Source organism: Arachis hypogaea, chromosome 1, assembly GCF_003086295.3.
Source record: "Arachis hypogaea cultivar Tifrunner chromosome 1, arahy.Tifrunner.gnm2.J5K5, whole genome shotgun sequence".
Taxonomy (NCBI): Eukaryota; Viridiplantae; Streptophyta; class Magnoliopsida; order Fabales; family Fabaceae; genus Arachis; species Arachis hypogaea.
The window spans coordinates 13,106,198-13,178,286 of NC_092036.1; the positions used below are offsets into that span (position 1 = coordinate 13,106,198).

Here is a 72,089-nt window from a genome sequence, read left to right on the forward strand (position 1 = left end):
TTCTTATCGAAGGTGTGGAAATTTTTGAAACATTAAGTGGTAATGTTAGCTGCTTCTTTTTGCAGGATATTGGGCATTCCATTCTGGAAGCATATTCTAGAGTTGTTGCAAGTTTAGCCTTAAGCATACTAAAAGAAAAATGAAAGGGAAAGAAGTATCAAATCAAGTAGAAAAAGCATAAAAATAGAAATGCTGTGATGATATGCATAATACATGCAGTCTAGTCAGCATTTCCAGAAGAATCCCAAAGCTATACATGTCGCCTTCTTTTGATGCCTCATAACCCATTCCATACTCTGCAATATGCTCTAGTTTGATTAATGCTTTGGAAGATATTACTAGAGAGTAGACTAAAAAATCCAAAGGACCAAAAGCAAAATGATTTTCTGAATTACAAAAATGGTTCCAGTAAAATAGTTGAATTCCATGGTAATGTGACAGGAATGATAAACTTAACTGGTTATAACTCAAATCCAATCTTTTTCTCTTTCTTTTTAAGTGTAAATTAAACTGATCATCTCTGAGGTTAGATAAATATTAAACGGAACATGTTTCTGTTTATATAGGGAGATGGTGCAAACATGACAATTCAACAATGGTTATATAAGCAGAGTAAGAGTAATTAAACACCCCCTCCTTCCCTCTCTCTTCTTTTCTGCTTATTAGTTGCATGCAGATTATTGCAAAGCACCGAATGCAGTTAAAGGAGCAATACTATGCATGTAGTTGAGAAAAGAGAAACGTTACAAAACAGAAAGGAAATAATACATTGACCTTTAAGTCGGTATATTACACTTTAAAATTGTACTAGAATGAGACCCACCCGACGTGCGAGAGGTAAATTAATGATAGTATATAATAAATATTAAAAATGACTATGTTTTATAGAATTAAATACGTGTAACTAAAGTTAAATTTAAAAGGTGTTTTGTTTAAAATGTTAGAAATAAGTAGTATGACTACAATCTAATCAATCATGTGTCAAATAATTTGTTATTGTTATTATATTAAAATGTTAATACAATAAGATCATTGATTAAATTTAGAGATCTATCATTGTGATAGTGATCATAATATTGAGAGATAAATCTTTTATAATTTAATCTAAATTATTTTTTGTCATACAATTATTAAAAATGACATTAATAATCCGGAAAGATCAATATATATATATATATATATATATATATATATATATATATATATATATATATATATATATTATGGTCTTCATTGGATTGGATGAAGATTAATAGATCTCATTTATTAAATTATATATATAGATGGTGCATATAGAGATATGACCATTGAACTGACTCACTTTGAGAATTCTTAATGGTTATAATTACCGTATATTTGTCAATAGGATATTTTTAAGATGAATATAGTAATATAGTTTTCTTTGACCTGCGACTGTCATAATAATTAACAATGTATTTATTATACTTTGATTCCGGATACCTAATACCCTAGAGTGCTAGTTGAATGGATATTGTGTATGATTTAAATACTTGTAGAATTAATGATTAGTCGATCAATAAGGAATCTGTCAGCTCTGGGTAAAGAGTTTGAGCTATATGATTATAATGACTGAGATGAATAAAACATTAGTCAAGAAGATTGAATGAATGAAGAAATGAGTTTCTTAAGTCATTCACAGTTCATTATTATTAATGGTAACAAGTTAGAGTTTGACAATTAAACCATACTCTAAAGATTAACCAAGAGCTGAAAAGATGGAAAAGATGGAAGGAATTATATTTTGTTCTTCTAAGATACTTAGTAATATATATATATATATATATATATATATATATATATATATATATATATATATATATATATATATATATATATATATATATATATATATATACGGAAAAGCTCTGCATACAAGCCATTAGGGCTTGTATGCTTTACAAGTTTATTAAACAATAAATTTAAAATACGCGCTCCTCCACGTACGTTGATTACACGCGCTATATAATATCCCGCGTATATCTAACTTCCAAATTTAAAATATTTGTTTCCTTCTTCGTTTTCGTTATTTTGAGATTTGGTTGTTCTTCTTCTCGCGCGTCTTCCCTCATTCTTCTCCATCGATCTTTTCCTCTTCTTTTCTCACTGGTATGTTCTTCGTTTACGTTATCTTTTTCTCTCTCTGCAACTCGAGCTTCGTTTTCTCTTTTGATTTGTTGTTTTCTGAAATCAAAGTTTGAACTCGTTTTGAAGATAATGGATCCTTCAAGCTCTGATTGTGTGCTGAATCCAGGCGATGTGGATTATGAATTTGAATCTAACGAAGTTCCTGAGGTTTGATTTACAGTAATTTGTATAGCATTGTGTAGTTTAAAAATTGCTGAACATTGTTTAATTACCTGGAATTTATAGCAGACGCTCGGGTGTAGATCAATTCTTCTTTGGGTGTATTTTAGCTATAAGTGTGGGTGTATATACACTTTACTGGTTTTTTGTTATTTTTAATTGAGTTGTTGTTGTTCAGGTGTATTTTATCAGACATGATTGGGTGTGTTTTTAGTTTTTGACATGGTGTATTCTGCAGCCTGTGTATTGACAGTTTATGGCTTTAAAGGTCATTCTGTAGTTGAGTTATTTCGGTTCGGGTGTATCATGTTAGACATGATTGGGTGTATTTATATCATATATATGGGTGTATTCACAGTTCTGACACGGTGTATTGTGCAGCCTCTCTCGGTTGTTGATGACGAGCTTGTTCCGAAGGTCGGAATGACCTTTACCACCCTTGAAGATGCCGGAAAATTTTACAGGAACTACGCCAAGGCTGCAGATTTCTCTACAAGAGTTCGGTGCACAAATAGGAAGGGAAACGAGATTAAGAATCAACTGATTACATGTAGCAGAGAGGGAAAATGGAAATCTAAAATATCTCCAACCGAGAAGACCAATCCGACAGCCGGTTTAAACTGTCCTGCAAGAATTTATATACACACATTGAAGGATGTCGGTTCTTGGATCATTTCAAAGGTTGTGCTGGATCATTCACACCCCTGCTGTCCAAGCAAAGCAGAGATGCTCAAACAGCACAGGGAATTAAGCATGTCAATTCGTCATACAATAGAGAATAACGAGGAGGCCGGTATCAGACCAAGCAAAACCTACCAATCATTTGTTGCGGCTGCCGGGGGTCACCGCGAGTTAAATTTTATCGAAAAGGACGTGAGGAATTACATTACCAGGGAAGTGCAGAATGTTTCCGAACAAGAAGATGCAAAGGAATTCGGGAAATATTTCTTAAGAATGAAAGAGAAGAATCCGAATTTCTTTTTTGAGCTCGAACTCGAGGAGGATCAATCGATTAAGCTGGCTTTTTGGGCCGATGCAAGAAGCAGAGCTGCCTTTGAGTATTTCAGAGACGTCATTTCATTCGACACCACCTACAATACAAACAGATAACAAACTGCCCCTGTTTACGATGCTAAATTAATGTATTTTTATGAATCCGCAGCAGAGGTGTATATTGGCTGTTTCATTGGGTGTATATGAAGCATTTGTTAGGGTGTACCTAATGATTTTGCATTCTGGACCATGGTAATTCGTTTCAGGTATAATTTGGTCTGTGGTTCTTTTGTCGGGGTGAATCACCACGGTCAGTCAACACTTCTCGGATGCTCTTTGATGAAGAACGAAGAAATTGAATCATTCAAATGGTTATTTCAATGCTGGCTTCGTTGCATGGGAGGAAACGCTCCGAAAGGGTTTCTCACTGATCAGTGCGCATCAATGAAAAGGGCTTTAGAGGCCTGTATGCCAACAACAGTTCACCACTGGTGTATTTGGCACATCATGAAGAAGATTCCAAGCAAATTAAACGGGTACAAGGGACATGCCGATATCGAACAACAAATGAGCCATGTTGTTTCGAACTCTCATAGCAAAGACTCATTCGATAGGAATTGGAACGATTTTCTGGTGAATTTTGGTCTTGCGGACAACAAGTGGCTTTCAGGTAATGTGTTTTTAAAATCTGCAGCAGAGGTGTAAATTGTACGATCTCTCGGGTGTATTTTACAGTGTGTGTGTTTGGGTGTATTATGCAGATCTGTACGAAGACCGTCACATATGGGTTCCTATCTATCTGGACCACCACTTCTGGGCAGGGATGAGAAGCACACAAAGGAGCGAGAGCATGCATTCATTTTTTAACAAGTACATCACCCGGAACAGCTCGCTCATTCAGTTCGTCAAACAGTACGATAATTGCCTCGGAAGCAGGGAGCAAGCAGAGAGAGAATCAGATGCTGCAGATTTTCATACGGTCATACCGTGTGCAACCAAATCCTCCATCGAAGCTCAGTTTCAAGATGCGTACACTCACGCAAAGTTTAGGAAAGTCCAAGCCCAATTCAGAGGAAAGGCGAATTGCATCACTAGATTAAAGAATTCCGCTCTAGGCTATTCAGTATACGAAGTCGGAGAACAAGTTTCCAGCTCAATATTTGACAAGTTCGCGGTTACCTATGACTCAGTTGCAGCCGAGGTAAAATGCCAATGCTTATTATTCGAGTCGAGAGGGATACTGTGCCGTCACGCACTAAGCGTGTTAAGCTTCGAACAAGTAAGCCAAGTGTCCCCTAGATACATACTGGAACGATGGAGCAAGAAGGTAAAGAGGCAACACACACACATCAAGAGCAGCCACGACGAGCCACTAATGGAGCCAAGAAGCAAGAGGTTCGACCAATTGGTTTTTCGTTCGCAAAATATTTGCGAATTTGCCTCCGAATCGGAGGAGCTGACTGCAATTCTGCACCGTGCGTACGATAACGTCATGGCCGAGATGGAAGCATTAAAAGCCAAAAGGAAGGGGACATCTTCTTTATCCCACGAAGACGCCAACTTGGAATCCGTTAACGAGCTTCAAAGCTCGCCAAGGATTCGAACAAGAGGACGTCCAAAAAACAGGCTAGGTTCAAAGCTCGAGAAACAGATTGCAAATGCCACAAAGAAGAAGAAGACGAAAGTTTTAAGCGAGGTAAATGTAATGTTCTTTAAATTTGTGGCGATTGAGTTTATTTTTCTAGTTAATAGTTTAGTTAATGCGGGAGTGTTATATTCAGATAAACCTGTTTGATGCTGCATCAGCGGCGCATTCAAATTGCAGCCAATATCAGGGACAAGTTATAAATTATCAGTTCAGGGTACCAGCAGCAGGGGATAACTCTTTGGGTGTATAGTTATGGGGAGTATGGGTGTAAAAGCTCTGTTTCTTTTGGGTGTATTTTTGTTAATTGACAATTTACATATAGACACATATATAGATACATATAGAACAAAAGCTGTAAAAATTCACAGGTTATGGGCGTATATTTCAGTTGATGTTTTTCTTCATATTTTAGTACATGTAATTCATTCATTTTCAATACAGCACAGACAGTTGGGTGTATATTTTATTCAACCTCGGGTGTATTATTAGACTTGCATTGGGTGTAACAGTTTATAATTTACGTTTATATATGCCTTTATTTTTTCTTCATATTTTACCACCTGTAATACAACTTTTGAATACATCACAGGCAGTTTACCATCACAGATATTTTAACTATCGGAAAAAATATACATCGAATAGAAGTTGTTGATAAATGGCAAATATTTACATCATTTGTTCAATTTACAAACTACTCAGCAGTTGGATTACCTAGTTTCTATATCAGCAGAATTAATCTGACAAAACGGACTCAATAATACAGAGGATGGCTTCGACAGCCTTATAGCACTACTCTCTCTAATTGCCCGATCTCTCTGTTTATTCATCTCACTGAATAGTATCCGGGAAGCATACTCCACTCTATAGTGGTCCACCTCCTCCTACAATTAAAAAGTATGTTATGTTTAAACAGAAATATTAATTCAGTAAAGTAATACAGAGTTATATAGTTCTAAAGACAGTTACCTGTGTCCAATTATCCCATTCATACTTCCCCTTTTTAATGTTTTCCGGCTCAATTAACTCAAGCCACTTCATTACATAGATAGCGCAGTCATAGCTGAAAACGAAGAAAATAAATTACAAATCTCATTTAGGAAAGTTTAAGGTTCAGAGTCACAAATCTATACCTTGTTTTTTGGCCTGAAATTTTAACATATGATGCTTTAATTTCCTTCTCCTTCTCGCCTTTCTCGAGAGGTTTCCCGCCGGCATATGTTATCAATCTTGAAAATACATATCCCTTAAATACCAAAACAAATCAGTAATACACCCGAATGAATGGACAAGATACACCCAACTGAATATGGAATATACACCCAATTCAACCTTCAAAATAGACCTATCTATTAAAGTAAAGAAGACAGAGGCAACTTACAGTGAATTTTTAATGTCCTTTCTCTCATCGCTTGGAGCTTTTTTGTGTAGCGGGTAAGTATTTGACATTTCCGCTTTCTTGTATTTATCAGCCATAACCACCAATGTCCCGAGTGGCAAACAGGAGCAAAAATCTGAAGGATTGCCACATTTCAACAGTCTGTTATTTTATTTGGCATATAAGTAAATAAGCGTACTAACAAATTTACGAAACAAAAACTTACATATGGATGCGAACTTAATTTTTTTCTATCTATGAAGTGAATGAAACTCGGGTAGGCTTCCACCCTGAATTCTTTTTTCGTTTTCGGGGATATGAATTCCCCCCTTGGGTGATCCGAAAGCGCCATGCTCTGCAAGAATTGCAATACAAGAAATGAAAACATGAAAATACACAACTTACACCCAATCTAAGCTAAAAAATACACCCAAATCAATGCATAAAATACACCCAAAGTTCGTAGAAGTAACACTTACCACAATATCGGGGGGGAGACAGTATATTTGTGCCTGAAACCTCTTTTCATTTTTCTGATTTAGGATGAGGCAGATGACAGATACAATCTAGAAATCAATTTTAAATTAATAAACATTGCAGTTGACTTTGGTGTAAAAACATTAATGTTAGTCTAAAATTACCTGAGATTCTATATCACTTTTTGCTTGGAGGGATGCAAGGTGCGTTCTCATCAAAATGTATTCTCCTTGGCCAATCAGAGTGCATATCTCCTCATACTCGTCAGTATCGCCTTTTGCATCTTCCTTCAGTCTCGTCCCCAGATGTAGCACTTTTGTTTCATATCATCCGGAATTTGATTTATTCCCCCAGGAGTTTCAAACTTTGCAGAACTTTCTCCCCCAGTCTCCCTCTGAATTTGTGGACTTTCGTCTTTTCCCTTTGCCGCACTGCTTGCTAATTTTTGGACCAAACTGTCTAATTGTTCTAGCATAGTTGCAGTTTCTGGAGATTTTTCCCTTTCTGTCTCCTGCGTTGACGCCCCCTCCTGGCTTGAATCTGTCAATCCGAGGCTGAATGATGGCATCCCCGGATCTGTTTTAGGAACATAGCTTGCTGTCCTTGCCATCATCAACAGGGCAGTAGCGTCCTCTGCGTCTGGATGACTGCGTCATTATGTATAAGAATAAGAGTAAGAATAAGAATATACGGATGATAAGCAAAGATTGATTTTAGTCTAATGAACTTACATTTTTGTTGGAGCTGGGGGAAGCTTGGGTGTTCTTTCTTGAAGTTGTTTGGGGGTTTCAAGAGTGCTGCACAGTTACACAAAATTAATCAGGAAGAATATACACCCAATACTATTTTCTTACGTTTCTCTAGCCCCTTCAATCTGTAGCATAGGGGTTGGTTCGAAATCTGCGTCAGTGGTTGTTTGTTGGGATGCCGGCACAAAAAACTGGATCGGGACTCTAAACAAGAATAAAAATGAAAGGTTAACAACGTATTTGAAAATAATAAAGTTATAAGGTTGAAATATTCTTGGAAAACTCACATTGCAAGCGCTTTCGACGGCGTTTGTTCCCTAACAACCATCATATTCGAATCAGTCGGAGTCAACCTAAAATACACCCAAAGAAGATCAAAAAATACACCCGAACAATTCAAAAAGAAGACGGGCTTTGTTTTTTGAGAACTTACATACTTGCAGTTTTTACTTTTTTTTGCTGCCTTTTTTTTCTTGAATAAAATAATAAAGGGCTTTTTTTCTAAAAAAAATATATACAGAATTAGAAGTAGAAGTTATTAGAAGAACAAAAGTAACGGTTATTTGAAAGAGAAATTACATGCTCTGAGACGGCTGGTTTACACTACTCTGTTCTGTGCGTCCTTGAGAGGAAGGATCATCACTTCCCAAGTTCACAGCCGGTAGTCTAAACAGATTTCATGTTATTCAAACGAAATATACATCCAACTTAGTAAACAAGATACACCCAACTTGATCAATAAAATACACCCAAATTGTTTCACAGAATACATCCAAATCATGATAACAAGATTTTATTAAATAATAAAGCTTCTTACGTTTCAGAGGACACATAGCGACCTTCTGTCGATCGCAGGTCAGCTTGGTTCTCCCTGCGAAACAAGATACAATTATTAGCAAACAAAAGACACCAAAATCTCAAATACACAGCCCAGCAAGACATACCCCTCTGCAGCAGATTTATCAACGTTTTCCCTTAGCCATTCATCGAGTTCGTCACTTGATATTTCATATCTCTCACTACATTCATAAAATAAGACGTTAACAAAAATAATTACGATGATATACCGTAGTATAGCTTACGAGGTACTGTACCCGTCAAAGTATTGATCTTCTTCAGGAGGTGAATCCTCCACAACAACTTTTTTCTTTTTTTGTTGTGTTCTGGGTGGAAAAAAAAACAGTACCAATCAGAAATAAAAAATTAATTTTATCACAGAATTTTATCCAAAGAATTGCTTACTTTTTTGGAGTTGTTTTTGTTTCTTTCTTTTTCTTCTCCTTCTCCGCAAGCGATGATTCTTCGCTCCTATAAGTGAATAATAGACACTTCAGTTAATACACGAAATCTTTATAATGAAGCCAAAAGAAAGGAGTATTAATTTCAGGACATTACTCATCACTTGGTTCAGATTCAGATTCTGTATCAGAATCTGACTCGTCTTGCCTCTGCTTTCTTTTTCTTGAGTCCATTCTGGAAGGCAAACAATTGTCATTTAGAACATACTAAAAATACACCCAAATGGATTCACGAGATACACCCAACTAAATATATAATATACACCCAGCGCAGCAAACGAAACACACCCTGCTTAATAAGATACATACACCCAACGTGGACAAATAAAATACACCCAAACCGAAAAAGAAATTACACCCAAGTATGGTACTTACTTTTTCCCCTTTTTGCCGGGGTGTTTTCTTCCCGAATCCTCTGAGTCTTCTTGAGCCTCAGACTCAGAGGTAGAAGTGTCACTGTCAGTAGTTTCTGTCTCCGAAGACGATGTTGGGCTCGCCTTCCTTTTTTTTGTTTTTTTTATTTCTTGTTTTTTTTTTTCTTTTTTTTCTTTTTTTCTCATTTTTTCTCTTGTCTCTTCCATCTTCACAATCCCCTGAAACATGAGATATTTTAGTTAGCACCATTCGCGTAAATAAAATACAACAACTTATTATGATTACTCACCAAAATTTCCTCTCTTTCTGCATTCATTCTTTCCACCAACTGCTCCTTAGTCCAGTTGGCAATCCATGGCTTTTGTGGTCTTTCAGCCCTGTTCTTGCCTTTGTTTTTTGAAAGATGAAAGTAGATTATCATCAGGGCGAAGAGGCAGCCATTGATTGCCTTCTTCTTCTTCTCTTGATAGTCTGTGATGCCCTTGACCATGAAGGTCAAAACATGCCCCCCAGTTTCTTTCCGATATGCCGTCCATCTTAAAAATTGGGGCCAGGTGCACGGGCGATATTTTGTTTATCGTCGTTGGCAAAAGGAACGCCATCTGTATGTAGAGGATGAATATCCTCTTGAACATCAGGCGTTCCTCTTCGTTGCCAACACCGATTTCCATCATTTCATCGGTAAGACTTTTGAGGGTCTTTACCCTGGAATCTTCTATAAATTATTTTGTCATCATCAGAAAGTTTCTTATAATCAACTTTCTCAGGAAATAGATCTCCTACAAAAAGGAAGACAAGAAAGCATCCAAGTCGGTTCAAATACACCCAAGCATCAGGTTAATATACACCCAAGCAACAACTTAATATACACCTATAATTTTGAGCTAATTACCTGTTGCATTGATGCCAAGCGCATCACCTATTTTTTTTTGGGTTATTTGGAAAGAACCATATCCTGTCTTCAGTCTGTTCTCCCCAAGTTTGAAGTTGTTTGCCAGCTCCCTTAAGAGTTGGTGATCCACTCTCAGTGGTGGGATGTGCATCAACCCACCGAATCCAAGATCCCTCACAATCGCCTTCTTCTCCTTAGTCATGTTTCTGAACTTATCATTCAGGAGATGTGTGGCACATTTAAGGTCTTTAGTTTGGTTTCTTGCTGCCATTTTCTCTGAAACTAAAAATACACCCAAAGATATCAGTAATATACACCCATATATATATATATGACTCAGATACACCCATTAATAACAATAAGATACACCCATTGATAACAGTAAGATACACCCATATATATGATTCAGATACACCCATTGATAACAGTAAGATACACCCATATATACGAGTCAGATACACCCAAAGATATCAACAAGATACACCCATTGATTACAGTGAGATACACCCATAGATATTATTCAGATACATCCATATAGATATCATTCAGATATCACTCAACCATGCTTCAATATCAAGCCACATTACAAGGTTAAGCAGTTTACACCCCCGAGTCTACGGAATAAACCCCCAAAAATCAACAAAAATAGCAGGAGAACTTAGAATAACAACATAGAACGACGTAGAACTTAGAAGAACGACGTATAACTTAGAACAGTGTAACAAAGAAGCAAGAGTAATAGTAAACCCTAGAAGAATGACGTAGAAGAAAAGTAAAATATATAGTATTTTAATGGACTTACGTTGAGTATTGTTGGTTTGTTTTTTCTTCAGATTCTTCACAGAGAGTTTGATGGTGTTTTGATGCAGTTTTCGAACTACGATTTCTATATTTTGAACCTTGATTTTCGCTCGAAAATGGGAGGGTTTCGTTGTTTTGAAAGCGCCTTGAGAAATGGAAGAAGTGGAAGAAGTGGAAGAGTCTGCCATACGTAAACGTTCGAATGTTGAGCGCGTGATTTTGACGCGCCATGTTATCTCTCTTCATGCGCGTGATTTCTGTTTGGGCTGGGCCAACTTGTATGCTTGTAGGCTTGTTTGTGTAGCAGGCCCGATATATATATATATATATATATATATATATATATATATATATATATATATATATATATATATATATATATATATATATATATATATATATATTACTTCATACTATTGGGTCATTGAGGAGTGTTGCTAGACGTCAATCTTGATTAGTAAATTTAGTATGACTAATTTACTACTCGCTTAGTATTAAACCTATGGGGTCACACACTAATGAGTGTTCTAATATTTGCTATAGAATTATTTAATTATTATTTTAATTTGATCAAATAAATAATTATATTAATTCAGATGAAATATTATTATATTTTTTGCTAGCACCAAGAATATAATAATAGTATGATAATTGAGAATATTAAATGAGATTTGATAATAATTAGTTATTCTATTTCTAAACTTGAATTCTAAATTTAGATGAGATCCTAACTGATTTTGTTTCAAGTTGAGCTATGATATGATTCATAAATTTGAATGATTCAGATTTAGAATTTCAAGATATGATTTAAATTTAAATTGAGATTCAAATTTAAAATCAATAACAAATCTCATACCATATATATGAATGCCAAGAGTACAGAAAATAGGTGAAAGTAAAACACAAGGGTTTTATTCCTTTACCTCTACACACATAAACGTATGTGAGCCTGATTCTTAGAGAAGAATTTTATGGCGTGCAAAGAGTTGCAAGAGGTTTCTCAATTTAGATCAGATATCCATTGATCAAGGAGTTGACAGCAAAGGTTGCTCTCGGTGTGGATATGCATAGAGTCTTCGTACAATCGAAGAATAAAGTTTTTACTAAAGCGTCTAAAGGTATTTAGATCTGATCTATATATTATTGGAATAAAGTTTAAATACAAAATAGATCTTTAGAATTACTTTCTTTTCTTCCGCTGCGTGTTATAAACACATGGTAATCCCTCAAGTGGTATCAGAGTTTTGATTTTTTTTGTGTTTAAATTTTTATTCGTATTTTCTTAAAGTTTGTGAATTAATAGGATTAATTCAAATTATTTTTTAAGCATGTGATGTATTTATTTTCATTGAGATGGTTTTCTAATAAATTAATAATTAATTTATTTTAATGTTAATTATTTAATTGTGATTAAATTATCATTTTTTTAATATAAAAGTTATATTTATAATCAAATATTTTGTTTGATTTTATTTATTTATTAAATTTTATTGTGATTTTGATCACAATAAAAGGAATAAGATGCAAAATATCTTTTGTTCATTTTTTTATATATATAAGTGTATATAAAAAGGTCAAATTTGATTTGATAATTTTTTAAGGTTAAACGTTAGTACATGAAAAATCAAATTTTGATTTGATTGATGTGTTTTGAACACTATAATTTTAGAAATTAGTTTTTCTAATGTTCTTGATTATAAAGAGCGGCCTGACCATCAAGAGTTTTATTTTCAAGATAATAATAAGTATATACATTTGATGTATTAGGAATTTAATTTTATATTTTGCCTAGATAACCTGGGAGTATAAAATTTTATCTATGAGTACTGATAAAAAAATCCCTAACAATGGAGATGAATCCTAAAAGTTAGGAGTTTACCAAAAATAAATTTATCTCTTGTTTATAAGGAGCAACCTGACAACCAGGAGACTTGTACTCAAAGATAGAATTTATTTATGCATATGATGATATATAAGGAGAATTAATTTTATACTTGAACCTAGACAACCTAGGAATATAAAATATAATTGAGTTAAATAATTGTCTGACAATTAGATAATTATTTGGAATTATAATTGTATGTGATACAATTTAATCATGTTTATTTGGAATAGATATGAGTAACAACTTGACAACCAATGTATTCATTCACGATTCTAAATAATTTTGTCAGAAATATAGATTTCTTGATTTACTTTCATATTTTAAATTTTTAAATATGTCCATCTTTCGCATGGCATACTTGAAAGTAATAAATTGGCTATACATTGAGAATCGTTCTTATCTATAAAAGGGTTTCATGGACATGATAATTCTATTGAAATAATATTGTCCAATAGAATTGGTAATGGAATAGTTAGTACTTGTGAAGTATCTAAAAAATTATTTTAATATAATATAGGTAGTTTTGACAACTATGAGTTCAAATTTTCAAAACATATACCCACTATTTATTGCTGAACATCTTGAGAAGATGTATGGTGCCCAAAGTAAGATAGTATAACTATCAAAGATTTTATTTAAACTATTGAGAGTATTGGGCAATATATTTTGAATTAAACAACTTTAGAAGTTGGAATGCCATTAGTCAAATGGCTTTAGCGAGAATTGTTCTTACAAGCATTTTTAGAGATTTATTTTTTTACAAATAAAATTTTCCTTAATATGATTAAGGTTTGTGATCTTTAAAAAAAAAAACTCAATATGAGTATTGAAGATGTGAATCAAAATTGCTCTTAAGAGTTTCTTTTACCAATAATAAAGATATTGAGTATTTTTATTATAAGAGTTTAAAGTAAAATATCTAATTATCTAATTGATATTCTATTGAATAGAAAATGAGATTCAATCCATGCACAAATACTAGTACTCTATGCATTCCATCATGTTTAAGAAACATGAAATTTGATTTAGTTGAGTATCACTATTTGTTAAATATTTGGACTACATTTTAGAAATGTTTCTAAATTAACAAATTTCTCATTAAATCAATTTTTTACCCATATGAGATATGGAAAAGGCATAAGCTGAAACTCAAGAACATTAGAGTTTGGAGATGTCTTATATGTGTTAAGAGATTGCACAACAATAGAATTGATATTAAGTCCAATATATGAGATTTATTGGTTACCCTAAAGAAATAATGAGATTATTTTTATCACTCTTCTTATGACAAAGTGTCTATGATAAGAGGTTAAACTCTTTTTTAGAATAGGAATTCTATCTTAAAGAAAGAATGGGAGTATAATTACTTTTATTAAAATTGTATACCACTCAATAGAGGATATACTTTCTCCTGAGAGTATAAAAGGTTTGATCGTCAAAGTAACTTTCGAAAAAGTAGCCTATTGTATAATGATACAATTCTATAAAGATAGATCTAATGGTTACTTAGATTCTTTATAATCATGTTCAATAAGGATTGTCCTTAAAATAAAATTATACACTATTGTAGTAGGAGATTTTATGTTTTGAGAAAACGTGATATTTATTATGTACTAGACGTATTTTACAAAAATTCAAGCACATGTGCTCAAGAGCAAATGTGTTTAAGGTCAAAAGAGTTTTGATAAACACAAATGTACATTGAAAAATTATACACATGATTGATTGACTCTAGTGTAAGTGAGAGATTATTGAGATAATAGTATGCCCAAGATCCAATCTATCATGATTGGCTCTCGTGCAAGTGGGAGATTGTTGGAAATAAGTAGTATGACCACAATCCAATCAATCATGTGTCAAATAATTTGTTATTGTTATTATATTAAAATGTTAATATAATAAGGTCATTGATTAAATTTAGAGATTCATCATTGTGATAGTGATCATAATATTGAGAGATAAATCTTTTATAATTTAATCTAAATTGTTTTTGGTCATAGGATTATTAAAAAGGACATTAATAATCGGGATAAGTATGATTTTGGTCTCCAACGTAGAGGCTAAAAATTTATTTTGTCTCCGAACTTTTTTCGCTCTAAAATGGTCCCCAAAATTTCAGTTTGTTTTAAAATCGTCCTTTTTACCAATTTTATTTTTTTATTACCAAATTACCCTTCATTAAAAAAATTATAAAATAAAATAAAAAAATAAAAAGAAGAAAGAAAGGGATACGAGAATGAAGGGGGCGCAGAAGGGGGGCGCAGAAAAGGAGGGGGAGGAAGCGGGAGGAGGAGGGGAGAGAGAAGGGGGACCGCCGCTGCACCACCGCCCTGCCACCCTGCCGCCCTGCACCACCACCAGAAGAAATAAAGGGATACAGAGAAGTGGGGAGAGAAAGAAAGGGGGGCGCAGAAAGCAGGGCGCAGAAAAGGGGGAGGGGAGGAGGGGGGAGAGAAGGGGGACCGCTGCTGCACTACCACCGTCGCACCACCGTCCCGCCGCCCTGCCGCCCTGCACCACCGCACCACCACCATTTCCATTTCTTCTTCTTCTTCCTCGCCGCCCCGTCGTCTCGCTACTCTGCACCACCGTGATGAGCGGATAATTTGTACGCTTTTTGGCATTGTTTTTAGTATGTTTTTAGTATGATCTAGTTAGTTTTTAGTATATTTTTATTAGTTTTTAGTTAAAATTCACTTTTCTGGACTTTACTATGAGTTTGTGTATTTTTCTGTGATTTCAGGTATTTTCTGGCTGAAATTGAGGGACCTGAGCAAAAATCTGATTCAGAGACCAAAAAGGACTGCAGATGCTGTTGGATTCTGACCTCCCTGCACTCGAAGTGGATTTTCTGGAGCTACAGAAGCCCAATTGGCGCGCTCTCAACGGAGTTGGAAAGTAGACATCCTGGGCTTTCCAGCAATATATGATAGTCCATACTTTGCCCAAGATTTGATGGCCCAAACCGGCGTTCAAAGTCACCCTCAGGAATTCCAGCGTTAAACGCCGGAACTGGCACCAAAATGGGAGTTAAACGCCCAAACTGGCACTAAAGCTGGCGTTTAACTCCAAGAAGAGTCTCTACACGAAAATGCTTCATTGCTCAGCCCAAGCACACACCAAGTGGGCCCGGAAGTGAATTTTTATGTCATTTACTCATTTCTGTAAACCTTAGGCTACTAGTTCTCTATAAGTAGGACCTTTTACTATTGTATTTGGAGACTTTGGTAGCTATCTTCATTTTTATGCTATCTTAGATCACTGGGAGGCTGGCCTCACGGCCATGCCTAGACCTTGTTCTTATGTATTTTCAACGGTGGAGTTTCTACACACCATAGATTAAGGTGTGGAGCTCTGTTGTACCTCGAGTATTAATGCAATTACTATTGTTCTTCCATTCAATTCCGCTTGTTCTTGTTCTAAGATATCACTTGTTCTTCAACTTGATGAATGTGATGATCCGTGACACTCATCATCATTCTCACCTATGAACGTGTGACTGACAACCACCTCCGTTCTACCTTCGATTGGGTGAATATCTCTTGGATTCCTGATTGCACGATGCATGGTTGATCTCCTGACAACCGAGTGCTCGCCTGACAACCGAGCCAACCATTCCGTGAGATCAGAGTCTTCGTGGTATAGGCTAGAACTGATGGCGGCATTCAAGAGATTCCGGAAGGTCTAACCTTGTCTGTGGTATTCTGAGTAGGATTCAATGATTGAATGACTGTGACGTGCTTCAAACTCCTAGCAGGCGGGGCGTTAGTGACAGACGCAAAAGAATCGCTGGATTCTATTCCGGCCTGAACGAGAACCGACAGATGATTAGCCATGCTGTGACAGAGCATAGGAACATTTTCACTGAGAGGATGGGAGGTAGCCACTGACAATGGTGAAACCCTTGCATAAGCTTGCCATGGAAAGGAGTAAGAAGGATTGGATGAAGACAGTAGGAAAGCAGAGAGATGGAAGGGAAGGCATCTTCATGCGCTTATCTGAAGTTCCTACCAATGAATTACATAAGTATCTCTATCTTTATCTTTATGTTTTTATGCGTTCATCACCATATCCATCTGAGTTTGCCTGACTAAGATTTACAAGATGACCATAGCTTGCTTCATACTAACAATCTCCGTGGGATCGACCCTTACTCGCGTAAGGTTTATTACTTGGATGACCCAGTGCACTTGCTGGTTAGTTGTGCGAAGTTGTGTAATGCCATGGTATTGAACACCAAGTTTTTGGGGTTCATGACCGGGGATTATGAGAGTTGTGAAAAGTATTGTTCACAATTTCGCGCACCAGCACCACCACTATTTCTTCTTCTTCTTCTTCCTCTTCTTCTTCTTCTTTCTCGCCGCCACGCCGCCTTGCCTCCCTGCTGTCCTGCACCAGCAGCACCACCATTTCTTCTTCTTCTTCTGAACTGAATTTTTTCTGAAATTTCTGGTTGTTGATTATTGTTTAAAGTGCATGTTGCTTGATTTTTCTGCTGATGATGATGATGATGACTATGATGATACTGGTGGTGGTAGTGGTTCTGCTTGATTGTTCTTTTGATTCCATTATCGATTAAGTTTTAAGTTATGGATTTTTGTTTTTCTGATTTTGGGTTCTGAGTTTTGACAATGAAGATGATTTTGAGTTCTGGATGTTGTTCTTCTATTATTGTTGTGGTTCTATTTCTTGCTATTTTTATTGTTGTTTGTTTGAGTTCAGATGATGCTTTTCTGAGTTTTGATGATGATGATTTTTCTAAGTTTTGAGTTCATTGGTGTTGCTTTTGCTTCTGTTTTGCTTTTGTTTCTGATCTGGGTTCGGCTTCTGGGTTCAGCTTCTGGGTTCAGTTTTGATGATGATGATGCTGCTGCTTTTGTTTTGCTTTGGTTGATTTGGGGAAGAAGGAGAGGGGCATTTTCGTCCGAAGGACAATTTTAAAACAAATTGAAACTTTGGGGACAATTTTAGAGCGAAAAAAGTTCAGGGACGAAATAAATTTTCAGCCTCTACGTTGGGGACCAAAATCATACTTATCCCTTAATAATCCGAAAAGATCAATATATATATATATAATGGTCTTCATTGGATGAAGATTAATAGATATCATTTATTAAATTATATATATATATATATATATATATATATATATATATATATATATATATATATATATATATATATATTACTTCATACTATCGGGTCATTGAGGAGTGTTGCTAGACGCCAACCTTGATTAGTAAATTTAGTATGACTAATTTACTACTCGCTTAGTATTGAACCTATGGGGTCACACACCAATGAGTGTCCTAATATTTGCTATAGAATTATTTAATTATTATTTTGATTTGATCAAATAAATAATTATATTAATTCAGATGAAATATTATTATATTTTTTGCTAGCACCAAGAATATAATAATAGTATGATAATTGAGAATATTAAATGAGATTTGATAATAATTAGTTATTCTATTTCTAAACTTGAATTCTAAATTTAGATGAGATCCTAACTGATTTTGTTTCAAATTGAGTTATGATATGATTCATAAATTTGAATGATTCAGATTTAGAATTTCAAGATATGATTTAAATTTGAATTGAGATTCAAATTTAAAATCAATAACAAATCTCATACCATATATATGTATGCCAAGAGTACAGAAAATAGGTGAAAGTAAAACACAAGGGTTTTATTCCTTTATCTCTACACACATAAACGTATGTGAGCCTGATTCTTGAAGAAGAATTTTATTGCGTGCAAAGAGTTGCAAGAGGTTTCTCAATTTAGATCAGATGTCCATTGGTCAAGGAGTTGACAGCAAAGGTTGGTCTCGGTGTGGATACGCATAGAGTCTTTGTACAATCGAAGAATAAAGTTTTTACTAAAGCGTCTAAAGGTATTTAGATCTGATCTATATATTATTGGAATAAAGTTTAAACACAAAATAGATATTTAGGATTACTTTCTTTTCTTCCGCTGCGTGTTATGAACACATGGTAATCCCTCATAAAATAATCTGGAGTACAAAAGATTTGGATGTTGGAGTTGTATAAAGTGATATTTTTATTTGATGGTTTGATTTTTTCATTTGTTTTCGTTGATGGACTTAGTCTTCTTATGTGGTGCTCGTCCTCCTTTTTCTTTATTGGTTATTGTTAGAGTTGCTGCTTTCTTCTTTCTATCGTAGATTTTTGTGAAGGCATGTTTTTTATGAATTGTTGAGTTGTATGCACTTTCTGTTGTGTTTGTTCCATCTTTGCATGTATGTTCTTCTTTCGAAAATGTGTCTTAAATTTGTATGATTTTCTTTCTCCTTAATCTCTTGATGTGCATACAGTTTTCCAATGACATTTACAATACAAAGAACAAAAATGTGTAGATTTTTTTTAAATAAGTTATTTTTAATAAGAATAATTGAAATAGTATAAAGTGAAATTACCCGTCAATATTTTTCTTTGATCCACTCTGTCAAACAATGTCTCAAGTGATACAAATTTAAAATAGTGTTAGAAAATTTTTAATTTAAAAATACAATTTAAAAATACAATAAATATGTTTATTTTGTACCTTTTCATCTAATATAATCATTTCTAAGTAAAGAAACTCTTCTTCATTTGTGGGTGTAAGAATAGATGTTTATTACATTTAATGAGTTATTTATAAAAATAAATAAATTAATTATTGGGGTTATTAAGAATAAATTGTTTATAATGGTAAAATATAATAAATATAGGGATATGGATTCTTGTAGGTTACAAATTTGTATATATTTCTATTAGTGGTATATTTTTTTATATATTTTATTTTTTTGTTAATTTAAAAATAATAGTTGATTTGGTAAAAAATTAGTAGTTGATTCTAAAGTTTTGTCAAGTAAGCGATGTTGCTGACATGATATTAGCAGGAAGAGAGAAGTGCCTTAAGAGTAATAATGTGGGTAAACTTGTGTATTTACTTTTATATATTAAGAATAGAGGAAATAATAATTGATTTGGCAAAAAATTAGTGGTTGATTCTAAAGTTTTGCCAAGTAAATGATATTGCTAACATGACATTAGTAGACAAAGAGAAGTGACTTAAAAATAATGTAGATAAAGTTGTGTATCTACTTTTATATATTAAGAATAGATAAATAGATTAGTCTTTGCATACAATTCTGCTCTGGTAAGTGGTAATGGATGGATCACTAATTTAATTTAATTACATATCGTGTGTCTTCTCTCTCTTGGTATTTGATCAGATGGAATCCTTTTGTCTTCTGCGTTTCTCCTCTTACAAGAAGAGAGATTTTGCAGCACCGAGTTGATTTGTTTATTTACTCTTTTTGAAATATACAGCTAATCCCTATGTTTTGTATTTGCTTGTCTTTTTATTAGTGAAATGAAAGAATAAAGCTAACTATGGAATATTTGGATGCTGAAATGGCTAACTTACTTTGATTTCTTGATCACTGTAAGCTATGGTCGAAAACAAGAAGATGATTGAAACATTACTACTAAAATAAGGGATTTGAATTCTCTAAAGTTTGAATTTTACTTTAGAGAATAAAGTGTGATATCTCACCATTTATTTTATAAGTGAGATCAAAAATAAATATGAGAGAGAAACCATTCAAGAGTAGAAGATCACACTTTATCCTCTAAAGTATAAATTTTAAATTTAGAGGATCCAAATTCAAAGATAATATGATTACAAACGTAAAATATGATATATCATTAAGAGAAGATTACAACAATAATAACAGTTATTACTCATTACGTTGCATTATTTCCACAACTTTATGAAATATAAGATCATATATATCTAGAATTCAGGGTTGACTTTGACATTTAAGACGGGTTTACCACAAGTAGGGTTGCATGGGAAGGCACAATCAATGTGTTGAAAAGGCTTTCGATCATAAAACCAGTCACCAACAGCCTTAGCAATAGTCTGCAAATTAGTAATAAGATAAGCAAAGCAAAGCAAAAAGAAAGAGTGAGTGAGTGTTAGTAATACATACAGTATTTGCAAGCTGAGGTGCATCGGTTTTGAACCAAGACTCTTGCATTTCCGTTTGGCAGTGGATGTAGCAAGAATCTATGAACATTCCTTTTGATGGAGAGTTCTGCACCCCACTCAATGCCTTTATGAAATCCTCTCTAAACCCTGAACAAATCAAACACATTACTCATTATTAACATACACTCATACACACATTCATTGATTCTGTTCTTTTTCACCTTGCACAGCATCTAGTTGATCAGGTGTGCAATTGCTTATGTCATCTCTGCAGTTTTGCCAGCTGCCGTGTGGATCCGCCATGCCCGGTATCAAAATGTTTCTAATCTGAATGAAAATCACACAGATAATGTTGGGATCTTCCTACTATGATCAGCAATTTAACAGAATAATATGATCATGTCACCTGCCATGAGTCATAGGCCGCATTTACGACGAAAATGGGCGTGGCGATATCTTGTACTACATATTGTGGGAAAAAGCACTGCACTAGAAGCAGAGGTATCAGTGCTTGCTTCTTGCTTGCACAGTTACACAAATCAATCATAGACTTACCAGGCCAGCTCCATATTTTGAAGTGCAGGATTTAGACAAATACTTTGCTGATCCCTATGACAATGGACACCTCTTATCTTACTCATTATGGTGAAAAGTAGGGAAAATAAATTCAAAAGTTAAAGGAGGCCAAGAGTAGAGTAGAGTACATGTGTTTCAACAACTCCTTTGTAGAAATTTTCAATGCGCTTTGTTCCGGAGACATCTGGTCTGTTACACAACATATTTAAGCAAGTATCAAGTATGAAGAAGCAGAGCAAAACTAGGTAAGGAGTCATACAGATGGATAAAATAGCCGGCATCTGGCACGCATTTCACTCTAGCGCCATTTGGTAGGAAGGATTTGAAGCGATCACAGTTCAATATAGCAGCCAATCCTCCAGCAGAGCATCCAGACAGAATAGCCTGTGTAATAAGTAATTGAGTGAGTGAGTGAACCATAGAATATGAATAGCCTTAATGTAATGTGTGTGTCATTCTTTTACCTTTTCAGCATTCTCCATTCCTTTTGCAAGTAAATGCTTAATGACTGCTTCAAAAATTCTTGCTCCTCTGAAGTGCAGATTGTTTGTCTGATTTCACAATATAAATAATATCATGTCATAAAAATGTAATAGATTTTCCAAATACATTCAAAATTTTGAAAACACTTACTGGATCAACTTCTTCCACATCACCAGTAAATGATGATCCATCACAGTACCTAATCTTGATTCTGTTCCAGTTGTAGAAATCTGGAAACAAATGCATAACATTAACATAACACAATATGAATATGAATATGTGTAGTGTAACTCTGGATATACCAACCTGGATTATAATCTTGTTGGTTGTTAAGTATTCCATAAAATCCAGCCTGAGTATCCATTTGTTTGGATGAACCTAAGCGAGTGTCCTTGCGTTCAAGGCAAGAAGACACATCACTGCACCATCCTCCTCCCTATTAGCAACAAAACACAACTGCTTTAAAGTATGAGACTTTCACTTCAACTTAAATCATGCATTCATTTTCCTATTTTCCAAGCACCCTAACATTTCAATTTTTTCGGAAGGGATATACCTCAAGATGAACAATCCAGCTGTTAACACCTTCACCGGATCCCTTATCGAAGTGGTATGCCGGAGGACTACCATCCAAACAAACTGCACAGAAATGCTTAACTTGAATTTTCCAAACTAAATAAATACGACTGAAAATTAAAAACAGTTATAATGCTCAAGATCAAGATGATCCCTATAATCAATCACCAAAAACATTGTTTCTTACCGGCTCCTTTTGACTCTGCATCCTCCAAATAAGTTATTGGAACAAAACCAGATCCTTCTGACTTTATTAATAACAGTACACATACTAGAAGATTTAACCATTGCCAAATTCTTGATATCTCCATTCAGAAAAATCAAATAACAAAACCTATGCATTTGAAAACAAAAACAATGTGAGTTAAGTACAAGTATCAAGATACATACATAATTAACATAATATCAAACGATTTTGGCCAAAGTGAATTTTATATCATTTTTCAGCAATTCTCTTCTGCTCACCCTTGACCAAAAAATCAAAATTTTCTCATTTTAATGTCAGAAACCTATGAGTCAACCAATTTATATAGAACAAAAATCATTGACGACATCCTTGAATCATATATGAATAGCGAACGGTCATAGTTGGCACTTAGCAGAAAGATTTTTTGTTTTTTTTTGTTCTGGAATTTTAGAAATCCCCCTTCAGCTTTCTTGATGATTACAGAACATGGAAACAGAAAGGAAGAAAATATTACCTACACTTCCAATTTTTTATTGATGATATACAGATAAAAATTAAATATAAAGGAAAGAAAGGAATAAAAGAACATACAAGGAAAGAGAATTGTGGACAATATTGATATTGGAAGAATCACCAACAAGAAGATAACTACAGTATATTTTTCCTTTTATTGTTTGTTTGCAATGAAGATTATACATTTTAAATTCCTATTAATATGTCACGGGAAAAAGAAAATCATCATATCAATCAATATGATAATCTAAGAACCAACCAAACTTCAGCTCAACTGAGTACAGAAAAGAGAAAAAACTATCCCAGAAAACATAGGCTCCATTGATAATGATATTAATGCAAGTTAATAGAGGCACCCCAACTGCCACCTTTTTGCCACCAATGGAAAATACACAAGATAGAGCCATTTCTTCTATAATATGAGTTACTGTCACACCCTGCCCCTGCATGCAACCTCCTAACATATGCTAAAGCAAATATAGTTTTGTTTTCCCATTTCTTTTCATCGACAGTTTACCACCAAAGGAGCTAAATAAATAAGATTATCAATGTTTGCACCCCATTCAACAAAAACAAGAAACTCCTTTCAACCATATTAATATAATATCAACTAGAGAAAGAAAAAGAGAAAGAGAAGTATTATTGTGTAGAAAGCAAAGCATATATATGAGCATGAATATTGTATGAAGCGTTGGCAAGTAGATGGACCTGAAATGGGAGATGGGGTTGTGGAGCAATGTGAGTGAGGGTGGAGACTTTATACAGTGCTCCAAGCCTCCAACAGTGAAAGAGTGGAACTGAATGCTTATTGAAGTAAATGGTTAATGCAGTATGAAGAAAGAGGTCTTGTGAGGCAAAGTTTAATGGAATTGCAGGGAGTGTTTGGGCTTAGATTCTGGTTTTGGATTTTGTCTCTTTCTTATGAGTTGAGCTGTGACTGTGAGTGTATAGTGTCAAGTGTGAAACTGAAAGGTGATGTATGTTTTGCTCACTGCTCAGTTCACTTTGCCCAAACCAGAAGTGCCCAACATTCGTTACGAAGTGTTAGGGACCAGCAAATTTTGTAAGTTGTAGCCATCAATAGTGTATTTAATAGTGTGAGATTTTATCTAACGTGGAAAATCACTTATTTTTGTTTTGCTGGCTAAATGCTGGCCAAATTTTAACAATTCTGATGGCCCTAGACTTTTCTCATTACCACAGACAAACCACTAAAATAATTGTGTTATTTAATGCTTTCCTATAACAGTAGTGTATTTTATTCCTTTAACAAAGTTTTAATATAATTTATTAAACTCAATGAGCGTTCTAAACAAATTTATTCACACCCTTTTATTTTATTTTTATTTTTTGATGGCATCCTTTTATCTTTGTGTATAAAACAATAACATGTATGGGAAGAAGCAAAGAAAAAGCATGCACAGAATATAACTGCTCTTAGCTCTGACGGGTTATTAACTTGTTATTATGTAAACGGCGCCGAATAAAAACGAAGGCAAGTGGGTTTGCCATGGACCCATGCATGCTTCTTTTGAATACTTTTGTGCCATACATATTTGCTTGTTATCTACAATCTACAATTAAATAAGGGCATATTTGAATAAAATGTATACAAAACAAATGTACATATTTGTCAAGACTCAACAAGCTAAGATACTCTTAATAATATTGATTATGAAAACATCAACTTAGCTTGTTCAGATTTGATTCTTTTCATTGAATGAAGAAGAAAAAAGATAACATTATTGGTGTAAAACAACATATATACTTATATAAATTATAGACAGTAGAATATTATTTTCAAAAGTGGAGCCAATGACTTTTAATTAATTAGCACTAGAGTGTCACTCATGTAATATGCAAGGTGATAAATTAATGATAATATATAATATATAATATATTTTAATAAGTATTATATTAATTAGAAATTAATTGAAATATATAAATTAATATTAAATTTAATATTTTTTATTTAAAATATTTTATAGTGCAAAAATTTTTTATATTAAAATTATATAAAATTATATTTTTATTTGTTATTTTTATTTTTATATTTATTTTAATTCACGAACTTAGTCTTTTTATAAGTGTTTGTTTTTTTTGGATTGTTGTTGAAGTTATTTATTTTTTCTTCTTGTCATATATTTTTGTGAAGATGTATTGTCTGAGCTATTAATTTGTATGTATTTTTTTTTATTGGTTTTTTTTGTTTCATCGTATGTTTTTGAGTTTTTCATCTTAATATATACTTTGAATTTGTTTACTTTTTTTTTCAATCTCTTGATTATGTCATTTTCATCTGATGATATTACTATTTCTATAATCATTAAAAAATATAAATAATGTTATAATTAGATTTAACCAAAAAAAGACTTTTGGGGTGGTGGAAGGTATTTATTTACAATATATAGTGTTCTTGCTATTAAAGGGGTCTATCAAGGTATGTATAACTTTTAATATAAAAAGTCGAGTAGGCGGATTGGTGCGAATGGAGAAGAAAAAAAAATTAAATTACAAATATTTTCTGGGGATATCCATTTTTCTGGCGAAATGGATAAGGTATACCGACACAGTAGTATTTTGATACAACCCGAAAGGTTAAAAAAAGATTCAAAGGAATAAAAAAAAATTAAAAATTGGATCTCTGTCCAATGGATCACAATTATCAAGAAAAAGTATTTTGTTTTGGTTCGACCTGTAATTCTTCGTCACAGAAGGGGAGACGTTGTCCTATCTTTTCTATGGATGAGGTATACGCTAGACTTCAAAGAACACTAAATAGGGTGGATACCTACAAAAGATATTTTGATGCTCAAATCAGTAATAATTTAAAGAAGAAAGTGAGAATGACTTGAGTGAGTATTAAATTTCTCTTAACCTAATGTTACTTTATATAGACTGAATAGAGAATAAATATTTTGAATATGCTCAGTTAGCGAATCATAAGTTACGGTTGTGGTGAAAATCACAGTGTTATTCTCAACATTTGTTTTGACTATCTATTCTTAATATATAAAAGTAGGTGCATAAATTTATCCACATTACTTTTAAGACATTTCTTTTCTCCTACTAATATCATGTCAGCAATATTGTTTACTTGACAAAATTTTAGAATTAACCATTCGATTCTTACCAAATTAACTATTATTTCCAAATCAGCAAAAAATAAAATATGCAAATAAAAAACTAAAAAATACAATACAATAAATTTATAACCTACAAATACATTAAATTCATATTCCTATATTTATTATATCTTAACGTTATAAACAATACAATAAATTTATAACCCCAACAATTAATTTATTATTTTTTATAAATAACTCACTAAAGGTAATAAACATCCATATTACAAATGTCATAATAATAATATTATTAATCATAATAAATTTTACGTTATAAGTATTCAAATTCTACACTATTTAAACTACTTATATAAGTCTCTTATCACAATTTCTTCAAATAACATCAAATTTAGCACAAGAAATTTATTTCCGAACTACACATCTCAAACTTACTCAATAGAGTATCATTCTTTCATAGCAAAATGATTAGAAATTGAATAACTATCAAAGATCTAATGGCCATGCAATGAGAATCTGATGATCAGGTATGAAAAAAAAACTCACAACATGCATCATACATTCATACTTACTCAAATACCATATACCTAATGATAACATAAATTGAATATTGGAATAGGAAAAGATCTTTACAATTTTAGCAACTATAAACAAAATTGATAACAAATTTGGATGGAACTATATTGAATGTAAAAAATGTCAAAAGAAAGCATATAAAAAAATAACTACATTTGTGGCACATGTAATCAAATATCACGATATTCAACATTAAAATAACTCTATATACTTTTTATAATCTCATCTATCAAATTATTAGTTACTAACCCAATACTTATTTTAGGTTTAGAATTCAATTAAAGGTTTTAGATCAAAGTGTTACAGCAACTTTTGTACTATTTGATCGAAGGAAAAAACTTATTAGGCACAACTTCTTCAAATCTAATGACATTACAGAAAAATAATGACATTGAAGTACCACTCCATCAAGAGATTAAGGAGAACGAAAACCATACAAATTTAAGACACATCTTCGGAAGAAGAACATACATACAAAGATGGAACAAACAACACAATAGAAAGTGTATCAAACTCAATAATTCATAAAGAACCTACAACAGAAAAAAGAAAATAACAACTCTAACAACAACTAATAAAAAAAGGAAGACGAGCGTCACATAAGAAGACTAAATCCATCAACTAAAACAAATCTAAAAATTAAACCACCAAATAAAAATGTCACTTTGTACAACTCTAACATCCAAATTTTTTGTACTACAAATTATTTTAAATAAAATACCTTTTAAATTTAACTTTAATTTACACATATTTAATTTATTTATACAAAACATAACAATTTTTAATATTTATTATATATTATCATTAATTTACTACCTGCGCATCGCACGGATCTCATTCTAGTTTCATTGAATTGTTGGTGATGACGTGTGATAGAGTCATCATGCCGTTGTGTTAAGTGTTATCATATTTTTGAGTCATGGGTTGAGTTATAACTTTTTAGGGCCGATGTATAAATTTTATTGACCAAATTATAGGTAATAGATCAAAATTTGTTCTCTTAGTAATAGGCGACAATTATTGAATAATATTACCAAGTCATATGTAACAACATGAGTAATGGTTATTTATGAGTCATGAAAATTCTAACATTCTTTTTGACTTAATATTTCAAATATAGCTTGTATAGCTTGTAGCGACTGAATTATAGTAACCAGATAATATAGGATTATGACTCAATTTGCATTTGAAGCATACATAATATTAATCAGATTACTAAATGGGATTAGCACTGCCACCATAATTGTGTTGTCCACTAAATATATTTTGCTTCACTTCCTCCACAATATACACACAGAAGGTTTTACTGGATACGGGGATCTAATTAAGATAAGGAATGCAAGTGGATTTGCCTGTAGAAAGTGGTCCAAATAAATTAAAGCATGATTAGTGGCCTGGCCCTGCAATGTTGCTTATGACTTATGTGGCCTCTAATCTTCACTCACCAGTCACCAGACTAGACATATTGCATTATTATTCATCATCAACTCATCATTGAAAACTTGGGGACCTCATTCACCCTAAATAGTAAATACCTACTTTTTAAAAGAACATAACAAAAAAGTTTTTAATCCTAGAAACGAGGCCAATATAAGCTATGTATGGATAAGTATGGGCTAGTTTTGATGAGAAATCCATGAGTCTAGGGCATGTGTGTTAGAAAATAAAAAAGATAGTAATAATCTAAAAGAGGCCCAAATTTATTGTTCCATTTTATTAAAGCGTATATATAGCAGACTATAAGTAGTTGTGACATTCAACTAGTAATTACTATGCATGGAGACGGAAGAGTGCCTCCTTTCCTTGGCTGACTTGTTTAATAAATTACAAATGATATATTTTGCCGTTCACTTTGACGTGCAATAATAATAAATTGGTGAAAACTCACGTACAGTTATCTTTATTGATATTTAAGAATGTTAGAATCATCTAACAGTTTTTAACAGTTTTAAACTATTAACTTCACATAAAGACAACTGCACGTAAGTCTTTTTTTAATAAATGTCTAATCATCTGAGCGGTTGTTATCAAAGATACGGTTGTGGCAGGTGGGGTTGCAAGGGTAAGTGCAATCAATCTCATGGAATGGCCTTCTCTCATAATACCAATCTCCGACAGCCTTGGCGATTGTTGTTTTGGCCAACACAGGCGAGTCAGCTCTCATCCATGTCTCTTGGGTTCCCATTTGGCAGTGAGCATAGCATCCATCTATGAACTTCCCCCGAGCTGGCGTGCTCCCCACTCCACTCAATGCGCTCAAGAAGTTCGTCCTGAACCCTGATCATCATCATCACCATCATCACCATTATTATTCTTAGTAATACATTTTAACATCACTCACAATTCTTATGTATGTTCACCTTGCATTACACTGAGTTGAGCAGAAGAACATTTCTTAATATCAAGCTTGCAATCGCGCCATTGCCCGTGCGGATCAGCAACACCCGGTGCCAATATGTTCTTTATCTGAACACACAATAATCCTAATTAATTAACGCTTCCTTCTTCACCACAACACAATAACAACAATCTTACCTGCCATGAGTCATATGCTGCATTAACAAAGAAAATTGGTGTCCTGATCTGTGATACCACATTCTCTGGGAAGAAACACTGCATCATGAAGACATATGCATGAAATAATGACTCTCGCTCGCTCAAAATGAAAAATAAATGAGTCACAAACTAACCAGCCCTGGACTCAGTCTTGAAGTGCACGAGGCAGGCAAATTCTTCGCCGATCCCTGAGATAATCAACAAAAACACAATCAAACTCTGTCGGAGTAAATGGTTCATGGGAGTCAATCGAGAAACATACATGTGTTGCAACAACTTGACTGTAGAACTCTTGAATGTGTTGTGCTCCAGAGACATCCTTTCTGTTATGTTCAATCAATGAGGTAACAAGTTTCCATCCAATAAATAGAAAGAGAAGTTCAAGTAGGAAGCATACACATTGATGAAATAACCAGCATCTGAAATGCATTTGGCTTTAGCTCCTGCCGGAATTAGAGATCTAAAGCGATCGCATTGTAGTATTGCTGTCAATCCTCCTGCTGAACATCCTGAAAGAATAGCCTGTACTTACAATTTTCAATTAGCGAACCCCAATCATTTGGAACATAAATAAATAATGTCGCTTACATTTTGAGCATTTCTCATTCCTTTTGCCAGCAAGTCTTCAATGACAGCAACGAAAATTCTTCCTCCTCTGTAGTGCAAATTGGTTTTCTGATTTATTTATCATGTGCAAATCTCATCAGAATGGAAATTACAAAATAACAAATCTCATCACTTAGAACAGAATTTTCAATGTTGCAATTCTTACAGGATCAACTGCTTCGACGTCACCGGTAAACGATGAACCATCACAGTATCTAACCTTGATTCTGTTCCAGTTGTAGAAATCTGAAATATGCAGCACTTGTTAAGATCCATAAAATTAAAAAATGTTTGTGTTAATGAGGAGAAAGAATCAAAATTGTGACTAGTGAAGAATATACCTGGGTTAAATTTTTGCTTGTTGCTCAAATATCCAGAAAAGGAAGCTGTCTGATCCATTTTCTTAGATGAACCTAAGCGAGTGTCCCTGCGATCGAGACAAACAGAGGCATTGTTGCACCAACCTCCTCCCTGGAAAGAAAATGTCTCTTGAAGATCAATATCAAGAAGAGATCAAAGAAATCAAAAGAAGGAAACACGGTTTTAGTTGGTGAGTTTGCAACCTCAAAGTGAACAATCCAGTTGTTAATTCCTGCTCCAAACCCCTTATCAAAGTGGTAAGCTGGTGGACTTCCATCCAAGCAAACTGCACACAATGTTTAAACATCAATCTTCCAACTGTTATAAACAATTCAATATAGCTAAAACTATAAACTTCATGTGTCTTCCTCTGATATTGTGTGCTATTACTTGTTACATATGACATCTCTTGATTTATAATCACTGTTATATTTACAAGGGAAGTTAATGTCGAATATTATGAAATACTAGGATATATATATAGTGTCATACAGCATAAATCTCAAGGGGTGTTCTATATGATATTACTAAATTTTAAGAGATGTTAGTGCAGTAAATAATACTCCTTATGATCCCTTTTATTTGACATATAAATGTGGAGATATCTTAAATAGTGACAGGTGAAAATAAAAAAACAAATAGAGATGATCCTTTAACAGCCAAAGAACAAAAAGAAAGAAAAAATGCTCACCAGCGCCTTTTGGTACAGCACTTTGAACATAAGTGAGTCCTACATCAACCCCTTCTGCCTTAAGCAATAGAACTACAAAAACCAGAAGACTTAACCATTTTGCCATTCTTGTGCCCTTCATTCTGCATCAAATCCACATGGAACATGAAATATTTTAAATCCATATAACAATCCTTTTTTTGTGGGTACATCCATATAATCAATCTTAGAATCAGTGAACTATATTTTTATCTTGTTGGTGCCTGAAAGATTAATTTATTCAATAAACAATACCAGAAATCATGACGGACTGAGTCAACTGTTATTAGACTAAAAAAAATATTATATTACTGAGTTTAGCTGAGGCACATCAATGACCCTTTTACTGATAGTACCTAAAATAGAAAAGCCCACAAACTATGGCATTTTCATAGGGAAATAGATGAGGCAATAAATAAAATCACAAAAAAGCAAAGATATAAACTTGCAACCATCCCCTCAAAACTTATATAAGAAACCAAATCATTGATGTCATTCCAACCCAGCTGCATGTACTTTATAGATCAACAACCATCTTGTTCAGTAGGGAGCTAAACTCCAACAACATTTCCTCTATTCTAAAATTCCCAAAAATAGCCATAAACTCTCCTTCCAGAAGCAAACAGATAGATGTCCAAAATAAACACAATTAAAAACAACAAATAGGAGAAGTGAAAAGCAATAACAAAATGTAGAAAGTATATGGGTATGAAGCTGAGTTGATGTCAGTACCTGAAATGGAAGAAGATGGAGTGATGAATGGCTTGGAACAAGCTAAAGTGTGTTGCAATAATAAATGTTGAGCCCCCTGATGCCCCTTCTAACATGCTAGCTTTGCATTGGCAACCGACAACCCTTTGGAAAAATCAAATTAAAAAGTGGGCCTCTCTAATCTAATTGTTTTTAAAGTTGAAAGGACATATTGGAAACACCTTTTTTCTAATCACGGTTTAGTTAATTTATGTATTAAAAATTAAGATTATAAATTAAAAAAGTATATTAAAAATAAAAAAATAAATTTTTAATATACTTATTTTATGTTTATTAAAAAAATTTTTAAAATTTATTAGTAATAATTTTATTATGTATTTTAAAATATGTGTTAGCATTTTTTTTAAATATATAATAAGGTGAATCGACTTTCGTTGCATGGATTTGCGTGCTAATAATGATACCAAACTAGGCATCTTTCTCTTAGATTTCACAAACGTCTTTTACAAATATAGCATGAGTGGAACTTTTGCCACACTTTTTTACTTTTTCTCCTCTCCTTATTTGATTTGTTTATTTATTTTGGCATATCCTTTTTCTTTTCTTAGCCTATGGCTGGATTGACATCTGTAAAGTCGTGTAAAGATGTTTCCGAATAGCAATCAAATCTAAGGTTTCTTAATGCAACGAACTTCCTTAATCTTGAAATAAAATCTTAAACTAAAATGCATGACTAATATTTGATATTCTAATGTACTGCAAAAAAACACTTCAAAATTTGATTATTTTCTTATGCTTTTATTCTCATAATATTATTCAAATCTAAATTGATAGATAAAAAAAAAAAAAACACAGAGACATAGTGAGTAGAAAAGAAAGAACGCGGAAGAGGGTTATGTTACCCTGCATTATTATTAATTTGTTATTCTATTCCTTCAGGTTTGACCATGTTGTTGACAGTTGAGCATGGGACATTTGTCGGTGAATTCCTTAATAATATATAATACAGTATACACTTAGGATTTCATATTTGATGCATGCATCCATCGTTGTCCATTTGACATGACATCATCACCATCACCGACTCTCTCTCTCTCTCTTTCTCTCTCTCTTCATCACATTCTAAGCTGTCATCCATTGACCTTTCTTCTCGATGACTTGTTATTTTTATTCTGTTTTGTAATTTTTAATATTTTTATTTTAAATATTAAAAACAATTAATAAAAATTTATTTTATATTATATATACAAATTTAATTTTAATATATTTTTAATTAAAATAATTTTATACATGAATTTAATTATGAAAAAGTATAAGAAGACAATGAATTTAATGAACAATGTGAATAATAGAATGAAAAAAAATTAAAATCAGATGATAATTAATTTAATTAATTTTTGGCAATTCCCCAATTTAAATTAAAAAAATTCAAACAAGAACAATTAGATCAGTACTTCGAAGCCTTTCTCTCCCCTATTCTCTTCTCATCTTACCGGTCCGTTCCATTAGGAACACCAGCCGTCACCCAGAACACCAGTCGATGCCGTTCTGCCAACCACGAACATTTGAGCATCCCCCTTTACGCACGTTGCATCATTCACGTAGCCCTCCACACATTGACCGTGCAACCCATCCTCCCCAGCTGGCTGGTTTCACCGTGACAGCATCTTTATCCGCGACATACAGGAGACAGATGGTTGTTTTAGTGAATAATTGGATAATCATTTTTTGTTCTTTAAAGTCGGATGTTCATTTCTATACGTAATCGGTTGATTATTATTATTATTAGTTATGTAGATAGTTAGTTTTTGTTACGACGCGAGTGCGACAGACTAGGAAGCTAGGGCGGTGGTGGCAGGATACGTACCAGCGTGGGAGAGAGTGGAGAGCCAAGCACCAGAGACGCGCAACCGAAACGAGGAAGGCGACACGGGATGTCGGCGGATGACACAGCGCACCGAGAAGGAGACGTCTGTCCGACTTATTGGCTGCCGACGACAAAGACAGACACATGTGAGAGAGGTGGGTGGACTGGGTCGAAGCTGATGAACATTGCTGAGGGTTGGATGGTCAGTGAAAAATATCGGAAATGGCTACCGTCTGGGGAGGAAAAAGAATTTGATGGCGAAACTGTTTATAATTAGGATTTTGATAGTTGTTTTTGTAAAATAACTAAATGAGAGCTTTTGAATTTAAAATAATTTATAAAATAGTATTCATTTTTTACTTCTATTAAACCAAATAACCAGCTAATTATTCACATCGTCAAAATTTTTCATTATTTTTTGACAAAATTTATAATTAAACAATAATATAAAATATTTTACATAATTAACGCATTAAAATTATTACACTCGTCAAAATAATATAAATATCATTACTCAAAACCTTATCTATTACATATTAGAGCTATTGGTCCCAAACATGCGCTAGGATGAGTAGGATCACCATATAGCCGAAGAAAATAATTAAAAAAGGGTAAATAATATAGGCACTAATAAGTTGCGTAAACAATTTATATAGTGAATTAGTGACAAGAGCTGTGTAGCATGGTTTGCAAAGATAGTCTAAATTTAGCTAAATTAAAAGACAATTTGATGATGACCACATAAAAGTGATAGATGAAATGAATGAGTTAATTAAGAAAATCATTAATTTAAAATTAATAAAGAAAAAAATTTATCGATGCTAATTAAGAACAATTAGAAAATGACTTGAAATATACTAGAGTTATAAATTTCACCTATTTTTTAATTGTCATGACTCATGAATGTTGAACAAAATTCTATTACTCATTAGTTCCTTGATTAATATATATGATATAATAGTTAAAATGTTAATATAACTAAATTTTTCTCTCAAAATCATGCAATTTTGAATGGACTTCTGCGTAATGCATGTGAATATATAAATAAAATAAATGTGGAGAAGAAGAATGGAGTAATGTGCGGTTTCTTAATTTCCTCTGGCAATGTATTTGGGTGCTACTTCAACACATGAACCAACAGAAGACCAACTAAGAATGTCGGCCCATCACAAATCCTTGTCCCCTCATCTCTGTGTACCAATAAAGGATTTTAGAAATGCAAATAAACTCAAACTAACGGTGCTAAAATTTTATGTGGTTAAAGCCTATGGTTTTCAGGGTATAATTAATGAGTCTGCCTATATATATAATCAGTCATTAGATAATTCTATATATTTAGCAGTTCGATCGATCAGCTGATGGTTTGGACAATTTTTATTAAAATAATTTCCCCAATTAATTAGCTTGTTGATTGTTACGAGTGTCGGCTAATCTAAGCATGTGGATTTCTTTTTTTTTTCAATTTGCTAATTGTGTGCTACTATATATATGCACATTATTGCATAATAATGCTAGCTAATAATAGGGGTCAGTTAGTTGGTGAGTTAATATAAAAACAAAGCTTTGGCATAAAACAAAAACAAGTCCCTAACATTTCTCCTTAAACTGTATGTAAATAAACATGATGAATTCTAGTACCAATTACTTGTTGTAAAATGACAATACAATCCTCACTCAAAAGATAAGGATTACAAAGGAAACAAGTCTTCCCAACTACCCTAATTATTGAAAGGACGAGATCGACGAAATATATATATAAACTACTTGAATGGTGATGGTTCGATATCGATGGAGAGAGACCTCCCTAACAAAGCTCTTTACATACAGCTTATAGTGCATTGTGTACAAATGGAAAAAAGCATATTAATTTGGTTTGAAAGCTTATATGTGATTGTGCACCAAATTTACAATTAATTAGTAGTATGCAGGGCTAGAAGTGAGTCAGGTTAGTTCATAAGCCAATTTGAGCTCGACTCGTTAATAGTTGGATAAGCTGAGTTCGTGAGCTGATGAGCCAAATTTAAATCTGAAATTGAGCTTATAAATTAAATAGATCAAACTTAAACTTGGATAAGATAAGCTCATTAACTCGTGAGTTAGTTCAATTATATATATATATATATATATATATATATATATATATATATAACATAAATTAAAAATTCATAATTAATAGATACATAATATATAAAATTAATATTTTTATAATTTATTAATATAGAATTATATAAATTATGTTCTTGTATGGATACCTTGAGGGAGAGCTCCGTCTCTGGGAGTCGACACCAAGTTGTTACTTTTGGTGCCGACCTTTGCGTTTTGTGGTAATCCGAGCTTTACTCCAAGAGGGTGTCCAATCACATAGAACTTTGAGTAAGAAACCGGGGGGGCGGGGGTGTACCTGCAAAGACACTCCGAAACTTAAGTCAGTATTGAGAATTCAATGTGTCTTTTTTTAGGATGGAAGATCGTACCTTTTATGGGTGAAAATGTACTAGTCCGTTATGCTTCTGCTTTATTGCCTGTATTAAAGAGCAATAATGCTAGGTTGGATGTTTCGCTTTTTGGAAAGCAGTCCGTTAAGCTGAATTATAACATAAGTTGCCGATTAATGATGTTTGAATGCTGATTAATAACTGTAACGCCGATTAATAGCGTAAATTGCTGAGTTATGATTTGTAATGCTGATCTTGTAACGGTCCTGATCATAGTCCCCAAGCTTAGCCTGAGAGTAAGTTTTAGTGAATCAGGTTGAGCTTTAAATGAAGCATAAGTCGACAATTACATGTTACGTCGGCGATATGTGTTGGACCTGAAGCCCCAACTCAAGATGTTTTATTAAAAAGGGTTAGTAAAAGAAAAGATTTATTAAAATGTAAACAGTTTTTAAATGAAGAGAGAGAAGTAATGATGACATTAAGTGCGCTGTCATTTCCAAGACTGCTCTTTGGGCGGTTGATGTGACTGAGAAGTGGGTTATTGTTTACTGAAGGGTTTTTGTAACTTATTGGTAATTGTTACTGGAATACCAATAGTGTAGCATCATTTTTGAGTTTGTGAGATAAAGTTGTCAGTGGAATTTTCCAAGGGGAGAAAAATGAGTAAAAGAGGTATGTGAAAAAATTTTGTTTCTGCTTCTTCACTGAGTTTCTTTTCTTCTTCCTTCGTTTCTGTTTGTTGCTGTTGATAGGGTTTGAGAAGGATAAGAATGAGAGGATGGACTGGTCTTATGACTGGGTTAATGAAGATGTTAGGAGTCGTATGTCATTGTTCTTGGATCATGGAGGTGTAGATGAAGTGGATAAGAGTAAAGTTGTTAGGTATGGCTCTGGAATTTGATTGGAGCTACTGCCTTGTTCTGAAAGTGATAGGTTTTTCATAGGGGTGAGGGGTTTGAACACTTTTTATGTATAGTTGTGTTCTTGAAGAGTTGAAGGTTAAGCTTCCATTTAGCGATTTTGAATGTCAGGTTTTGAAGCAGCTGAACTGTGCCCCATCTCAGCTCCATCCGAATGGGTGGACTTTTCTTCGTGCATTTGAGATATTGATGGAGTTTCTCGAGGAGGCTCCTACGGTGGAGTTGTTTTTCTCCCTGTTTCAAGCAAAAGGTGTTTGGAAGGGGGTGTGGGTGAACTTTAACAGTTCTCCAAGGTTTGCTGTATTCAGACTTTACAAATCCTCCTTTAAAAATTTTAAGGAAATGTATTTGAAAGTAAGAAGTGTTGAGGGTGACTTCCCATTTTATATGGACGAGCATTTTGGGGAGAGATTTTCGATCTGGTGGTGCTCGGAGCCACATAATATTTTGGGACCAGAGGTTATAAGTGCAAGGAATGAATGTATCATTGAGTATTTAGTTGAGGCTATTGATCGGAACGAGTTAATTTCGGTGTTTGACTTGCTCCAATGGGACGAGAATAGGGAAGCAGTTATAGAGTATTTAGGTAAGTTGTGTGATTGTTGTTAGATTGGGTGGGATTGTATAGTTGTTCTGATTTTTATTTTGTTTTTTGGTAGGTGAAAAATATCCTGGTGTATCTACTGCGAGTTTGAGAGCTCGAGTGAAGAGTAAAGGTCTTGACAAAGAGGGATCTTCATCAAAAGCGGAGAAGGTCGGTACTAGAGAGGTTAATCAGCCAAAGCCAAAGCAGACAAAGGTAATTTTGAAAAGAAAAAAAATCAGATGTAGTGGATGTGTCCGAAGATTTGGAAGATGGGTTGGAGGTTCCGGCCGAGGAACTACAGAGGTTTTATGATAATCAGAAAAAATTGCATGACGTAGTTGAGCAGAGTGAAGGTTCGTCTCTTTGGGGAAAGGATTATCCCTTCATGATTACTGCTGATGAAGTTTGCCAAACTCCTGCCGATGTTATTTTGGCTGAAAAGGTGGGAGATGTGGCAATTGATCAGTATATGCGGGTAACGTTCTATCATTTGTTTGTTTTTGTTGATAATGTTGTGGATGTCCTTGTTGGTGAATTTTTGCTTTTGTTTGTGTAAGGTTGTTGGTCTGAGGCTTGTTAGTTTAGGGCGTAGCCGGGAAAAGAAACATCGTCAAGTGGCCGAGCAAAATCCCGATGTGAGATTGGAGGAACAATTGAGTTTGAAAACTGCAAGGGTTACAGAGCTGGAGAGTAAATTAGCTGAGATTGAGAAAGAATTAAAATTGATGAAGAAGAATTATGCCAAAGAGGTGCAGGATGTTAAAAAGAAAGAGGCGGATCTGTCAAGTATGAGTATTCGAGTGGTGGAGTTGACTGCTGATTTGAAGAGCTTAGAGAAGAGTAAGGAGACAACTATTCTGGACTCTTTTATTGAAGGGTTTGAGCGAGCTTCTTTGCAAGCTAGGTTCTTAGCTCCTAATGTTGATCTTGATCAGATGGATCCTGGTAAGATTGTTCGTGATGGGGTTATGGTTGAGGATGATGGTGCTGAAGAAGAGGGGGATGAAAATGTTTGATAAGAATTTGGTTTGTTTCTGTTTTGTTTTTTGTTTTTGTAAACTAAGTTGCTCCTGTGTTGGGCTTTTGTGCTTGTGACTGATATGTTGCTACTGTTTGTTGAAGAAAACATACTTGGATGCTTCTTGTTACATGCTGTTTCTGCATATTTATAATATAGTATTTGTTCTTTGTCTGATATGCGGGTGTATTTCGGTTTTGTGACTGTGGCACCGAAGGTAAACATGTTAATGGTGCTGATGGTGTAATGCCATTGTTTGATGGAGAAGCATAAAAAGGCTGGGTAGGCCGAGCATATTAGGTATAGGATTTGTTTGATAATATCTGGACTCTGTTGAATGGTCGGCAGTAATTTACGTGAAATTTTGAAAAGTTGTTTTCTGAATATTGCTCTGGCATCTGTTTGAGTGATTTATTTTGAGTGGTATGATTTGATATAAGATCGGAAATGTACCGAATGATCGGATTCGGATTGTAGTTGGTATTTTGATTTATTTATTGTATCCGAGTTATCGGATTAAGATAAGTTATTTGAGGGATTAAGTGATCGAATTTAAATGAGCGTATGCCGACTTAGACCGGTTATTGGATTGAATCATATTATCCGAGTTACCGGTTTCCGTTTTAAGGTGGCAGTCGAACTGAGTGATTGTATCCGAGTGATCGAATTCCGTTTTAAGGTCGGCAGTCGGATTGACTGATTGTATCCGAGTGATCGGATTCCGTTTTAAGGTCGACAGTTGGATTAAGTGATTGTATCGAAGTGATCTGATTCCGTTTTAAAGTCGGCAGTTGGATTTACTGATTGTATCCGAATGGCCTATTATGGCATATGATCGGTGTCGATAGTATCCGAATGGTCGGATAGACATTATAGGTCGGCATTATATGTTTATTGATGAAACAGAACTATGAAATGGAGGAAATAAAGATTTAATAAAATAAGAAGTTTGTTTATTGAAGAACCCTTGATTTCAAAGGCCCAGGTAGGCTAGCCTCGTTAAAACCTCTCCAAGCAAAACCCTTGCGGGAAAAATCTTGGTAGTAGGAAAAAGGGTACTTGCCTGTCCCTGGTATTAACTGTAATATAACTTTAACAAAGATACATTCTAAGTATTAGGGAGATCTTTACCCTCTAAGGTTTGTAGTCGGTAGGCTCCATTGCCGATGACTTCTGTGACTCGGTAAGGGCCCTCCCAATTAGCTGATAGTTTGCCATGTGCTGATGGTTTCCTAGTTTGTTCTGTTTTTCCGAGGACAAGGTCGTGGACTTGGAAAGACCTTGGTTGAATTCTCTTGTTATATCTTCGAGCTATGTGCTGTTGCATGGCCAAATGTTTGACTGCTGTTGATGATCTTATTTCTTCTGCGAGGTCAAGTTCAGTTTGTCGAGCCGTGTCTTTTGTAGTCTGGTCGGCAAGTTCAGTGCGCAGTGAGGATTGGGAGATCTCCACGGTATCATTGGGTCAGATCCGTAGACTAGCCGGAAGGGTGTCTCCTTTATTGTTGAGTGGACAGTGGTGTTATATCCCCATATGATCTCTGGGATAAGCTCGGCCCAGAGGCCTTTTGCTTCATCTAGTTTCTTTCTTAGAGCATGTAGTATTACTTTATTTGCAGCTTCAGCTAACCCGTTTGTTTGTGGGTGCTCTACTGAGAAAAAGTGTTGTTTGATTTTCAAGTCCTGCAGGAAGGATGTGAATTTTTGATCGGCATACTGGCGACCATTATCTGTGATAATGTGCCGAGGAATGCCGAATCGACAAATAATATATTTTCAGATAAAAGAAAGCATTTGTTGTGATGTAATCTTGGCTAGAGGCTGTGCCTCTATCTATTTGGAAAAATAATCAATTGCTACAACGAGGAATTTTACCTGTCCTACTGCTGTGGGGAAGGGGCCGAGGATATCTATGCCCTATTGGTTGAATGGCCAACTTACCTCTGAACAGTGTAAGAGTTTAGCTGGGAGATGTGTGATCGGACTATGTTTCTGGCAATTGTTACACCTTTTTACTTTTTCATGGCAATCCTGTCGTATTTTCGGTCAGTATAGGCCAGCTCTGAGTATTTTTGAAGATAGACTTTGGGCTCCGAGGTGTGTACCACAGATCCCTTCATGCACCTCGGCAAGTGCAAGCTCGACTTCTGTTCTGCAAAGACATTTTAGTAATGGACGAGAGAATCCTCGTCTATATAGGCAGTTATTATAAACTGTAAAATAGGAGGCTTGTCGACGGAAGTGTCGAATATTTTCGACATTGCCTGGCAGGTTTCCTGTCTGAAGATAGTCCATGTATGGAGATCTCTAGTCTGCTTCCTGTGTAACACTTAAGATTTCTGTTAGCTCAATGCTTGGCTTAAGCAATGTAGATTGGTAAAGGGATGACCTGTTTGGTTGAGTACTGGCTAGTTTAGATAGAATGTCAGCTCAGCCATTACTCTCCCTGGGTATGTGCTGTATTTCGTATTTAGAAAATTTTGAAAGTATATTTTGTACAATGTCAAGGTATCTAGAAAGCAAATGGTCCTTTACTTGGTATAAGTTGTTTACCTGCTGGATGATGAGTAAGGAGTCGTAGTATACCTTAAGTTTGGTAATGTTTAGGCCGGCAGTGAGTCTAAGGCCGGCAATTAAGGCTTCATACTCACTTTGATTGTTGCTTGCTTTGAATGAGAAATGGAGGGAATGCTCGATGATGTTGTCATGGCCATCATCAAGTATGATACCTGCTCCACATCCTTGTGGGTTAGAGGAGCCGTCGACGTATAAGGACCATTCGATGTAGTCCTCGGTTGTGTCTGATACTGAGAATTCAGCGATGAAGTCAGCTAAGAATTGGAATTTGATAGATGTTCGGCCTTCGTATTTGATATCAAATTATGAAAGTTCAACCGACCATTTTACTAGTCGGCCAGCCAGCTCTGGTTTCTGAAGGACTTGGCGTAAAGGATGATCTGTTCGAACATGGATTTCATGGCTCTGAAAATATGGTCGGAGTCTTCTGGCTGAGAAGACAAGGGCTAGGGCCAGCTTCTCAATGGTCGGATATCGAAGCTCAGAATTCTGTAATGTTTTGCTGGTAAAATAGATAGGAGACTGCTGCTTTTCCCTTTCTGTAACAAGAGCGGAGCTGACAGCCCAATTAGTGATAGATAAATATAAGAATAATGGTTCCCCTTGTAAGGGGGTTTGTAAAATTGGTGGTTTTGAAAGAGTTTCTTTGATGGTTGTGAATGCTTGTTCACAGTCATCAGTCCATTGGAAAGCTTTTTTCTTTTTTAAAGTTTGGAAAAAACATAAAGTTTTAGAAGCTAAGCAAGGTAAGAATCTAGAGAGGGCAGCAAGTCTCCCTGTTAACCGTTGGACTTCCTTGATGGTGTGTGGACTTGCCATGTTTAAAATAGCTCGGCATTTTTCTGGATTTGCCTCAATACCTCGGCTAGTGAGTAGGAAGCCGAGAAATTTGCCACTCTGGACCCCAAATGCGCACTTCTCGGGGTTTAGCCGCATGTTGTATTTTCTTAGTTGTCCGAAGATTTCTGCGAGGTCATCAAGGTAATTGTTGCCGATCTTTGTCTTGGCGACCATATCGTCAACGTAGACCTCAATGTTTTTGCCGATTTGTTTGGCAAAGACTTTGTCCATGAGACGTTGATGTGTCGCACCTGCATTCTTAAGGCCAAATGGCATGACTTTATAACAATAGTTTCCATATTTAGTAATAAAGGCTGTCTTATTTTGGTCGGATGGATGCATTTGGATCTAGTTATAACCAGAATATGCATCCATAAAGCTGAGTTTTTCAAAACCAGATACATTATCAACTAAGCAATCAATAGAAGGCAAAGGATAGGAGTCTTTGGGGCATGCTTTGTAGAGATCGGTAAAATCAACACACATGCGCTATTTACCGTTATGTTTTTTAACCATGACAACATTCGCTAGCTGTTCCGAGGGTTACCTGAAACTGGAGGTCGATCTCGGATGAGATCTTCTGTACTGGTCGGTGCTAACGTGTCCGGCTGGTGTGAGACGGCCGGAGCTGTTGTGTCTGACTTGTTGGACTTGGTGGTGGTGCTGATTCCTTTGTCCCCGGAGGGTGGGGGGTACCTGCAGGGGACTCCGATGCTTAAGTTAGCAAGGGTATTAAGTAGGTATTGAGTAGAATCAGAGTATGAGTTATACCTGGGTGCTCCAGTGTATTTATAATGGTGAGAAGTGACCTTTCTAGATAAGATAAGTTAGTTATCTTATCTTATCTTATCTTATCTTTAGGTGAGGTCAGCTTATCTTCAACGGGACCGCCTTTATCTCTGTAGGCTGGGATTGCCTCTGGATTTGGGTCGTGTTCCTCTATTTGGGCCCTTTATTGGGCTTTTCTGTCGATTTGGCCGAGCTCTTTTGAGAAGAGGTCGGATAGTCTGACCTGAAGAGGTCGGTCGCCTTGTCGCTAAACATCCTGGGTCGGTCAGCTCGACCCAGGGTATGAATAGTGCCCCTGCTTGAGCTCGGTTTTCTTGTTTGAGGTCGAGTCTTTTGACGTCGGTCCTTCTTTTAGTGAAACCAAGTTCAAGCATTTTGTCGATTTATTCTTTTGTAGATCTTTGAATGTAGAACGTTTTCCTCTAAAAGCGCGCGCTTTTGTATTAGCGCTTTTTTGGGAACGCAAGCGGTTTTAACATCCGCATTTAATTGGCATTAATTGCCCCCATTCTCTCTTGGCTTTGTTTTGATTTTTCTCGATCAAAAACGGTTTTTCTTCTTCATTTTGTAACTTCTCCCTTTACTCTCTCGTTTTCTGTTTCTCTCATCTGCTCTCTGTCTTTCGTTTGCGCGTTTGCTTTCTTGCGTTGCGGTGTCACTTGGCGATTTTCTGGGCAGCCTTTGTTTCTGCGCTTCCATTCTTTTCTTCGAAGCTTATTTCGTCTCCAGGTTAGTTCCATTTCGTGTTTCCTCATTTATTTTTGACTTTGCGATGGAGTTTTCCTTTTGATCTTCCTTTTGGAGAAAGTTTGGATCTTTCTGTTTTTATCATGCTTGACTTGTTGCATGCTCTGGATTTTTCCCTTTTTTGGTGCGAATCTCTTCTTTGTTTGCTTGAATCTTTTTCTTTTGCATGTTGCCGCCGTTTCTGCCTGTGCTTTTGCTGATGATTTTTTACTTGATTTCAAAAAAGTTTGCGCCTTTGCTGTTTTTCTTCTTAGTCCTTTTGGTGTTCTGATAAACTATAGCAGTAGTGTTTTTCTCTGATAAATTGTAGGAGCGATACTTTTTCTGATAAACTGTAGAAGGGTGGTGTTTTTGCATTTTTTGCTTCTTTTGTTTCTTTCGGGATTTTATTTTCTTTTTGATGAGTGCCGGGATGTAGGCTGTAGAAATAACTTGAAAACCTTGCCTGTTTACTGCCTCCAAGGGATGCCCCCATACTTTCTTATCTTGAGTCTTGGGGTTTTTCCTTTCTGTTTGTTGAGATGTTTTGCTCCTCGTCCGGGATGTTTTTAAGTAATCCATTCTTCTCTTCTTTTTGTAGGATTTAGTTGAGCTCATGTCTTCCCGAAATAACGTTGTAGAGATGCCTTCCCAGGTTCCTGCGGGTATGGCCGATTGGGTGGACTCCATGGTTCTCATGTGTGTCTCGCTGGTTGATTCTGAGTTTTGTGCTCAGCTTAGGCAATTTCATAGTGTCTGTAGTAAGTCTGGTGATGAGAAGAATTATGAACTTGTCCCTCCCTCTTCTGACGAGAGAGTCTGCTTTTTAACCCGGGTTGTTGATGGTCGCCCTTTCTTTTATGCTTATGATTTTTTCTTTGGTCAGCTGGGTATTACCCTTCCTTTTACTCAATTTGAAACCGACCTGTTATGGTCTTGTAATGTTGCCCCCTCTCAACTTCACCCCAATTCCTGGGGTTTCATAAAAATTTTCCAATTGTTGTGCAATGGTTTTGGTATTCCTGCTTCCCAATCTCTCTTTTTCTACTTGTTTGTCTTGACTAAGCCCGGAGTGGTGAAAAAGAAGGCAGCTTGGGTCTCCTTTCGTTCCACCCAGGGAAAGAAGGTCTTTTCCATGTTTGACGAGTCATTCCGTGATTTTAAAAACTACTTTTTCAAGGTCCGAGCTGTTGAAGGAACTCGGCCCTTTTTTCTGGATGAAAATGATGAGCCTGCCTTTCCCTTGGAATGGCAAAAAGACGTGAGGGTCTCCAGGTATTCTTGGGAAATGTTGGATGAGGCTGAGCGAGCCTTTGTTACTGTTTTGGAAGAACGCTGGGGTCAACCTCCCCATCTTGATACAAAGAAATTTCTAACCAATTCTTCTCTTCTTCAAACTGAACTGGGTATCTTGTGTTTCTTTTATTATCTGTTGTTGCTTGTAGCTGTCTTTCTGACTTGTCCAACTTGTAGCTTAACTTTCTGTTTTATTTGTAGAGGCAATGAAGAATAACGAATCTATGAAAGCTTTTAAGAGGGCGCAGAAGGCGACTGCTGCCAGAAATATTGCTGCCAAGGCAGCTGGGGAGGGGTCCTCCCAGGTGCGCGAGAAGCCATCAGTGCCGGGTTCCCCCGGGGTGAAGAAGGTGATCCCAACACCTCGGGTCTGCTTGGTGGATCCTCATCCTACTTCTGCCGCTCCATCTGCTGCCCCTCCAAGTAAGAAGCAAAAGACGGCTGAGCCCTTTGACCTCAATGCCCCTGATTTCAATGCCATTGAGTTTGTAGATCAGCAAATCGGTCCCTATGATACCCTCTCAATGGACGATGTGTCCATCCTTCATCATTTGGAATTTATGGCCCGAAATCACATACATATGGCGTTTATGGCGGCTGCCATATACCGGACTGCTCAAAATCTTCCTCTCCATGCTACCAAGGCATTTATGGAGGAGGCAAAGTAGGAGTTTGACCGGATGAAGGGGCTGAAGGAGGAGCTTGAATTAAAGGTGACCAAGTTGGAGAAGGATCTAGAGAATGAGAAGGCGAGTTCCCTTTCACTAGCGGCTTCTTTGAGGTTGGCCGAGGACACAGCCTTGATGCATAAGGAGAGTTACGTTACGACTTATCGGGAGGTGATGCGCCTGAGGGAGGAGTTGAATAATGCCCGGGAAGATTATTCTGAGCTCCAGGGTCATCTCGTTGGCAGCGTGACTGCTGCTTACGAGAATTTGAAGGAGCAAGTTCGGGTCATTGCTCCCGAGGCCGATCTCACCCCTTTCAGCCTGGACAATGTTGTCAGGGATGGCAGGATTATCCCTGGTGACGATGGTGATGATGATGCTGATCCTCCTCCTATGTCCTCTGCCAAAGTGTCGACCTCTTCTGTTCCTCCGGTTGCACCTGATTCAGATTGCCAGGTTCTGAACCGGGAGGATAGAACTATAGATGCCGTGCCTATTCAGACTCGTCCTCCTTCTCCTTGTCTTGATGATGCCAAGAAGGCTCCTGATGCTTGCTGATCTCTTTCTAGATGTTGATGTAGTTGGCCCGGCTTATGGGCTTTTTAAAACTTTGTTTGTTTTGCTGACGGTTTCTAGTTGCTTGTTTTAGCAACTTTATTTTGAAAAATAAAAAGTAGCTCGCTATTTTAGTAGGTGTTGATGGCCATTGTTCCGAGGCCGTATAACTTTTGTGGAGTAGTAGAGGTAGTTTTTTGTCTTGGCATCTTTTCAGTTTTCTACTGACGTTTGAAATCTTGTATTTCGACCTCCTTGGATTACTTTGTTTTATTGTTTGTAGCTTGGATCCTTTGAGGTTGTGACTTATGGGTCCAACTTATTTTTTGGTGGTTCTTTTGCGCTGGTCCCCCTTTAAGTTATTTCTGTAATCCCCTTTCTTGGACCTTTGTCAGGTCTCTTTCGGGGATTACTTTTATAACTTTATTTGTAGTAGGAGTCCGACTTGGTTATGTCGGTCTCCTTTAAGTTATTTTTTGTAATCCTCTTTCTTGGACCTTTGTCAGGTCTCTTTCAGGGATTACTTTTATAACTTTATTTATAGTAGGAGTCCGACTTGGTTATGTCGGTCTCCTTTAAGTTATTTTTTGTAATCCTCTTTCTTGGACCTTTGTCAGGTCTCTTTCAGGGATTACTTTGATAACTTTTTAGTGGTAGGAGTCCGACTTGGTTATGTCGGTCTCCTTTAAGTTATTTTTTGTAGTCCTCTTTCTTGGATCTTTGTCAGATCTCTTTCAGTGACTACTTGTATAACTTTTTAGTGATAGGAGTCCGACTTGGTTATGTCGGTCTCCTTTAAGTTATTTTTTGTAGTCCTCTTTCTTGGATCTTTGTCAGATCTCTTTCAGGGACTACTTGTATAACTTTTTAGTGATAGGAGTCCGACTTGGTTATGTCAGTCTCCTTTAAGTTATTTTTTGTAGTCCTCTTTCTTGGATCTTTGTCAGATCTCTTTCAGGGACTACTTTTATAACTTTTTGTTTTGGGCTGACTTTGTTATGTCAAGCCCTTCTAAGTTAAAGTAATCCTCTTTAATAGGGTTGGCCAGACCTCTTTCCAGGGTTTACTTATAACTTGGGTTGACTTGGTTCGTTTGACCAGTCCTTAAGTTATTATTTTAGCGATCCGTAAGACCTCGTCAGGTTCTTTTTTAGATCACTTTCGATAACTTCTTACATTATTCTGTGTTCATCTTTGCCGATTTGTAGAAAGTGGTTGGCATCTTTAGATCGTCCTTTGGGTGAATCGCATTTTCACCTTTATCGGATGATTTATCTTTATCGTGGTCGCGCAGTAAAATTGTTTTTCACTTTCTGCCGACCTGTCGCTTTATAATCAAATGATGAATACTTCATATTAATGCATCTTGGATTCTTTGTAGAATATCTAAATAGACTTTATTCAAAGAAAAAATGCAAATATATACATGTGGGACTTTTCTTATCCCTTTAAGTCGGGCATGACCTAGATCTCAACATGGTGCCTCATTAAAAAACCTTTTCAGGAAAAAGAGCACATCCACTAGTGAGATCCGTTGCCTTTTCTAGCTGTAGTACCTTCTTAGGTTGCAGGCATGCCATGATCTGGGAAGCTCTCGTCCATCGAGTTCGGACAGTCGGTAGTAGCCCTTCCCAAGTACTTCTATGACTCGGTAGGGTCCTTTCCAGTTTGCTGCCAGCTTCCCTTCTCTGGGCCAAGTTGTTCCAATGTCGTTTCGGATTAAGATGAGATCGTTCTCAGCGAAACTTCTTGGTACTACCCTTTGATTATATCTGGAAGCCATTCGACGTTTTAGAGCTTCTTCTCTAATCCGAGCTCTTTTCTGGATTTCAGGTAGTAGGTCGAGTTCTTCCCTCTGAAGTTAGGAGTTTGCTCCCTCATTATAATGGACTACTCTATGCGATCCTTCTTCAATTTCTACCGGAATCATTGCCTCCATTCTGTATGCTAATCGGAAAGGGGATTCCTTTGTGGTCGAATGTGGCGTCGTCCGATATGTCCATAGAACCTGTGGAAGCTCCTCTGCCCAGGCTCCCTTTGCATCTTGCAGTCTTCGTTTTAACCCTGCCAATATGACTTTGTTGGCGGCTTCGGCCTGTCCATTGGCTTGTGGATGTTCGATAGAGGTGTACTGGTGCTTTATATTCAAGTTGGCTACTAATTTTCTGAAGCCTGCGTCTGTGAATTGGGTGCTATTGTCTGTGGTTACAGAATATGGAACCCCGAACCTTGTGACAATGTTTCTATATAAGAATTTCCGGCTTCTCTGAGCGGTGGCATTGGCTAGGGGCTCTGCCTCGATCCACTTTGTAAAGTAATCTACTCCTACTATGAGGAATTTAACTTATCCTGATCCCTGTGGGAAGGGGCCGAGAAGATCGAGTCCCCATTTTGCAAAGGGCCAAGGCGAGGTCACGCTAATGAGCTCTTCTGGCGGGGCGATGTGAAAGTTGGCATGTTTCTGACATGGTGGACATGTCTTTATAAATTCTGTAGCTTCTTTCTGTAGAGTTGGCCAATAAAATCCCGCCCGGAGTACTTTTTTGGTGAGAGCTCGTGCTCCGAGATGATTGCCACAAATACCGCCGTGTATTTCTTTTAGCACTTCCCTTGTGTTGGAGGTTGGCATGCATTTTAGTAAAGATGTTGAGATTCCTCTTTTGTACAGGATGTTGTTTATGATGGTGTAGTACTGTGCCTCCCTTTTTAACCTCTTTGCTCCTTTTCTTCTATGGGGAGCGTTCCTGTTTTGAGGTAGTTGATTATGGGGGTCATCCATCCTTGGTCCTGGCTTGTTATAGTCATGACTTTTTCTTCTTCCGAGATTGACGGGTTTTGCAACATTTCTTGGATGAGGCTCCTATTGTTGCCCCCTGGTTTGGTGCTAGCTAGTTTTGAGAGTGCATCAGCTCGGGCATTTTGTTCGCGGGGTATGTGGCAGATTTTATACTCCCCGATTTGTCCGATCTGTTCCTTGGTTTTATCCAAATATTTTTTCATGGTAGGATCTTTGGCTTGGTAGCTCCCTGTTATTTGTGATGTGACCACTTGTGAATCACTGTAAATGTTGAGTTTTTGAGCTCCGACTTCTTTAGCCAGCTTCAAACCAGCTAATAATGCTTCATATTCTGCCTGGTTGTTTGAGGCCGGGAACCCAAATTTGAGGGAGAGCTCAACTTGGGTTCCTTGGTTGCTTTCTATTATTACGCCTGCACCGCTTCCAGTTTTATTTGAAGAACTGTCCACGTAAAGATTCCATTCTGTGGGGGGTTTCTAGGGCATCTGTGAATTCTGCAATATAGTCGGCCATATACTGTGATTTGATGGCCGTCCGAGCTTCATATTGGAGGTCAAACTCTGACAACTCGACTGCCCATTGTAGAATTCTGCCTGCCAGATCTGTTTTCTGCAATATTCCTTTTATAGGCTGGTTAGTTCGAACCTTAATGGTGTGAGCCTGGAAGTACGGGCGGAGTCGTCGAGATGTTAGAATGAAGGTATAGGAAAATTTTTCTATTTTTCTAGTAGTTCAGCTCGGATCCCTGTAGTGCTTTGCTAATGAAGTAGACGGGTTGTTGCCCATGTTCGTCTTCTCTGACTAGTGCTGAGGCTATTGTCCGGCTCCCTACTGCGAGATATAATATGAACGGTTCCCCTTCTCGTGGTCGAGATAGGATAGGTGGCCGTCCTAAGAACTCCTTGAAGTCTTGGAAGGCTTGCTCACATTCTGTCGTCCATTCGAACTGTTTTCCCTTTCTTAAAGTAGCATAGAAGGGGAAGGATCTTATCGCAGCTCCTGCTAAAAATCGGGATAGGGCGGCCAACCTCCCGTTGAGTTGTTGTACTTCTTTGACACAGGTTGGGCTCTTCATGTTGAGTATGACTTGACATTTGTCTGGATTTGCTTCAATTCCCCTTTGTGGAGCGTGAAGCCTAAGAATTTGCCTGCTTCTACTGCGAAGGTGCATTTTGCGGGATTGAGCCGCATGTTGTGCTTCCTTATAGTGTAAAACACCTGAGTCGGGTCGGATAATAATGTATCTTCGCTTTGTGTCTTTATCAACATGTCGTCCACATAAACTTCCATGATTTTTCTGATGTGATCTGAGAAGACTTTATTCATTAGCCTTTGATAAGTAGCTCCTGCGTTCTTGAGACCGAAAGGCATCACGATGTAGCAGTAGTTTGCTTTTGGTGTTAGGAACGAGGTCTTTTCTTGATCTGGTGGATACATGGGGATTTGATTGTACCCCGAGTATGCGTCCATAAACGAGAGATATTTGTATCCGGAGGAAGCATCTACTAGAGCGTCAATACTTGGGAGTGGGTATGGATCTTTTGGACAAGCCTTGTTGAGATTGGTGTAATCGGTGCACATTCGCCACTTCCCATTTGACTTTTTCACCAAGACAATGTTGGCTAGCCATAGCGGGTATTTGACTTCTCTTATGAATCCGGCTTCCAGTAGTGCTTGTACTTGCTCGTCCACAGCTTGGGATCGCTCTAGCCCAAGTTTTCTTCGTCTCTGCTGCACTGGTCGAGATCCTGGATAAACTGCCAACTTATGACACATTAGCTTAGGGTCTATGCCTGGCATGTCTGCGGCTTTCCACGCGAAGAGATTGACGTTATCTCGCAAGAATTGTATTAGTAATTTTTTTAAATCTCCATTTAGGATTGTGCCGATATTGGTTGTTTTTTCCGAGGTGTCCCCGATCTGAATCTTTTCTATCTCGCTTTCTGGTTGGGGACGAAGTTCTTCTCGTCGATGAACTCCACCCAGCTCAATTGTGTGGAACTCTTCTCCTTTGCCTCTGAGGTTTAGGCTTTCGTTATAACAGCGACGTGCCGTCTTCTGGTCTGCTTTTATCGTGGCTATCCCTTTTGGGGTTGGGAACTTCATACATAGGTGTGGGGTCGAGACTATTGCGCCGAGTTGGTTGAGTGTTGTCCGTCCTATGAGAGCGTTGTAAGCTGAACTTACATCGACTACGATGTAGTCTATTTTGAGGGTCCTGGATTGGTCCCCTTTTCCGAAGGTTGTATGTAGTGGTATGTATCCGAGTGGCCGAACTGGGGTATCTCCTAGCCCAAACAGGCTGTTTGGATATGCTTTAAGTTCTTTTTCTTCCAAGCCGAGTTTATCAAAGGCTGTTTTGAATAAGATGTCGGCAGAACTCCCTTGGTCTATTAAGGTGCGGTGTAGGTTGGCGTTTGCCAATATGATGGTGATAACCATGGGATCATCGTGTCCTGTGATGATGCCAGATGCGTCCTCTTTAGTGAATGTAATTGCCGGAATGTTGAGTGCTTTCTCCTCTCCTTCGACATGATATACTTCTTTGAGATATCTTTTGTGAGAGGATTTGGAGATCCCACCTGCTGTGAATCCGCCGTGTATCATGTGGACATGTCTTTCTGGTGTCCGAGGTGATCGTTCTGTTCATTCGGTATCTTCATCCCTTCGTCTCTTTCTTTGATCATCATCTCGGGTGGCCAGGAATCGATCTAATTTTCCTTCTCTTACCAATTTTTCTATGATATTTTTTAAGTCGAAGCATTCGTTTGTGGAGTGTCCTCGGACTAGATGGTATTCACAATATTCCTTCCGGTTTCCTCCTCCCCTTTTGCCTTTGAGTGGCCGTGCTGGGAGGATTTTTCTGTATGGCAGACTTCTTTGTATATCTCGACCAGGGATGCCCTGAGAGGAGTGAAATTATGGTATTTTTTGATTTTCTCCCCTTGTCGATCTTCTTTTCTTTTGGATTCCTTGTCTCTGTCTTGGTAGGAGGCCCCTGATTTTGAGGTTTCTCCTAACCGAGCGTTTTCTTCCATGTTGATGTATTTTTCTGCTCGTTCCTGTACTTCGTCTAAGGAGGTCGGGTACTTTTTTGAGATAGATTGGCTGAAAGGTCCCTCTCGTAGGCCATTGATGAGTCCCATAATGGCGGCCTCCGTTGGTAAACTTTGTATGTCCATGCATGTTTTGTTGAATCTCTCCATGTAGTTGTGGAGGCTCTCCCGATCTCCTTGTTTGATCCCTAGTAAACTGAGGGCGTGCTTGGCTTTATCTTTCTGAATGGAGAATCTGGCCAGGAATTTTGTTGCTAACTCATCAAAGCTTGAGATAGACTTCAGGGGTAGGCTGTCGAACCATCGGATGGCTATCTTTGTGAGAGTTGTTGGAAAAGCCTTGCAGCGAACAGCATCTGGGGCGACAGTGAGGTACATTCTACTTCTGAAGTTGCTGAGATGGTGGTTGGGATCCGTGGTGCCATTATACAGGGTCATATCTGGGAGTTTGAAGTCTTTTGGGATTTTGGTTTTCATGATTTCCCTGGTGAACGGGTCTTGCTCTTTGCGTGAATTTTCCTCGAGATTAGCCCGCGGGGCTTTTGATTTGAGATCGGCTTCCAATTGCTGTAGTTTTTCTTCCAACTCCTGACGTCGCCGCACTTCTCTTTGGAGATCTTTTCCAATTTCCCGTTGTTGTTGGGTTTCTTTTTCCAGTTGTTTTAGGCGATCCATGAGCGCTTCTATTGCCCCTGAATTTGGTGAGTCTTTGACTTTGTTGGTTTATGGAGTGTTTTGTAGCGTGACATCCGCATTTTTGTGCGGTGTCCGATCCTCCAGACCTGAATCGTGGTCGTTGTCATGGTCGTCCGCCATGGTGATGGGATGATTTCTAGGTCCCCGGCAACGGCGCCAATGTTCCGAGGGTTACCTGAAATTGGAGGTCGATGCTAACGTGTCCGGCTGGTGGGAGACAGCCGGAGCTATTGTGTCCAACTTGTTGGACTTGGTGGTGGTGCTGATTCCTTTGTCCCCGGAGGGTGGGAGGTACCTGCAAGGGACTCTGATGCTTAAGTTAGTAAGGGTATTAAGCAGGTATTGAGTAGAATCAGAGTATGAGTTATACCTGGGTGCTCCAGTGTATTTATAATGGTGAGAAGTGACCTTTCTAGATAAGATAAGTTAGTTATCTTATCTTATCTTATCTTTAGGTGAGGTCAGCTTATCTTCAACGGAATCGCCTTTATCTCTGTAGGTTGGGATTGCCTCTGGATTTGGGTCGTGTTCCTCTATTTGGGCCCTTTATTGGGCTTTCCTGTCGATTTGGCCGAGCTCTTTTGAGAAGAGGTCGGATAGTCTGACCTGAAGAGGTCGGTCGCTTTGTCGCTAAACATCTTGGGTCGGTCAGCTCGACTCAGGGTATGAACACCAGCCATGTTGTGAATCTAATTTCTCGGATGAAGCCCGCGTTGATGAGCTTCTTGGTTTCTTCCAGGGAGGCTTGTTTTCGGTCATGGCCAAGATTCCTCTTTTTCTGTGTTACTGGTCGGGCAGATGGGTCTAATGCCAACTTGTGTGATACGATGGATGGATCGATGCCTGGCATATCAGCTGGGGTCCAAGCAAACAGGTCGGCATTTTGTTGTAAGAAGGATCGGAATGAGGATTTTTCTTCCTAGGATAATGTTGAACCGACGTATGTGAATTTGTCCGTGCTTTCTGTGAAATAGATTTTATGCAGGTCTTCTGTTGGGGTTGGCCTTTCCAATGTTCCCGCTCTGGGGTCAAGGTCGGCCAGCATTTGTTGGTCGTTCATGTTGCCGATGTTGTGAACATGAGCTTTTATGTTTCGGCTAGGTCTTTTGAGACTATTGTTGTAGCATTCTCTGGCTTCTCGGGCATCACTGTGAATGGTTGCAATTGTGTTATCCTGCAAAGGGAACTTAACACAAAGATGAATTGTAGATACTATAGTGTAGAACTTATTTAAGAAAGGTCGGCCAAGTATTAAATTGTAAGGACTAAAATAGTCAACTACCAAGTATTGAATATCTGAAGTTTTTGACGAGGGAAACTCACCAAGTGTGGTTTGTAACCACACGGAGCCCATAACCAGGACTCTCTCACCTGAGAAACCTACCAAGTCTCCAGTAGAAGGTTGGAGGATGTAGCTGCTCAATTTCATCTTCTAGAATGTGGAGAAAAATAGGACATCGGCACTGCTCCCAGGATCCAGCAACAGCTTTTTTACTAGGAGATCTCCGAGCTGTAGGGAGATGACGATCGGGTCATCTAAGTTTGGTATACCTTTGTTATGATCGGCTGTCTGAAATGTTATCTGTGGGGATTGTGGTATTGTCTGTTGTTGAGTTTGATCAGCATTGATGGAGAGCATAGCTCGGTAAGATCGCTTTCTTGCCGAACTTTTTGTTCCTCCACCTGCAAAACCTCCGAAAATACAGTTAATAGTACGCCTTGGTTGGTCGGGATGGGTGGTGTCTGGCCGATCTTTATCTCGGCCATGCTGTATTGCTGGGTGTTGTTCTCTCCAGGAGTGGTTGTTCGTCGCTGCATGTGGCCAACGATGTATTTGTCCAGGTGGCCTTGCCGAGCTAATCGCTCTAGAAGGTCTTTGGCGATGATACACTCGTCGGTAGTGCGTCCGTGCTTTTGGTGGAAGGAGCAGTATTTTGATCTGTCCGCGCCTCTTGAATCTGGGTAACTGCCGGCTTTTCTTGGCGGTTTGATCAGCTTCGAATTCAAGATTTCCTTGATGATATCGTCGCGCTTGGTGTTGAACTGAGTGTAGGACTCATACCGCAAAGTCGGTTTGAAGTTCTTCCTTTTGTCTCGAGTTTTGTCGTCGTCTCTGTAATGAGGTTTTTCTGTTTTTCGAGCTTGTCGGAGTTCCTCGATGTCGATCTGACCTTTGCCTTTTTGCGGAATTCGTCTATAGTTTTAGGTTTGGCCACAGCAATAGTTTCCTGGAATTTTCCTGGTCGCAATCCGCTCTTTATGGCATGCAGTTCCACCTCGCGATGGAGGTCGGGTATACTTATGGCTATCTTTGTGAAGCGCGTCATGTAGTCCTTGAGGCTTTCGTGTTGGACTTGCTTGATTGTGTTCAGGTAATCGGAGTCATGCAGGTAGATGGCCGAACCAGCAAAGTGCTCTTCAAAGGGCTTTGATATGTCTCGAAACCGAGAAATAGAACCTGCAGGCAAAGAACAAAACCAATCAAGTGCAGGACCGTCTAAGTAAGATGGAAAGCAACAACATAAAACTTTATCAGATGCACCGTTTACTATCATTATGGAGGTGAATTTCTTGATGTATTTCTTCGGATCACCTAACTCATCGTAGGGAGTTGGGGTAGTCGGCAGGGTGAACCTTCGGGGTAGCACAAAGTTCATCACCTCTGCCGTGAATGGTCCAGGGGAACTCTCTTGATTGTCGTTATCATTTTCTGGCCGAGCTTTTTCATTATGCTCGGGTTGCTCCTCTTTGTGCCGAGCAGTGTCAGAGACATGTGTCAGCCCTGATTGATGCTCGGTTTCTTCTTTTCGGTCGTCGTTATTTTCGGTTCGGGTGTTATTCAAGTTGGCAATTTGATTTGTCATACTTTGGTTCTCCTCGGCCATGGCTTGCCGCAACTCGGTCACCATTTGAAGTAGTTCAGATGATGTGGGTGAAAGTTGTTCAGCCATGACTTCAAGTGAAGACCTTGAGGCTGATGATATATGGAAGGGATTATATTCTCGACCCCACGGTGGGCGCCAATTGTTCTTGTATGGATCCTTGGAGGGAGAGTTCCGTCTCTGGGAGTCGACGCCGAGTTGTTACTTTCGGTGCCGACCTTTGCACTTTGTGGTAATCCGAGCTTTACTCCAAGAGGGTGTCCAATCGCGTAGAGCTTTGAGCAAGAAACCGGGGAGGGGGAGTGTACCTGCAAAAGGCACGCCGAAGTTTAAGTCAGTATTGAGAATTCAATGTGTCCTTTTTTAGGATGGAAGATCATACCTTTTATGGGTGGAAATGTACTAGTCCGTTATGCTTCTGCTTTATTGTCTGTATTAAAGAGCAATAATGCTAGGTTGTACGTTTCGCTTTTTGGAAAGCAGTCCGTTAAACTAAATTATAACGTAAGTTGTCGATTAATGATATTTGAATGCTGATTAATAACTGTAACGTCGATTAATAGAGTAAATTGCCGAGTTATAATTTGTAATGCCGATCTTATAACGGTCCTGATCAAATTATGTTTTTGCTATTTAAACCAATTCGTAAATTCGAATTGGTTCATGAGTTTTCGATAAACTAAGGTTAAACTTAAAAAATAAATTTAACTATTAATAAATCGAGTTGTAAATTAAATTTAATTTTTGTGAATCTAATTTAAATTTAATCTAGTTCAAATAAGTTCGACTCACTTTCAGCTGCATGTGATATGCTTAGCTTGCACTTTTCTTCTGAATTTTGATGCTAGCTAGCTAGACAAATATAACCAAGCCACATTTTCAAGATTATACTAATGACGCCACATTGACAACTTCTATCACTAAAAAAAAAGCCGGAAGTTAGAGGCGGTTTAAATTATCCTAATGACGCCGCATTATTGACTAGAGTTCTTTCACGTAATAATAATAAAAAAAAAAACCGGAAGATACAGGCGCTTTTTTAGTGTGCAGTCAAACCAGCCATATCATATTTAGTGTTGGTTTTAATCAAATCGCCGTTAATTGAGGCTGTTTTGCTGCGATCACACTTTAAACCACCACTAAATCGAACCATCTTTATTTTCTATTTTGCAAAGGTCCAGAATCCAACTTGATTTTCTTTTCCCAAAATTTTCTATGCAACTTCGAGACTAAAAATAACCAAGTTTGTTTTGCATTTATTTTAAAAAATCATGATCAATGGATCGGAATAGAATCTTGAATATATGTTCATACACACATTACTTTAATGTTGTGATAATTTAATATTGTTTATGATAAAATTAAAAATTTTATTTAGTACAAAATTTAATATATATATATATATATATATATATATATATATATATATATATATATATAAAATTTAATCTTTTTAGTGTGTATTTAATTTTATATTAATAATGAATTATGATAGTTGATTTTTGCATAAAACCTAATATAGTTGATAGGTAAAATCTGAATATTTTCTTTTTCTTGTATATATGTATACCGTGATTTTTCCTCATCACTACCTGAAAAATTGCTTGAATGATTTGGCTAGAATTATTGTATGGATGTGGAGCATTATTGTTTATATATATATATATATATATATATATATATATATATATATATATTTTAATGTGTATTTTGTATTTTAATATGTATTTTATATTGATAACGGATATTGATAATTGATTTTTGCGTAAAATTTACTATAATTGATATAGATAGGATCTGATGAATATTTTTTTTAACTTTCATTTTCTTTTATATATGTGTTCTTGCAAGGATACTCTGTCCGAGCTATACGTCGGCTCTTCGTTGACCTTGGTGAGCCTGATAGCTTTAATCAGAATGATGATATCTTTGTGAACTTGGACCCGAGCGTGGTACCTGCAAAAAGGACTCCGACACCTAAGTCAATAGAGAAATAAACTAAATAAAGAGTATATATATGATTGCGGATATAGTTTCAAAGTGTGTTGTCTTTTAGACGAAGTATTTCTTCTTGTGTGTTTTATCATTGATGCCACAACTCGTTTTATAGCTCGGTGTGTAGGTCAATAGTCAAATTCTTCCGAGATTATGGTGACTGATCTCCTTCCAAGATTGTAGCGACTGATCTCCTTCCAAGATTGTGGGGAGCGTTCTGTTGGGATAGAGCCGTTGTGCCGAGGTATGACTCGGTTTTTTTCGAGATCTTAGGGGTACAGTACACAGCCCCCAAGCTTGACTTGATGTAGTTGCAGCAAGTTGAGCTTTTCACTTAAGTTACACCTCAAAATTTTGAGGTAAAATACTGAAGCCCCGAAGCTCAACGCGCGTTTTAAACTTGGGCTAAAAAATAAATGGATTTCAAAAAACATAAAAATAAAAATGCTTTTTGAAAAAATATTTTGCTTTGTAAATTGGCTGCAATAAATTCCGCACTTAGCTATGATGGAGCCGGACCGTTTTGCATTTGGGTGCGTAATTGTTACTGTTTCAACTTCCCACTAAAATAGTGGGTTGTAATTAAACTTGTGACGTTTACGAAATACGACTTCAGTTTGCAAAAAGTTTGATAAGTGTAAGAAGACATGTCTTCTAGAGGTTAGTCTTCTCCTCTTCTATTTGTCTTTTCATCTTCTCAGTGCTTCTTTCATTTCTTCCCCTCTATTTATTATCTGAAAAAATGGCTAAAAAAAGAGAAAGACAAGGTGAAAGTTGTCGAAGTGAATAAAGAGAATCCTTATCATTGGGTTCATGTTGATGTGAAGACTCGTGCATCGTCATATTGCGATCAGGAGTCGCTTCGTGCTTTAGAAGCCCCAAGGTTTGTCAGGGGGATTTTGGCGTTTGCGTTGAGTTTCTTCCCTGTTCTAGTGAGAAGAGGGTTTGCGAGAGGAGAGGGGATTAGGGTTATTTTTATATGTATTTTCCTTGATTGTCTGAGTTGCATGTGAGGTTTCCGTTTTCAGATTTTGAATGTAAGGTTTTGACTCAGTTGAACTGTGCTCCATCGCAGTTGCATCCAAATTCATGGGCATTTTTGTGTGCATTTGAGATTCTGATGAGCTTTCTGAAGTCTCCCCCTTCTCTGAATATTTTCTTTTCTTTGTTTCAATCTAAAGGGGTTTGTAAAGGGTTTTAGGTATTTCTAAATAGCTTCCCTGACCGTTCTCTCTTTTTGTTATATAAATCTTCTTTTAAAAACTTTAAGTCGATGTTTGTGAAGGTTCGGTCTTTCGATTCTGTATATCCTTTCTATTTAGATGACGAGATGATAGAGAAATTTCCTTTGTATTGGTGTTTAGAACCCTTGCAAATCCTCGAAGCTAGTGAGAGAAGTGAGGAAGAGGACTATTTATTAGAGTTTTTAGTTAAAAACTTTGCTGCTGGAGAATGTTTGTCTATTTCTGATTTATTGAAATATGAAGAGAAAAATGACATGGAAGGGCTGGAATTGTATATAAGTAATTTTTTTATGTGTTTTGATTTTGTCTAATTGTGTATTTGTTAACTTTCTAATTTTTGAGGTGGCAGATAGTAGGGTGCCGAATCTAAATGCTGCTAAGTTTTAGGCTTATTTGAAGAAAAAGGATGAGAAAGGTGGGAGTGTTTCTGGGGTTGTGAAAGAGGCAGATGAGGATGTCACGTTTTCCACTGCTCAGCCTCCTCCCTCTCCAAAAAGGAGGAGGACTGAGTCGGAAAAGTCTTTGGAAGTGATCTCTGAGGGTGACTAAAGTGCTGCTGTGAAGTCTGTTTTTGAAAGGCAACAAAGACTGCATGGTTTTATTCCTAGGGTGAACTTACATTATTTATGGAGCGACCAATTTTTGATTTCCAAACTTGCAGATCGGGTTTTCCTATTATCCTGGAGATATGGGTCTCACACGTCGGACGGGAATCGAGGGGATGGGAAAATTTATTCAGGTAGGATTTTGTTTTTGTCTCTTTCTTTTTTCGTCTTTGTAAAGTGTTTTTATCGGTTATGTTGTTGTTTCAGATTGTTGCTTTTCGGCTATTGCGTGTTGGTCGTGCTACTGAGTTGTTGAGTTCGGAGCAGCATGTGGTGGTTGAGAAAGTGGCGTCTCTTGAACGTCTGTTGAAAGAAAGGGAAGAGGTTGTTGTTGACGTGACCGCGAAAAGGATACTCTGTCCGAGCTATACGTCGGCTCTCCGTTGACCTTGGTATGCCTGATAGCTTTAATCGGATTGATGACATCCTCGTGAACTTGGACTCGAGCGTGGTACCTGCAAAAAGGACTTCGACGCTCAAGTTAATAGAGAAATAAACTAAATAATTATAAAGAATATATATATGATTGCGGATATAGTTCCGAAGTGTGTTGTCTTGTAGACGAAGTATTTCTTTTTGTGTGTTTTATTATTGATGCCACAGCTCGTTTTATAGCTTGGTGTGTAGTTCAACAATTAAATTTTTTTTTTGAGATTATGATGACTGATCTCCTTTTAAGATTGTGACGACTAATCTCTTTTAAAATTGTGAAAAGCGTTCTATTAGAATAGAACCGTTGTGCCGAAGTGTGACTCGATTTTTTTCGAGATCTTAAAGAGTACAGTACAATATGTATACAGTAATTTTTCCTCACCATTACCTGAAACTTTATGAAATGAAGCTTCTCAATGTCCTACATGGACCAGATAGACACAGGAAACTTCATCCAATTCTTTTTACCGAATAACAATATATATAGTTTAGAATTATACTCCGATCTATTTTTTTTATAAAAAACTGATTGAATTCAATTATAAATTATATTATAATTTATTATAGATGGATAAATTCGTTATAATTTTAATTGAAAGTGATTACAACAATAACTAATTAAAAAATAAAATAACTTAAATTTAAAATAATAACAAATTTGTATATTCTGCTAGCACGATCCACAACACGGAAGAAACAAGGGGAGACATTAAACCTTGGACAGTTGGACTAGTTGATTAATAATTATATTCTCTACTATTATAATGAACCCTAGAAAAACGACAAGGATTATATATATGATGATTAATGATGATACGATTCCACGTTACTTAAGAAAATAATTATGATTAATAATGGAATCAATTAACCAAGACACCAAACATGGTACTGCATGCACTCAGATTCTGAACGCAGGCATGTGGCATGAAAATCGTATAAATCGTCATTTCCTAATCAATCAATATCTCTATCTAAATCCCAGACCGCGCAGCCTTATCACAAACTCAAATCTAGCGTGCAATATAATCAGGGGTATATATATATGCCAGCATGGTAACATACATGAATATAATAGTGAGGTTCCTCAGCTTTAAATAAATATATATTTGCATATTTGCATTATTTACTTGAACTTAGAATTAAAGAAAGAAGATAAGAAATTTTCATGTTTTATACTTGTATATGTGTGTAGTGGCAGAAACAATAAAATCCCCCAACCTTCAAAGTAGCATTTGATCAATAATGAATTCTTACTTTCTTAGTCCTGTAGTTCATCAGCATTTATTTAAAACTAATCCGGGAATGCAAAATCCAACAGAGATATACAAGACAATATTGAATAAAAAAGTACAAATGTATATATAATATTAAGAGAAAGGAGAAATTAATTGTTGTGAATAATGAAAGGAAAAAAAAGAGAAAGAAAGAGGACACATGCACGAAGGTGGGGGCGCAGATGTAATACAAAAAGAAGAAAAGAACAGCTATATATATATAACATATTGATTTCTCTGTATCACAAATTAAAGCAAACAATAACATAACGTAAAATACAATTAACCATATTCTATCTGTTAGTTTCTTCTGAGAACAAGTTTCAAGAATGAAAGGAGGCAGTGAGATTATGTTGGGAAATTCTCGCAAGTGGATAATTGTGGTGGTCACCATATGGCTGCAGGCCTTCACCGGCACCAACTTCGATTTCTCGCAGTACTCCTCCGCCATGAAATCCGCCCTCAACATATCGCAGATGCAGCTCAACTACCTAGCCACCGCCAACGACATGGGCAAGCTCTTTGGCTGGTCCTCCGGCTTCGCCCTCATGTACTTCCCTCTTCCTGCCGTCATGTTCATCGCCGCCGCCATGGGCTTTGTCAGCTACGGCCTCCAGTGGCTCCTTCTCCAAGGCTTCATCCACCTCCCTTATTTTCTGGTAAACCCTATCTCCAAAATCAAAACACATGACTTATGCTAGCTTATTAGTCGTAAAGATATTGTTTAGTTTATAAGCTAATTTAATTTGTTACCGCAAGCATCTTTAGACGATTGCTAAATGCACTATTATCATATCGAATCAGAATGGTATGCATATATAGAGGCCAGTTCTTCTTCCTCTCCCTGGCCGCTTAAAATTGATCGCACATTAAATTTACGTTGATACATACATTACACTTGTTTTCTGGTTAAATGGTTGCTTGTTGATCAATCATATGGATAATAATATTATTTAAATTAAAATGCAAAATTTAAAGGATTAGTAGTGTTGATTAATATCATATATGAAACATAGCTTAATAATAGAAAGAGGAGGCCACTAGCTAGTTCATAAATTAATATATAAAGAAATTGCATGTTAGCTTTTTGTCCGTACTGGAAAATGGGTGTATGTTGCACGTGTCCAGCTCATACGTAGCTCTGATATGCGTTTAATAATGATTTCAGGTGTTCGTTGTGAGTGTGTTAGGAGGGGTGAGCATATGTTGGTTCAACACAGTGTGCTTTGTTCTGTGCATAAGGAGCTTCCCGGTGAAGAGAGCACTGGCACTGTCCCTCACTGTAAGCTTCAATGGTGTGAGCGGGGCACTCTACACGCTGGCCGCCAATTCAATAGACCCTTCATCTCCTACTCTCTATCTGCTTCTCAATGCCCTTCTTCCCCTTCTCGTCTCCTTCGCCGCCGCCTTCTTCGCCCCAATTATGCCCCACTCTCCTGCTCATCATGATCACTCTAACAGTAACAGTCGCGACTCCATCATGTTCCTGGTACTCAACTTGCTGGCCACTCTCACTGGCCTCTACCTCCTCCTATTTGCCTCCCATGCATCCGCGGGGGATGTGGCATCCAACAGGCTCTTCTTGGGGGGCGCCATTTTCCTTCTTCTCTTGCCCTTATTCGTTGCTTATGCCAGCTCGTGGTCTCGTCCAGCAGTTCATGATGACGACCTCGAGCTGCATAAGGAACTCATCATTAGCTGCAAGAGGATGCTGGAAGAAGAGCAGTGTGGCAGCGCCGTTCTTGGAAGGCTGGATTTCTGGCTCTACTACGTTACCTACATTTGCGGAGGAACTATTGGGCTTGTGTATAGCAATAACCTGGGACAGATTGCGGAGTCAGTGGGCACGAGTTGTGAGATTTCTACACTTGTGATGGTGTATGCCTCCTTTTCCTTCTTCGGTCGCTTGCTTTCGGCTCTACCCGACTATATTGGTAGCAAATTGTACTTTGCAAGGACTGGTTGGCTATGCATTGCACTAATACCCACCCCGGTTGCATTCACATTCATGGCGCTATCACAAACTCCCCTCGCACTCCCCATAGGCACGGCGTTGATAGGCTTCAGTTCCGGATTCATATTCGCTGCTGCCGTCTCTGTCACGTCGGAACTCTTTGGTCCCAACAGTGTTGCCGTCAATCACAACCTTCTCATAACAAACATCCCAATTGGATCCCTGGTCTACGGCTTCCTGTCCGCCTTACTCTACGACGCCAACACAAATTCCGGCGTGTGCATTGGCAGGCAGTGCTACTTCTGGACTTTTGTGTGCTGGGCTTGCACGGCTGTCCTCGGACTGCTTTCTAGTCTCCTCCTGTTCTTCAGAACCAAACATGCATACCAATTACATGATGGTTTTTTAAGAGGATGAACCAATAAGGGGAGGGTTTAGTTGTAGCAATGTGTGCATGGCTACAAGAATCACTGCAATTTCAAATGAAATCATACTCTTTAATGAGAACAACACAACCGTCTCACCACTCGCTAGATATCATCATTTTAGTTCAATATATAATGCTCAAGCTATTATTGCATTTTCTTATTATGCCTAATCATAATATACATTTCATTCTATTATTATATAGTTATAACTATAATCATAATATACATTACATTCTATTATATTATATAGTTATAACTACTTGTTGATCGAAAAAATATTTTTGATGAAGGTGAATGGTTCGAAGTGGTAAGGCAGCGGAAAATACAAATAGTTTTTAGAAAGTCACACGCGCAAGCCTTAGGCGAGGTTCTCAAGGCGGGTTCGATTTCGAAGTCCTTTAAATAAATTGAGTAAGTTTAATCGAACAGGGTACTCGAGTCAAATAATCGAATAAGTTATTCGAATAAGTGATTCGAATAATTATGGTAATGGAGAAGTTAAAAGCTCCCATTACACGAGGAAATTATGAAAAACGTTCATAATCAAATGGTGGGAACGGTTACTTAGAAAAATGTATTCAAGACTGTGATATTGTAATTTATTATAATTAATTGTCAGTTATTTAAAATAGATTATAAATACTAGGAAGTCTTAGAGAATAAGGGTTAGAATTTTGTACTCAGAAAAACACTCAAGCACACTTACATCCCAGGAAATTTCTGAGTTTGCAAACAAATAAACTTTCCTGTAGGGTTCCTTCCATATTTTCTTCTATTCTTTCAATTTACTTATTTGTAAACTTTATTCTTTCAAGTATCCTTTATCTTCTTTGTCCGATTTACTAATTTCTGCATTTTAAATTTTCATGTCAAAGTTCTTTGACCCAGTCGAAGGCATTCTACTGTTTTCCTTTAATTTTAACACAAGTATTTCCTATTTTAAGTACGTTTTCTCTTTGAAAATTTTATCTTTTAATTTCTTTCTTTAAGTTATCAATTTTAATTTATTTTCATTCTCAATTTTCGGCAAATCGAGCACGTTTTGATGCACTTTTAGAAACTGGTACCTACAAAAAAGAGTAGATTTCGCTCCCAGATCACTAGATATCGAACTGATGAGAGAATTTCATGATGGTCTAGAATTTATCAATTAAGTTCGTCGTGAGTAACAAGCAATTCCACATCAAACTTAGAAAATGTGTCACCACAATTCAAAATTAATAACCAGGAGTAGAATCCCGAGTCGTTCTCCCTAGGAATTGCCCTAAGATGCACATCATTGAATATGAGTTCTCTTGGTGTTTTGGTAAGGATTTAAGAAACTAAGCCAATAAAGGTGAATGACAATCAATCAATGTAAAAGCATTGGCTAGGGGTAAGAATTGAAAGTTCTATCATCATAATCTCCATCAATTGTGACAAGAATTGGTTATTGTTCTACTTAGTCAACCTCTAACTAGGAAGGAAAGTCAAGTGGAGATAATCAATTTGAGTCTACAAGTTCTAGTCAAACCCTAAGGAAAGACTAGCTTTAGTGGCATTCAAGTCAATTAGCAATTTCTAATTGGTAATCAACAAAGGACGACATTGACAATTCAAGTATCTCCAATAACTCAACCCCCAAGCCAAGAATGAGAAATCTACTCCATAGCTATAATGAACATTTCTTCAAACACTTGGTGAGAAAGAATGAAAGACATTATGAAATTAAGAAAAAAATTCAAATCAAAGTTATCTACTACAAGCAATTAACAACAATCAAACAATTAACAATAATGAACATGAAATACATCAATGCATTAATAGAAATCAAAGTAACAAGATCCAAATCTAATTAAGATCCAAAGTAACTTGAGCAACAAAAACACTAAATTGAGAGTAGAAGAATTAGATCCACAAATTGAAGCAATGTAGAATTGAATTGACAATAGATCTCACCAATGGATCCAAGAGAAATTGAAATTGAGAAAGCAAAAATCTAGAGAGAAGTGAGAGTTTTTCTCTCTAGAACCTAACTTCCAAAACTAACTAAAAGTGTATCTAATGCGTGAATCATGACAATCCCCTTCATCCCTTGCTCCTTTTAGATATTTTTCCTTTAGAATTAGTTCAAATTGGGCCCCACAGCTCTTGTGAAGTTGCCAGCCACAATTTCACTTAAAAATCACGTGCGAGCACTAACGCGTACGCGTGGGTCACGCGTGCGCGTCCTTGGAGTTTTTGCGATTGATGCGTACGCACAAGGCACGCGTACGCGTCCACGGAGTTTTTGCCCAGACACGCGAATGCGCCAACTTTGCGCGCTGATTCCCAGCAGCATGCATCCACGCGTACGCGTTGCTACTTAAGCTCCAAAGCCCCATTTTTCCATGCTCCTTCCATTTATGCATGCTTCCTTCCTCTCTTTTAGGCCATTCTTGCCCTATAAACTCTGAAATCACTTAACAAACATATCATGGCATCGAATGGCAATAGAAGAGGATTAAAATGTAGCATAATTATGGCCAAAGAAGCATGTTCTCAACCATGAAGTAAAATTCGGAAAGAAACATAAAACCATGCATTTTATATGGATAAGTGTGAAAGAATATTGATAAAACCCCCAAATTCCATACAAGATAAACCTTAAAAATGGGGTTTATCACGAACTACCATTGATTTGCTAAAAATTGACAAAACAAGTTGGCACGTCTGGTGGGACAATTTTGAAATCGAAGTGTGTCAAACAAATTTTTCCAGTGTTACTTAGTGTATGCGATTACGAAGTGGAAAGATCATTCACATGGCTGATGAGTTATCGAATGTGAATGGTGGTTCATCCATCAATGATAGCATACCAATGTCCATGCAATAGGCTGACATATCTTCACGTTTGAAAGGTGCAATTGGAATTGAAAGTATAGCAGTTACAACTGTTCAAATTAGAAATGTGGGATGCAATATTCGTCCACGTGGTCCCTTGCCACCATTTCAACCTCCACTAACCATTGGTTGGCCTCTTTATGGTCTTCCTCTTGGTTATACCCCACCGGTGGGTGGTTTCGTTCCGCCTATTCGCTTTGGGAATGCAAGTGGAGTGAATAGCACTCAAAACCCATAACAACATTTTGAGTACTCTCATGATTATAATGTGGGCTCTACTTCGAATCCTACTAATTCGATGGCAGTATATCGACACCAAGTAGAGGAAAGTCATCATGACTTAGTCAATTTATTGACCCAACAAATGACTACAATTCCAAATCCCATGATGGCTGATCATGAATCAAAATTCGAGCGTCTTGCTAGAAAAGTCGAATGGACTGCTCAAATTGTTGATTATGATGAAGGTGAAGGGCATAATGCCAGGGGAAACAACGAAGGGATAGAAAATGTAGCTCCCCGAGGTCAAAATGCCGATGACGTTTTAGTCAGATTACGTGCTAATCATGGCAGTGAACGTTATCAAATCACTAGAATTGTGGAAGAAGTACTCAATAGAGTGGGTTTGAATATTGGTTTTATGAATCAACCACACTTTGTATCTACTTTTTCCCAAGTAGTTCAAATGGCCGAAGTGCCAAAAGGGGTAAAAATTCCAAAGATAGTCACAAAATTTGCTGGAGAGGTTAGAGAATCAACCACTGAACATGTTGCTCGCTATTTCATCGAGATTGGGAACTTAGCTAAGGATGAAAATTTGAAAATGAAGTTTTTTCCTTCTTCTTTGACAAAAAATGCATTCACTTGGTTTTCGAATCTTAGACCAAATTCGATCACAACATGGAATCAGTTAGAAACTGCTTTTCACGCTCAGTTTTATCGAGAGAAAATGAATGTAGCAGTTACAGATCCAGTGGCCTTAAAACGTGAAGATGGTGAAACCATTGATGATTATCTAATACGTTTTAAGAACGCTAGAAGTAGATGTTACATGTCATTTCTTGAGAGTGAGATAGTGAAAATAGCAACTGTGGAGTTAGGATTTTATATGCGCAGAAAGCTGCTTAATGTGTATATTCCTGATTTAGCCCATTTGGATGAAAAAGTTCGTTAGACCGAACTCATGAAAAAGAGAAAGAGAAGTATAGGAGTGAGCAAAGATCAAAGAGTAAACCTTTTACTCGAAAAGAAAAAGTTGCTTATGTAACTATGGAGTCTTCAGAAGAGGAGCTTGATTTCGAAACAAAAGTTGATTTGGCTGAACTTAAGAAAGGCCCTCCATATGTTTGTTCCTTACTTAAAAAGCTTCCTAGTAGTGAAAACTTGGATGATTCAAAAATAAAAAGTGGAAAGAAATATAGTTTTGATATTTCAAAATCTGATCAGATTTTTGATGTGTTGCTTAAAGATAAACAATTAATTATGCCTAAGGGTTTAAAAGGGAAACCTTATTGCAAGTTTCACTAAGCAACAAGTTATTTGACTAATAGTTGTGTTCATTTCAGGGACTTAATTCAGGAGGCAATAATGGAAGGATGGTTGAAATTCGATGATGGCAAGAAAGAAATGAAGGTTGATGTTGACCCCTTCGATATCGATGCCAGCTTTGTCGAGCCATGTTTTAGAGTGAACATGGTTGGCATGTCATATGATTTTGATGTGACTCTGGATGACTTTGAGTTACAAGTGAGATCTGTATACCCCAGAGCAGGGAATGGTTTATTGGACTTTCTGGTTCAGCAAAAGATCAAAGACCGAGATGTATCTCTGTGTCCTCAGTGCAATGCTATTTTTGATGCTGAAGCAGCGGCAATGTTTGAAAAAGAAAGGATGAAGAAAGAATTGGATCATAGAGAAGAGCAGGCGCGCTAGAGACAGTCGATTCGGTGCATAGAAGGTTCTGGCTCAAAGACCCCTCAACAAAATGTGGCTACACCTGATAAACCCTATTTTTGGGCTTATTTATCTTGTATTGATTTTAAGGGATTTTATCACCTTTCTGCCACATTTATTCCATGAAATAGCATGGTTTTGTAGATTCTCTTTTATTTGTGCTTAAGTGTGAAAATATGCTTTTTAGGCTTTTAATGTGTTAATTTTAATTCACCTTTGATTCCACTAGATGCCTTGATATGTTTGTTAGTGAATTCAGATTGGAAAGGCTAAGAATGGTTCAAAGGGATGAAGAGAAAAGGAATGCAAGTGGAGAGCTCATGGAAAAACAAGGATTTGGGATGCTGAGATCGACGCGCACGCGTAGTAGATGCGCACGCGTGGAAAGCGACGTCACAAGGCGACGCGTACACGTGAACTATGCGTACGCGTGGATGGAAAAATGTAAAGTGACGCGTACGTGTGACCCATGCGTACGCGTCGGTGCTCGCACATGACCCACTTAAAGTGAATATGTTGGGGGCGATTTTTGGGCTTCCCAAGCCCAAATCCAATTCACTTATGATGTTATTAAACCCAAGGATTGAAAGGGGATCAACAACTTTTAGCATATAGTTTAGTTTTAGAAGTAGTTTAGTTAGTTTTCTAGAGAGAGAAGCTCTCTCTTCTCTCTAGAATTAGGATTAGGTTTAGGTTAATTTCCTCTTAGATCTAGGCTTTAATTGTTGCTTTCATCAACTTTTACCTTTCAATTTCTTGTTGCTATATCTTGTTCTTCTATTCTCTTGTTGTAATTTTCTCTATTTTGTTTCTATACTTTGTTGTGGATACATTCTTGTTCCTTCTATTTTCTTTTAATGCAATTTGAGGTAATTCATGTTAATTGTGCTTTCTTTGATTGTTGTTGTTAACTCTTTGCAATTAGTAGTTGTTAGATTCATTCTTGTTGTCAATTTACTATGCTTTCCTTTTATGCCTTTCAAGTGTTTGATAAAAAGCTTGGAAGGATGTTAGAGTATATTTTTGTGTTCTTAGCTTGGGATGGTAACTTAGGAATTCTTGAGTTACTAATGTCCAAGTGGTTGATAATTGATAGCCATTGACTCTAGCTCTCATTAATTCAATTAGTGAATAGGTAGGACTTATGGACTTAGATTGATATAGCTCATTTGACTTTCCTTCACTTGTTAAAGGATGACTTAATGAGATTAATCCTTACAATTATCATATTGTGGTTAGTGATAAGGATAGAGATCCTTGACCACCAAACCTTGCCAAGACCTTTTTATCCTTTGAATTTTATTTACTTTCTCGCAATTTACTTTCCTTGTTTCTTATTCAAAAACCCAAAATATACATGTCCATAACCAATAATAAGAACACTACCCTGCAATTCCTTTGAGAGACGACCCGAGGTTTAAATACTTCGGTTATTAGTTTTATTAGGGGTTTGTACTTGTGACAAACAAATTTTTGTATGAAAGGATTATTTTTGGTTTAGAAACTATACTTGCAACAAGATTTCATTTGTGAAATTCTATACCATCAATTTTCCGTTCATCAAAATGGCACCGTTGCCGGGGAGTTGCAATGGTGTTATGTTATTAGTTATTGTATATATGTGAGTATTATGAATAGCTTGATTTTTGGATTGCCTGTTAGTTTTTGCTAGTTTTAGGACTTTGTTTCATTATTCCTTATTAGCTTTTGTTTCTTATTTTCTCTTTTCACTATGAATTCTCACTTTGGCTATGAGTTTGGTTCTCATTATGTTATAGGAGATGTAAATTTCAATGACAACATGCATCAAGGATGGGACAATCAAAGGTGGGAGGAGCCATATGCATGTGATCAATCCTCTTGGCAACAACCTCCACCAATGCACTATGAACAAGAGCCATTCTATGATGCATACCAAGACAATGGTTATGGTGACTCTTATTGTGACTATCAAGAACCACCACCATATACCTATGAACCCCTCCTCAACATAGTTTTGAACCACCACACTCACAAGCCCCCTACCACCAAACACCTCCATATGACCCTAATCCTTATCCACCATACCAACCATCTTTTGAGCCATATGAGCCACACATAGAACCACCACCATTCCAATATCAATACTTCTGAGAACCATCTCAATATACACCACCTCCATATCCTTACCAAGAAAAACCACCTTCCTATTATACACCCTTTTTTCCAAAATAATGAACCCTCCTATCCACCCCAAGCCCCAATAGATGATTCTCTCACTATGTTACCTCAAGGACAAAGAGAAATACAAAGGGAGACACTAGAATTTATGGCTACCTTGACTGAGGTAGTAAGCCGATTAGCCTCCCAATGCTTGAACACTCAAAGAACTCCTATGGCCACATGTGGAGAATCACTTGAAGAGCATAGCATGAAGGAGAGATTGGAAACTCTGGTGGAGAAGGAGGAATATTACTTTGTGTTAGAACAATTGGAGAAACCTATGATCATTGAAGAAAAGGAAGAAGTGGTTGAAGACTTAGAAGATGCGAAACCTCCATGGGAAGCTAAAATCATAGAGAATTCCTCCAAAAAGATTGAATTGGATGTCGAGGAGGAGAGTGCACAACCTCCAAAACAAATTTTGAATGAAGACTTGGAGGGGGATGAAGCAAGAATCGAGTTCCCTTGGAGATGAAGATCAAGCATCAAAGATTCTTGGTGGTGAATCCTTTGAGCTTGAAGAACTTTCTCCCGATGAGATAGAAAGCAATATGGAGGTAGATCTCTCTCAACCTCCCATTTATGATTTGAGTGATGGAAAAGAATTAGATGAAATTGATGAGCAAAGGATTGAAATTGAAGAAGTTTGTGAAGAGGTGGAAGTTGTCAAGGAAGAACACAAGGGAGTAAAGCTTGCTAGCACATTGGAGATATCTCTCCCTAAGCCATCACCATCAATTCCTTCATTCAAGTGGGTAAATCTCTCATCCATAAGCTTTTTGATTCCATTTGAATATAGTTTGCTTGAGACGGATGGTCAACTTAGACATCTTTGTGGCTTTAAGAGCAAAAGGGAGACGGTTGGTGGTTGGCATTGTAAATCAAAGTTCATTATAGTTGACGCATCAAAGATGAGATGCAAAGGTTGGACTAGTGCTCATTTAGATGGGTCTTTGAGGATTGTTGGGCACTTCATTGAGAATTCATCTTGCTTTCTACCCGGATGAATTAATAATGATCAACTTCAAGACGGGTGTGAAAATAAAGTGTGGGATCCCGGATTACAAGAAGAGGATCAACTTTGGAATCCCCAAGCTTGTGAAGGACTCCATCAAGACTTGGTGCAACTCGTTAGAAATCTTGGAGCACAACAGAGAACCAAGCATTAGTGGGAGTTTCGAGAAGAATTCAAGCACAAGCCACCTTGAGAGGAGCTCTCCATAAGTCCAACTTAAGGACGATAAATAAAAGTGTTAGGCGGGAGACACCCCACCATGGTAAACTCCTTTCATTTTTCTCTTTTGTATATATTGGTAAATTTAGTTTAATCTCATGTTTTGATTGATTTGTTGAGTTTATTTGGTAGTTTAGTGTGTTGAATAAGGTTTTATGGTGTTTTGGTAGCTGTTTGGAGGTTTGGAATGCTTAGTTTGGTGCAAAAACTTAGAAAAATTTTGAAAAATAGAGCACAAACCAACGCGCACGCGTCACCTACGCGTACGCGTGCACCAAGCATTTTCGAGCATCCACGCACACGCGTGACCCACGCGTACGGGTGGATTAAGAAGTTTCACCATTCCATACGTAAACCCAAGAGTTGTGCCTACTTCATGCCAACTTTATGCCCGTGGCACAAATCTACCCATGCGTATGCGTCACTCATGCGTATG

At 36.9% G+C, this 72,089-nt stretch overlaps 3 protein-coding genes across 5 annotated transcripts; 1 reads left to right on the forward strand and 2 right to left on the reverse strand.

The window, feature by feature from the left end:
* Positions 1 to 20,508: 20,508 nt before the first annotated feature.
* On the reverse strand, positions 20,509 to 24,315 carry LOC112797855 (pectin acetylesterase 8). Of its 2 annotated transcripts, none has more exons than XM_025840965.3 (13): positions 23,867 to 24,315; positions 22,646 to 22,792; positions 22,439 to 22,521; positions 22,189 to 22,318; positions 22,033 to 22,112; positions 21,864 to 21,950; positions 21,659 to 21,783; positions 21,528 to 21,588; positions 21,379 to 21,432; positions 21,230 to 21,307; positions 21,045 to 21,150; positions 20,825 to 20,970; positions 20,509 to 20,754 (listed from the first exon to the last, which is right to left on the reverse strand). In XM_025840965.3, exons 2-13 carry the CDS (start codon positions 22,767 to 22,769, stop codon positions 20,626 to 20,628), a joined length of 1,203 nt encoding a protein of 400 aa, XP_025696750.1. In that variant the 5' UTR covers positions 22,770 to 22,792; positions 23,867 to 24,315; the 3' UTR covers positions 20,509 to 20,625. The 2 variants fall into 2 exon arrangements, with proteins under 2 accessions (XP_025696750.1, XP_072093944.1); XM_072237843.1 differs by lacking the exon at positions 23,867 to 24,315 and adding an exon at positions 23,237 to 23,320.
* Positions 24,316 to 28,496: 4,181 nt separating this feature from the next.
* Positions 28,497 to 34,657, reverse strand: LOC112797832 (pectin acetylesterase 8). 2 transcript variants are annotated; one of them, XM_025840948.3, is made up of 14 exons: positions 33,627 to 34,249; positions 33,253 to 33,426; positions 31,781 to 31,903; positions 31,031 to 31,152; positions 30,543 to 30,625; positions 30,321 to 30,450; positions 30,146 to 30,225; positions 29,962 to 30,048; positions 29,771 to 29,895; positions 29,636 to 29,696; positions 29,508 to 29,561; positions 29,353 to 29,430; positions 29,178 to 29,283; positions 28,497 to 29,094 (listed from the first exon to the last, which is right to left on the reverse strand). In XM_025840948.3, the coding sequence occupies exons 2-14, from the start codon at positions 33,330 to 33,332 to the stop codon at positions 28,823 to 28,825; spliced, it is 1,401 nt and encodes a 466-aa protein (XP_025696733.1). In that variant the 5' UTR covers positions 33,333 to 33,426; positions 33,627 to 34,249; the 3' UTR covers positions 28,497 to 28,822. The 2 variants fall into 2 exon arrangements, with proteins under 2 accessions (XP_025696733.1, XP_025696724.1); XM_025840939.3 differs by lacking the exon at positions 33,253 to 33,426 and having other exon boundaries at positions 33,627 to 34,657.
* Positions 34,658 to 61,193: 26,536 nt separating this feature from the next.
* Positions 61,194 to 63,538, forward strand: LOC112797866 (protein NUCLEAR FUSION DEFECTIVE 4-like). The gene is made up of 2 exons (XM_025840977.3): positions 61,194 to 61,679; positions 62,189 to 63,538. The coding sequence occupies exons 1-2, from the start codon at positions 61,350 to 61,352 to the stop codon at positions 63,389 to 63,391; spliced, it is 1,533 nt and encodes a 510-aa protein (XP_025696762.1). The 5' UTR covers positions 61,194 to 61,349; the 3' UTR covers positions 63,392 to 63,538.
* Positions 63,539 to 72,089: the final 8,551 nt, after the last annotated feature.

Coding starts and splice junctions, on each gene's coding strand:
- LOC112797855 (XM_025840965.3), bottom strand. CDS start 22,769: ATGGAGATATCAAGAATTTGGCAATGGTTAAATCTTCTAGTATGTGTA. Junction 21,951..22,032: donor ATGTGGAAGAAGTTGATCCA/GTAAGTGTTTTC, acceptor TTGTGAAATCAG/ACAAACAATCTGCACTTCAG. Junction 21,151..21,229: donor CGGCCTATGACTCATGGCAG/GTGACATGATCA, acceptor ATTTTCATTCAG/ATTAGAAACATTTTGATACC.
- LOC112797832 (XM_025840939.3), bottom strand. CDS start 33,772: ATGTGTCTGTCTTTGTCGTCGGCAGCCAATAAGTCGGACAGACGTCTC. Junction 30,626..31,030: donor TGCTGTACCAAAAGGCGCTG/GTGAGCATTTTT, acceptor CATTGTGTGCAG/TTTGCTTGGATGGAAGTCCA. Junction 30,451..30,542: donor ACTGGATTGTTCACTTTGAG/GTTGCAAACTCA, acceptor TTTTCTTTCCAG/GGAGGAGGTTGGTGCAACAA.
- LOC112797866 (XM_025840977.3), top strand. CDS start 61,350: ATGAAAGGAGGCAGTGAGATTATGTTGGGAAATTCTCGCAAGTGGATA. Junction 61,680..62,188: donor TCCACCTCCCTTATTTTCTG/GTAAACCCTATC, acceptor TAATGATTTCAG/GTGTTCGTTGTGAGTGTGTT.